This window comes from Carassius carassius, chromosome 16, assembly GCF_963082965.1.
Source record: "Carassius carassius chromosome 16, fCarCar2.1, whole genome shotgun sequence".
Taxonomy (NCBI): Eukaryota; Metazoa; Chordata; class Actinopteri; order Cypriniformes; family Cyprinidae; genus Carassius; species Carassius carassius.
In genome coordinates, this window is record NC_081770.1 from 22,111,697 (window position 1) to 22,183,785 (window position 72,089).

Consider the following 72,089-nt stretch of genomic DNA (forward strand, 5'->3'; position numbering starts at 1 on the left):
TCTAATAAATATGCTGAAATGAGATTTAATGACATCTTTGTAGCTGAAGAAATATTAATAGGATCCATGTGAGGCATAAGAATAATTTTGTCATGTATTTAACTCTTTATGACAAGAGAGGGTTATCATTACGACTATCAGGACTCTTAACCTAGAACATGTTTTACGAGGAGGACCATCTACCTTATTAATCTTTCTTATAATAAAGGACAAATAAAAGCTCAACACACATGCAAACATATAGGAACAAATTTTATTCCAATTTAAAATGGATATTTTTTTCTTTAAAGGAGAAGGCTATGAAAGTCATTTTCATGTATGAATGAGGTTCAGGCAAAAGTGGTTGAAATGAAACATACAAAAAGAGAAATGTCTAAAATACTGTAAATGAACAATAATTAAGCCCCTTGTCAGCAGGGTTTCGCGTTAATACGGTTTCTCCTTTACCCGACCCTCTCCGCCGAAACGAACACATGCAATTAAAACGTCATTTCTTTTAAAAACAGCAGTTTGTCATCTTTAATCTTAAATACAGAATAAAACGGTCCTTTTCTTGTTGCGCATTTACCATAATCACATACTTAATGTTTATTTGTTTTTAAAAACCGGACCATAAAACACACAAGTCCTTTTTTAAATGATTTCCACAACATTGGCACTTATAAAGAGTCTGGCTCTACAAATCAAAGGGATTGGCACACTCAATATAGTACATCATTTACATTTGGTATGCTTTAAAAAAAGAAAAGAAAAAAAGAGAGAGAGAGAGAGAGAGAGCAACCAACCGAACAAGAAATACATTACAAAGTGATACAATACTTTGATTTTATACACCACTACACATGTTTATTTTAGCTGTTTTATCAAAAACAAATGTATTATATTAAAGTGTCCTACATACAAGTGTTCAGGTAATGCATCAACATCAGAAATAAAAAAAGAAAGAAAGATAGCTTCATATTGTAGGCATCCATCACGTCAGCGTGGACCCCAAGCGAAAGCGTCATGTCTATTCATTAGTGTGTGCATCTCTCAAGAGTACCAGGAACGAGTTTGGAGGAACAGATACGTCACATGAGTGGAGTTCGTTCCTTTACTGCAGAGTAGGTTCAGTGCATTAACCCAGGGAGGAAAAACATATCAAACTTAATCACAAGATGTTGAGAACGACTAAAAACAAACCCTTAAACATCAGCTGAACAGGATATCAAAGCTACTTATACCAGCTGCACAACATATTCTGATGTTTTGTGAACCTAATTGGTACGAAATGACTAGCTGTAGTGTTTCTGTTTCTGATAAAGAACGGTGTTTCTCAGATTAGGCTTAGCCCTTCAAAATAAAAGCCGTATGTACAAAAGCTTGTGTTCAAAAATGTCGTCGTAAAGTTGCAGGTCCACTACTTGTACAACAACAAAACAGTTTGAAACTGGTATATGATGACTGATAGTTTCATCCCACCCAAGTGAACGGTTTAAAATGATTGAAGTGTGAAGCCCCGCCCAGAAGAATGACGGTATGCACATCTGGATGTTTGAAAAACTATAAACAAAACAAAAAAAGCAGCTTAACTGGCCTGGCACGGGAGGACTATTTAGTTAAAGAAAATTCGCAATTTGGCAAACAATTCGTAAAATGCACTAAAAGGTCCAAATGTATATGTAAAGATGGTTTATAGGATTAATTAAACGCAACAAAACTGCAAATATACAGGGAAAATTGCGTATACGCCTTGAAAACTACACTTCCAAAGTAATTCATCACAAAAAAAAAGAATCCTCCTACAATACATTCAATTAATAGTTAAAGAAATAATAAATCGCGCTAATAAGTGACCATTGTGATTCAAATATTTTGCTTAATCATTACGTTAGATCTCGTGATTTTTTTAATTCTTTTTCACACATTCAGCTTTTCTCAAGTTCTTTCAATAATACGAACAAAGCCAATAAGACTGTACGAGTGCTAATGTGCGATAAATTCATAGCCAGTCGGCTGAGAAAAAAAAAAATAATAATTTGTACGATATGAGTAAACAGGACTCAAAAGCAACACAGTCACAGACCCCGACACCAAACATGGCAAAGGGAAACGTGTGACATCACCACCACCAAATACTTCATTCCTAAACTTACAAAAATCAAAACAGCTCATTCGAAGTCGTTTGATTTGCGGCAAGAAATAGCATACATTTTCTGAAGATCTCCGAAGGTGCTCCCTGGATACACTGCAAGCTGAACCTACGGAAAACCGCGGCTCCCGCAGTGTCACCCGCGCTGTCCCTGATTCACATACCCACTTCGGCGTACCTATTGCTCTATCGTCTTCATAGAGGCCTTTCATTCTCTGCCCACAATTAGCCCTTGTAATGAAAAGTATGAAAACTCACCTGAATTACATCATAAAGACCCCCCCCCCCCCCCCCCCAAAAGCCAGCTAGCTATGGAATCCAAAAAGATAAATCGAGCGAGAACTAAGATATGGTTCTACGAAACCGAGAGCGAACTCTCAAAAAACAACGCAAGCAGAGGCCAGTGAAGAATTCAACCACTGATAAAGTTCGCTTTCCTATTTGCATAAAGCCATGTTGATAAAATGGAAATTCAACTCTCCATTTTCAAGCATTTCAAATATTCAAAAAAAAACAAAAAAAAAAACGAACAGATCATCAATAATCGATTAAGGAAAAATTAAAAAGAAAAGATCACTTGCCAATGGATTTGTTTTTTTTTGTTTTTTACAGCAGAAGAGACTCAAATTTAGTTGGAAAATGAGTCCGACTAATTACATATCTGGTCCATAAATTACATAAAACAAACTCAATCGATTTCCCCCTATAGAGCACTTTTGCGCTGAGTTCCAAGTGAGTCTATGAATATTTAAATCACTAGATACTGAATGTGATACGGAGTAAAACATGAATGAATTGGCTACGAAAGGTGTTTAATTTGATTCTTTCGGTCAAAGATTTAAAACTGATGTGACGAAGCATGTAAACAAATCACAATCTTTGGGTAAATATCTCTGAATACTAGCTGGATCCCTTTAATTATACGGATTAAACACCCAATACTGGCAAAACATTAGACTGGAGGAAACCGTTCGCTGCCTGAATGATAAATTTAGTGGATACACAAGCGAACTGGGTTGTTTTTAGAATATTTCGGGAAAGCAATTTGAGCGTTTTTGAAAAAAAAGAGAGAAAAAAAAAACTGGTGGCTTTCATGTCATTACGAAAAAAATAATAATAATTTCACGTGGTGTGTGCCATCTCTTCTCCAGTAGTGATGGGAAATCTCTATACATCACTCCTAAAATAGTACTGAATCAAATCCCCTCCACCTCTAGTGTTACAGCATGTGATTGCACAACGAACACCTGGTTGAATTCAGCGATGCAAGGTGAAGTCCTTCAAGATGTCGCCCTTACAGACGATCCACTGAGTGTTTCCGTTAAGTTCGTACCCCAGTTTCATTCAGGTAGAGCCCACCTACAGCCCATCTACAGAGCAAACGAACGCTCCTTGTCATCAGGCACCGGTTTAACGGCCCAGCCTTCGTGTTTGAGGAAGATTGGATGATAAAGCTATGAGCTGGAGGGGTCGACACTCAGGAAGAGAGAAGAAAACAGCCAAAGAAAAGGACTATGTGAAGATCCAGTGCCTAAAGGGGGTGAAGGTGTGTTTCTGCGTGTGAGGGGTGTAGTGCTTTCGGCCGTGTGTGGGCTGCAGGTGTCTCGCTCTCGTTCGATCTCTCGCTCACACTAGGTTGTACTCTTTGAGGTTGTGCTGCAGGATGGTGTCTTTGACCGCCGCAAAGACGAAGCGGATGTTTTCGGTGTCTGTGGCGCAGGTGAAGTGCGAGTAGATGATCTTGTCGCTGTCTGGGTTCAGGTCAACGAACATCTTCAGGATGAACTCGCGGCCCGCCTGGGCGTCCCTCTGCGGACCTGTGAGTGGGTAAATGAGAGTTTGGAGACCAAACAGGCTAGGGAGGTGTATTTGGAAGTGGATGCAGTTCACAAGTCTACCACATGGTGTCAGGGTAGGCTTCATTTGAAACTTGTGAAAAGGCCGTTACCGTCAAATTCAGGGAAGTAGTCCACCAGGTGGGAGTACATGATCTTCTCCTCCAGAAGGTCCTTCTTGTTCAGGAACAGAATGACTGAAGAGTTCTGGAACCAGGGGTAGGTGATGATTGTGCGAAACAGCGCCTTGCTTTCCTCCATGCGATTCTGCAGAAGTCAGAAACAAAGATATCATGATAAAAGCTTCGACTGCACTGAAGACTAATGCAGATGACTGTTAAGCATCATTAACTGCGGTTAACGCAAGCTTAGCTGATGAACCTCAATGAATGATTTATGTATTTACATATATACTCCGTTATATTGCTCAATTATAATGCACAATTTCCAGATAAAATCCCTATAAGTATATACTTATAATAAGAAATGAAATTTACATTTATAAATGTATAATGAAAAAAATCTTTTTTTACACATTATAAAACAAATATCTAATACTTATAGTAGAAAATACATTTACATTACAAAAATCTATAATAAAAATACATCGAAAATGTATAACTTAATTAAAAATAACAAATATGTACAAATATAATTATTGAAACAACTAGGAATAACATTATTTTAATAATAATTTAAGATGATTATATAAATTAATTATTTTGATATACACATTTAAAAAAAAACATGAATTTGCTAATACTACTAATGCTATTACTAATAAATAAATTTAAATGTATACATAATTAAACATTTAAATAGTTTGTAAATGTACATTATATTAATTTTAATGTTTTATACATTATAAAAAACAAATGCAATAAAAAAATTACACAAACTATAATAACAATTTTAATTCTAATTAAAAATAAATGTAAAATAAGAGTAACAATAATCACCTCATTGTCAGATTCCACAAGGACCTGGTCGTATTCGCTCAAAGCAACCAGGAACATGATAGACGTGACATTCTCAAAGCAGTGGATCCACTTCCTGCGCTCGGATCGTTGCCCTCCGACATCCACCATCCTGAGACGGAGTTGACAAAGTATGAATACACATAAAAAGACTGCTTTGATGATTATGCTGACTATGAAAAAGCCTGTGCCAGTGTTGTGTATGCTATGCAATTGAGATCCTGAACTGAAAAGACTTTAAATTCATCCTAAAACTAAGCTACCTCAACATTCAGTCAATTCTGAAACAGATCTGCAACATTTTCATTGGAAATGGGCTACAAGATATCTATTTATCAAATCAAATTAGATCTAGAGGCCCTGCAATGCCACCAGAAATGAATGAGTACTTAAGCATGGAAACCACTTGTCATACAAAATTAGATGCATCTCAAAAATCACATGTCTTATCATTATATTAACATATTGGCAGAAAAATCTTGAGGTTAATTGCAATAGATCTGGAATTCATTCTCACAAACATGCACAAATTAGGTCGTGACATTTTTGAGGTTTCCAGGTATCAACCGTTTAGATAAAACTCTGACTTGTGCGTTTCTAACGTGAACTGAACAAGACCAGCTCAAAACATGAAAGCAGAGGTTCATTTACTACAGAGAATTACAGAAGAATCGAAACGGGGCAATAAGCAGGTAATTATGATTTCATCATGCCACAGATCTACAGTCACGTATGGAGCCGGTCGTCTTCAGTTCTGGTAAAATGGTGACATTGTAAGCGGTGAATTTCACAAAGGAACCAAAACTAACACACAAACATTCAGAGACGCCACAAACAAAAAGAGAACTGCAGAGTTTCAGATGCATGCTGGGATTAGTAACATCCAAGAAAAACAGACAGGACGGACAGGTGAATGAATGAGCGATGAAAAAGCGTGTTGGCACTGTATTAGTAAAGCCCTGAGACAGAGAGAAAAACAGATACACAACTGTACAACTGCATGTCGGGCCCAACAACTAAATTATTCACAAAGAAAATATTGATTATGAACTATAAATACATTCTTGGGCCTTGGTAGGTCATGAACAAAAATTAATACGATGACACTTTTTTGGCAAACCTCATTGAAACAAAAAGTTTTTAAAATACTTTTCATACTAGTTTGACATGTCCAGAAACATATCCGATATTTAATGTGATTTTTTAGTTTTTTGACATGCATTAAAGGGTTGGTTCACCCAAAAAATGAAAATTATGTCATTAATAACTCACCCTCATGTTGTTCCAAACCCGTAAGACCTCCGTTTATCTTCGGGACACAGTTTAAGATATTTTAGATTTAGTCCGAGAGCTCTCAGTCCCTCCATTGAAGCTGTGTGTACGGTCTACTGTCCATGTCCAGAAAGGTTAGAAAAACATCATCAAAGTAGTCCATGTGACATCAGAGGGTCAGTTAGAATTTCTGTAGTGTCGAAAATACATTTTGGTCCAAAAATAGCAAAAACTACGACTTTATTCAGTATTTTCTTCTCTTCCGGGTCTGTTGTGAGAGAGTTCACAGCACTGTAGCGACACTGCTGACGTGTTTTTCTTACCTTTCTGGACATGGACAGTATACCGTACACACAGTTTCAATGGAGGGAATGAGAGCTCTCGGACTATATCTAAAATATCTTAAACTGTGTTCTGAAGATGAACGGAGGTCTTACGGGTTTGGAACGACATGAGGGTGAGTTATTAATTACATAATTTTCTTTTTTGGCTGAACTAAGCCTTTAAGCCTCAATAAGTACACTAACTTTTGAAAAAAAAAAATTCTATTTGGTTTGCTATGATTAATTAAAATTTTTCTATATTTTTTTATAAACTGATCATTATCAATAAATATCAATTCTTTTTTTTTTCTTTGTTGTTTACGTTATCGGTTTTAAAAACATCAAACTTCCTCAAAAAAAGTTTATAATACTATTATATAGATTTATAGAGCTTTATCCTATTATATAGCTTTACACAAGCTTTTTCTATATTTATAATTTTTTTAATAATTGGTACATTTTTCTGGTTTTTCTTTTAATTTAGTACGTTTTGGAGATTTTATAGCATGTTTGTCATTTTATCAATTTGAACAACTATAGTTTTTTTTTATAGTTTTTCATCAAGTTAAAGGAAAATGAAAAATGTTAACTTGTTAACAACTAGCTGACATTTCAAGTAAAAAATAAATAAATAAAAAATAACCTTTAGTTTTTAGTTTCCCCCTGCCTAGAGTTGAAGTAACACCCATATGTAACTATTTTATATTAAAGTGAGTTCAATATAGTATGATTTCATGTTCTAGGTGTTGCATTAAAGCAGGTAAATGTCCAAACGGTTTTTATTTTTTAATTTTCTGAAAGTGGAAATGTATTACAAGAATCCAGGCCATTCCCAGTTCAACAGTCAGGTAATGCTCACTGCTCCTAAATGAACGGAAATCTACGGAGACAAACTCACCGGAGATTCCAGCTAAAACAGAAGGGAATAATCAAAGCAATTTTTAACCGGGCCATTTTTTTTCCCCCATCACACCTGTACTCAGGCTCAGTGAGGGAAAACATAAGAGAAGGCTTATTTTATTTTATGTAGGCAACACAGTCTCGCTAGCCCAGTCTCTAGTGGCCAGGCGTAAAGCTTTGATAAATGGACTCCTTCAGGAGCTACAACCTAAAATAAAGCCTCTTCAGCCAGCCTCCGTTCCTGCAGGAGGTACAGCTGACCTACTTACGAGGATAAGCTCTTACTCTGGAGGACGAGGAGCCGGAGAGGAAGACAACTCCACCAGAATGTTTAAATGGCTGAGGTTGAGGAGTTAAGTGTGCAACCATGCAAGTTACTCATCTAAAACTCTTCACCTGTATTTCATAACAACATCTATGGGTTTTCTGCATTCAGTAGTAGCAGTCACCTGAAACCACAAGTGGCCTTAAAAGTGACATTACAGATCTACCTTGACATCTACCTGGAGTGGGAACCTACCACCTTCCAGATAAGTTTTTGAAGTGCTTGTTTGTTTGTTTTAAATACCCAATAAACATTCACAAGAACGTTATTCATACATGTCAAGCGTGGATCAAGAGGGAACCTTGTTGTAAGCGAAGTTATTTCTGGCGCCAGCGTGCGTAGGAGGGGTTTGACACGCTGGCTTCCAATCGATTCGCAGGCTTTTGTGATCACCTCTCTTCAGAGGCATTTTCTCTCATCTCAGCTCTAAACAGGGGGTTGTGGAGGGCTTTTCTTTGCTGCATCACCTGCCGAGCAGTGGTTAGTAAACATTCCCCCTTCACTGGGCCTGAGCTCAAACTCCTGCCTGTGTGGTAATGTTCTCGCATGTGCAATGGATTCTACTTTAAGGCCTTCAGTGGTAATGTTACAAGGTAAAATTGTGTCTGGTGCCGACTACGGTTTAAGAATTCTGACTGGTTTCATACAGTTTCTGTAGTATGGACTACATTTATTTTAAAAACTATAAATCATTTTTAAATCGCATTACAAGTCCAAAGGTAACATTTAAATTTTTCATTATGGAATTAATAACCATGGTTAAAACATTTAGTAAAGTAAGCTTGGTAACCGAAGAAAACTTTGCTGGTTTTTAATAAATAAATAAATAAATAAACTTTACATTTAAATGCAAAATATTGGCATATATTTAAATAAACACTTTAAAATATTTAAAAGTCAAATCAAAAGAAAGGATAAAAACTAATTTAAAAGGCAAAAAGAACTAAACAAAGACAAAAACTAAAGAAAATGCAAATCAAATGAAAAGACAAACAAAACAAAAAAGCAAAAATAAAACAAATCAAAAGAATAAAAACAAAATAAAGGCAAAAAGAAAAAGCAAACAAAGACTAAAACAAAGACACAAAAACAAATCCAATCCAAAAACAGAAAAAAAACCCTTTCTGCTTTTTAACATTTTATTGCTAAATATGGCTTAATATTTTTAAATAAATAGATATTATATTCAAAATAAAACCAAAAACAGACTAAAACACAAAGCAATATAATTATAATTCATAGAAACTGTGTTGCTATCACTTCTAAGAACTTGTTTCTGGTTAAAACATGAATGAACCCTTATCTCTCGTACACAAATAACAATAAAGACAAAAAAAAGGATGAATGTTAATGAAGTTTATGATGCAAAGAGGTTAATGACTAAGAAGGACATTAACAGCCAGCAACGTCACAGAAATATTGATAAACGTATCGAACCTTGTTCGTTCAACTGGCCGAAGTGGACCAGATCAACGCACTGATTCGCAAAATGTTACAAACATGAAGACATTAAAACTGGGGGAGGAGTCCTCTCCGACATTATGATCTACCTGAAAATGATGCTTTGCAAGTCGAAGGGATACTCAATAATCCCTGTGGTAGGGATGCGAACCCTAAGCACGTCTTGCTGAGTCGGCAGATACGAAGGGTCTGCGATACGGTCCAAATCACTTAGATAGCTAGAGACAAGGAGAGACGGAGAGAGAGAAGGAAGAAGAAAGAATCAAGCATGGCAGCAGACCCCTAAAAAAACAGAGGGAACGCTGCTCGGGATTCTGGGATGCGAACCCACAACCTTCTGCTTACTCCACTGACGATCTTTACAGAGAGCTCCCCAAAAACAACACCCTTTAAGAGTTGCAAAGAAACAACAATAGCAAAGGTTGAGCCCCGGGTGGGTGTGAGAATGCGATCAGGGAAGGCAGCAGTGCAGTTGCAGCAGCAGGTTAAAGGTCAGGAGACAGTGACGGCAGTGTAGGTGTGCCATGGGATTGGCGATACCTGAAGATTATATTTTCCAGGTCAAAGGGATACTCTATGATGCCAGTAGTGGGCACTCGGACCCTCAGCACATCCTGCTGGCTGGGCACATATCCCGGAGACGATATACGCTCTAAATCGCTAAGGTAACTGTGGGATGAACCGGTGAGAAACAGAGGCATGTACATGTGCATATATCTACAACTATATAAGTAGTCCCAAATGGAAAATCACAAAAATCGAGGCAGTTTTGGAAAAACTGTAGAATGGATTTAAATATGGTTAAAAAAAAGCATATTGAAAGTATGAATCTCTAAATATTCAAACTTAAAAATAAACATTTTAACTCATCCCCATCGTTCCAAACCTGTCTGATTTTCTTTAGTGGAACTCAAAAGAAAGTGTAAAAAATTTTATGCTGCGTTTAAACTTGTCGAGACTTATTCGATTACAGGTCACAGCGTGTCAGTGTCGGGTCAAATGCATTAAGATTTAAAGGTGTTTTCAGACTTGCATTTTTTTTGCTTTTTCTGAAACGGGGATTCAAATGTTATAATAACGTCGTTTGAATTGGTGTCAAGTCCAGCCGCAGCTGAAAACTTGAAATCAAGTGATTCTCAAGTGCTGTTTGCGTATTTTATATTACATTGAAAAATGTGTATTAAATCTAATATTTGTCCCATATGGACATTTCAGACGTTTTAATGTAGAAACAGAAAACTTTTCATAGAGAACTTTTCAACCCTCCATAGACAGCAATACAACTATCACATTCAAGGCCCAGAAACCTAATAAGGACATTGTTAAAATAGTCCATGTGACATAAGTGATGTCACAATGTCCTTACTACGTTTCTGGGCCTTGAACGTGTCAGTTGCATCGCTATCTACAGAGGGTCAGCTCTCGGATTTCATCAAAAATACCTTAATTCGTGTTCAGAAGTTGAACGAAGGCCTTACGGGTTTGGAATGACATTGGGATGAGTTATTAATGATAGAATTTTTATTTCTGGGTGAACTAACACTTTAAACTGTAACTATATGAGAATATGGAAGTCCACACCACAGCTATAACAAAAACACAGCTATATAAAAAAAAAAATGAATTTTTTTTTTTTTTTTCAGCTGAACACTGACAGCCAATCTTTCTGTCCGACTTTTAAGGAGCCTACGCATTTAAAGCAGCAGATGACAAAACTGAAGCTTGCTTACAATAAACAGCATTATCATTCGTTGGTGTGGTAAATGTTACGGTTATCTTTATAGATATGATTAGTAGTATAAACAGCCCATAATACTGCATCTATACATCTATGACTTATTACAAATACGCTTCTAACTGACCGCAATAAAAGATGTAGTGTTCAACAATTCAATTAATAGCAGTGAAGTTAAAAGGCGCTAATGGCTAATGACAGCACACACACTTACTATTTAGTGGAGTCAGAGAGCTGGTACTCTCGCCTGCGGTCGTAGGCTTCCTGGATGCCTGGATCTGACCAGAGCTTCTTTATTGCACTGACATAGGGCTGGTCAAAGGAGCAAACCTTCTCCACGTCGACCTCTCGCACCAGCAGAGCATTGTTCTGTGCACACAGTAAAAATCCCATTTTATGACTTAATGGCTGTGTAATACTAATGACTTCCAGCGGGGTTTCGAAACAAGTAGGTCACAAGTTGTCGAGTTAAACTTTAAGGGTCTTCTTAAGGAAATATTAACTGATTCTTCAAAACCAAAACATGAGAATAATTAACCGTAATCCTGCACTGAAGAAAGATCACCGTGTCACCGTTGTGTGACAGCAGTAAAATTTACAAGCGAGGCTTGTAGTGCTTTTTATAGCCACGTTTATGGCCTATCTGGGTTTGATTTGCATCTCGACGTGCACTCTGGGCATCAAAGAGATGATTACAGCGCAGTGACAGCAGGGGATTGTTCAGTGTACAGCAGTCACCTTGTTCTCTTCGTATTTGAACGGGATCTTGAGGTTCTCAGTGGCACGGATCATGGCCTGCATGGAGGTGAAGATGTTCTGGTAGACGAGTTTGGTGAAGCCGCGCTTGTCCTCATCAGTGTAGCCTGTCCCGTGAATGATGCGCATCTGTTTGATGAACGTACTCTTGCCGCTCTCGCCCGTGCCTGAGGATGAATAAACAACAACATTGGAACAGGATTAGATCATATTTTGGCCTCAGTTACATATCAGGCTTTGGACTTTTTAGAGTATAAAGGATTTCAAAGCCTATCTGGAGCTCTTTCGCATTTGGCTCCAGTTTGGATCTGGCTTTTTTTAAAGGTTTCAGACGAAGGCAGCACTTGCGAAGACTCCAGATGATGCCAGCTTTATAAGGATAACAGTTTTATATGCTGATCCATTCACACGTTTTGTTATTTGCTTAATGGAATTCATGATGTTAACTAACCATATAACATGTTCATATGACAGAACTATACAGCTATAATAGTTTCTTTGACAAGTATTAAAACTAGTACTGTCAAATGATTAATCGCATCCAAAATAAAAGTTTGTTTATATAATGTGTACTGTGTATACTTATGTATATATAAATACAAACACACGTGTATATATTTCAGAAAATGTGTTTATATGCGAAATAGATGTAGATGTAAATATTTTCAAAATATATTCTGTATGCGTGTAAACTTACACATACATAAATATAAATATGCATAGTACACACACATATATAATATAAACAAAAACTTTATTAAATCAATCGGTTGACAGCACTAATTAAAACAATGTGTTATGAAAAATTCTATATAAACTTGGAAATTAAAATATCCAAGTCTGAGTACTAAATCGGAAACATTTAAATCACGAATTAAATGTAAAAAGAAATTATAATGAATAAAAAAAAAAAATAAAAAAAAAAAAACATAAGCCAGCACTACACACTACAATAATAAAATTTATAAAATTATTATTCTACATTGGATTTAAATATGATAATGTGATAAGCAAAACTAAGATTACTAAACACTTAATTGTATTAGAGAGCATTAAATGAGCCAAATATTTAATAAAATGATATATAGGAAATGTAAATTTAATTGGTTTATTATATTAATCTTCATTAGCCTCGTGTAAAATATTTTACATGTACACACATTTAATATTCTTTAAAAAAAATATAAGGCAACACCACAGAACAGGTAAACTTCAATACACATTTTTATTACATTATTATTATTATTATCTTTATTATTAAGTTTACTAGACAGCACTGGTATCGTAATTTAATGGGCAAAAATCTTCATTTAAAAAAAACCTACATATGATAACATCAAATACTTCTTACTGTTCTTATTTAGATTTTTGTACAATTGTCGTGCACTTCTAAAATTGATGGTGAAAATGTTTACTTTGTAATTAATAGGGGTGACCCCGAATAGTTGACGATTCGATGCTTCGATTCGAGGAGCCTGATTCGACTGCCAATCTCACAGTCGAGTATTTGCGAGGTGTTATGATATTATTTTGACTATATGGGGGAGCTCAAATGTCTGATTTCACTATAGAACGGTTTTCTCCCAATAAGTAAACAGACAGCCTATTACGATAACGCTGTAAATTAAAATCTGAAAAGAAAGAAGCTTCAAATAAATATTTCAAAGTGCATGAATAAATCCAACCACCCCTATAGATCTATGTTTCACTTTCCATAATCCGTGACCAACAGAGGAGCATCTTGGCGGCAAAGATTTAAAACTTAAAAACTGACACAGGTTGAGATTTTTTCGATCGGGTACAAGTGATTTCAAAACATTTCAGCTGGTTCATAATTATCTTAATAATAATAGTATTAAATAATAATATTTACTTGATATAAGTCAAGCGCTTCATTGTTCTACTACAGTGACTATCTTTCCAGCGCACCGCGCGAGCAGGACAAACAACAATGCAGAATATAAATAACTATGACTGGTACTGTCATACACATACAGTTATAAGGAAAACACCATTATAATAAAATGCTGAATTGGTTTTTTTTTTTTTTTTTTTTTTTTTTTTTAAAGTTTAGCTGCAGTGTTTCTGCATTACTGTCATATAGGCTAACGTTATAGCGTTATGAGCACTATTGTTATAAAAAAATAAATAAAAACTGAATTGTTAGGGTTTCGCTGACATTTAGTGTTAACTACCTTTCATTACACATTTTCCCTGTGTTAACGTCAGTAATTATGGCTGTCGAATGTCTGACCTGACTCAATGTATTTTGCCCCGCACACAAAAATATGATTCGACTATCAGCTGAATATCAGCCAGATTCAAAAAATCTGATTCGACTATGAAAATCCTTAGGTTACACCCCCTGTAATTAACAATCTTTATATTATTTACAACTTTGAAAATCATTTTTACATTTTTGTGCTGAAAAAGCAAGTCGAGTAACTGTTCCAGTTTTCTAAATGCATTACTTTCTTCACAATACAGTGTCAACAGTTGGGGAAGTCGTGCTTGGATTGGTATGATAACCAGTCGCACAGGTTTAATCTTGGCGTACGTAAGATTCCAGTACTGACATCCTTGACAACTGCCATTTATTTAAATAAACAAGAGAGACCTAATTCAAAACAATGTAGCCATTCACCATTTATAGGCCTTTGGTCAGAGGAACCCACCTTTCAGCTTTCCATTAGACACAAACACAAGCAATTTTAAATTACATTAGCCTCAATCACATCATTAGGCATTAGAAATCTTCTCTAGAAGCCATGGCCAAATGGTTCGTACACACGCTTAACTTACAGTGAGATCATTTGGGAGATGCAGGTTCGATTTCCCATCGGTTTCTTGTCCCATCTCTCCCTGAGCTGAGTCATGGCTAGTTTTAGCTCCAACAGCTGGATTGTCAAGTCTCCCTGCTGACTATCTGCTCGCTGTCTTCCTCTCCGTCTGTCTCTCTCGCTCTCTGTACTGTCGGTGGTTTTCTAACAGGGGAAACCCAATAAACAGCCTGGTTGCATAACCACTGCTCTCCTGGCTCCATCGGCTTGCCAAATAGCTGCACCTCCCTGCAGCTTTACAACAATTGAGCCACAGAAACCAAACCAAAACTGTTTGAACATTACCGGAGCACCTTGATATCAGGTTTTCCTCCATATTAGGTCATTTTGTGGGAATCAAACACAAATGTTTGCTTGATGACAATATAAAGTCCTTAAGAGGAAACTGGAGACCTGGTATTGAAACGGATGAGTGCACAAAACAAACAGCGGGACGAATTTAACAGTGTACTGAAATAATAGAAAGGTATTTGTCTTAGTGGCTGCAAATCGCTGTTTGCAACCTGATTTTATTTCCATAATTGGATGCATTTAAGCAAAACGGGACAGACAATAAGAGGAGGAAACTAAAAAAAAAATCCCTAATTTTATCAATCAGCAATTGACTGGATGACACCAGACCAAATCAGAATTAGCCGAAAACAAGACCTAGAAAACTATCTGACCGTTATCTCACATGAGCTATTAACCAAACCATTAGCCAACTGGCATTAGCTAGGAGGAATTACCTAAATAAATAATTTATATTAACAAATAAATGAATAGTTCATATTAAAAATAATAATAAAATACATAAGCCAATTATTTTTTAACTTAAAACAATTACATAAAGAACTTTTTTTTTTACGTACACTACGAATCAAAAGTTTGGTATCACTAAGATTCTTTTTAAAGAAATGAATACTTTTATTCAGCAAGGACGAATTAAATGGATCAAAAATGACACTTAGATTTAAATAAAGATTCTTTCGATGTTCTTAAATTTATCAGTTTCCAAAGAATTTATTAATTTAGGCCTAAACCAGCATTTAAGAGTGATTTCTGAAGGATCATGTGACGCTGAAGACTGGAGTAAAGATTCTTTGCATCATAAGAATAAATTACATTTTACGATATATTAAAATAAAAAAAACAGTTCTTTTAAATAGCAATAACATTTCACAATATTACCGTTTTTACTACATTTATATCAAATAAATTCAGCAAAAGAAACCTCTTTACAGAACCCCATGCTTTTGATCACCAGTGTAGGTTTGCATAATAGGCCCACATGAGAAACGTTTAGGCTATGTAAATGGATAATATTACTTCCCAAGCAAATATAAGCTAATTTCCAGAGGTAGAAAATAAAAAAATAAAAAACCCTTTAGAATATGATAAACTGATGAATCCCATTGATATGTAGTGAAGTAAATGGTGTCAAATTTGATTTCACTGGGCCAAACTAAAGCTACTTTTAAGAAACTACATATGACAGGTCAATCATCAAGGCCCAACTATAGTCTCTTTGTTGGTGAACGACAGCAGTGAGTCTGGATCCATCCTATATTCATGTCTGTGAGCTTACAGTGCAGCAAAGCGGGTTGCCATGGCAACATTTTTACAGCATTTAGCACACAGCAATGATTCAAAGAGGAGCCATACATTAGCGAGCCCTGCTCTTCTCCCACCATCAAGCGTGTCCATCCTCCAGCGGAAACCAAACAACATGCCATGCAGGAAATGCCAGATTTCTGCGTTTCACTCATCCCATGTTGCTAATAACACAAGCATGATTTTGTTCATTCATCAACTGAAAAACAGTGAAAGAAATCGATGCATGATCTGTGAAGTGAGTGCTTGAAAACTATTTCGGACAAATATAGTTGGTTGTGGAAACGTCAGTACATCGCTACTATAAATCAAATATACTGCCCTCATAATATCTATACATCAGCTTCAACAATTTAAATATATAATGAACAGCAGATCATTTGGTATAAAATTAGGCACTTTGTTTTCCATTTTAACCCGTTTCCTAAAACCTGCACAGCCATTTGATTATGCTTCAAAATTTGTGTTGGTTCAATCAAAAGTTCCAGCTCTACATAACCGGTTTCCCCTGCTGGTGTAAAATGGCGGATATCCACAGAAAATCAGCTCACATCAGCTAATACACCCATGGCGGGATACGAGCGTGTGTGTGTGTGGGTGCTTGCTGGAGAACTGGAAGCCAGGGTAAGACAAAGCTTCCCTATCAACAGATGTAACATTTGAATCATGCACTGAAACTACAGTCTGCAATGTTTTTACAGCATATTTAGCACTGAAAGTCACTAAGGTCCAGCAAAACCATAAGCATACACATAGACCTAAACTCCAAAAAAAAAAAAAAAAATTTAAATAAAAAATAGGAAATAAAACAAAAACTAGAAAAAGCAAATGTGAAATAAATAAATGAAAATAAAACTAATGAAAATGTTACAATAATAAAATACCAGAAAAAAATAAAGAAAATAAGATCAATAAAAGGTAAAACCACAATTATAAAATAATGAAATTGCAGTAATTAGCAATAAAAAAATAAAATAGGATCAAAATAAAATTACAAAAAAATAAAAAGTTTCATAAAAAAAAAACAATTAAAAAAAGAAAATTATAATAAATAAGAAGAAATCTGCACCATAAGCCTTGTGGTTCGTGCGTTGACATATAGCGCAACTGTGTTCACGGCGACCCGAGTTCGATTCCCTTCTCAAAGTACTTTGCTGATCCCTCTTCACTCTCAATGCTTTCCTGTCTACTCTCTACGGTCCTGTCCATTAAAAGAAAAGAAAATACAAAATAGAAAAAGAAATTGATAAAAGGTACAAACCCAATTATTAAAATACTATAAAATAAACTAGCCATAATAACAGCAAAAAAAAAAAAAATTGTCAAATAAAATTACAAAAATGAAAGAATTTTAAAAAGCATTTTAAGGAATGAAACAAAAATACATAAAACACAAATATAGCACGGTGTTGTTTTTAAAAGAATATATTCTTTTAAAGATATTGAATGTATAAAAACAAATTTAAATAAAAAAAAGTGTAATACTACAATAATATATATACAAAAATAACTAAATATTTTTTAAGAAAGACTCTCCTCTTTCACGAAAAAAAAAAATACAAAAATTAAAACCTAATATAAAATACATAAAAAATATATATATATTTAATACACAAATAGCACTTTGGTCGTTTTAAAAGAAAGTCGTCTACTTCAAGACTCAACCGGAACACTGTTAAACAAACACAAACACTACAGTCTCTGCAGCTCCAGCTCACTGGTTTGAACATGGAAATCATGAGGTGTGTATTAACGGGGGATTTGCATGGTTTTAAACTCGCATGCAAATTCTGAAGCCTTATCGTTGTGTGGTTGCAAATGCTAACCCAGCGTTTCATAAACACCACCACCACAGTGGCCAGATTGCTTCTCTTGAGTGAGGAGCAGAGTTTGAAATCCGCTATGGCACTTTGTCCGCACTCTCGAGAGCAATTCATCGCGAGTGGGATGAGTAATACTTCAAATACAGCTTCCATGCAGCTCGTATTGAGAAACTGAAAGACACAAAGACTTCACCAGTGATAAAGTGAAATGAAAACAGGCCATATGTTGGTTGCATGAGAACAGTGTCGGCTTTGTTCTAGGTGTGTCCAAAAAAAAACAAACATTCTGTATAATCTTTATGAGTCATGCAGCTCCTCCGCAACACTCAGGTGTTATAGACTCTATACTCGGCGCGCTTTCGACTCGGCTAGGTAAATATTGGCTAGAGCTGACCGTGTGGCGTGACAAGAAACCTGGAAGTCTGGGTTTGTCATTCAGACGTACCCGGGCCAGAAACGAGTTGCTTAGTAGCACGTTTTCATGAATACGGTGTTCAAGTGAGAGATGGACAAGATCCTTTTCCTTGCTTTCTTTCTCTCTGGATCTCTGCATCCAGATGATGTGACACAGCAACAGCGTGCATTCATGTGTGCAGCAGAAGTGTGGGCTGAAAATGAAGAGTGGTTGCCCTCGGCTCAAGTCCCCCCAGCAGAGAACGCCAACACACACACACACACACACACACACACACACACACACACACACACACACACACAAGCTTCTCTCTACCTCGATCACCCTGTATCTTCAGTTCCTCATCCAGAGAACAAAACACAGCTTATACACGCTTATACACTTGTCAAAATGATACAAATCAATGAATGAAAATGGCTTACGAGGAATGCGAAATTGGTTCATTGAGTTTTCGCTCACATTTTGCAACGTCTGTAGGGATGCACAAAACATTGGTATTGTATCAGAGGTTCATTTTCCAACTCCCTTAGTGTTAAACAGTTGAGTTTCACTGTTTTTGGATCCATTCAGCCGATCTCCGGGTCTGGCGGTAGCACTTTTAGCTTAACTTAGCATAGATCATTGAATCTGATTAGACCGTTAGCATCTCACGCCAAAAATGACCAAAGAGTTTTTATATTTTTCCTATTTAAAACTTAACTCTTCTGTAGTTACATGGTGTACTAAGACCGACGGAAAATTCAAGTTGTGATTTTCTAGGCCGATTTGGCTAGGAACTATATTCCGGCATAATAGTAAAATAATTTTTTTTAATCGGCTCATCCCTCTTTATATATTAACCTATAATTTAATTTCATTATTTTTACACACAATGTGAGATTTTCACTTAATTTTACAAAAACAAAAAGCTTGAAAAAAAGTAACAAAAATACTTTTAAAAAGTTAGTCATGAACAAACAGTTCTTCCATACTGTGACATACATTCAAGTGTGGCTTATTATCGAAACAATCATCCAAAGTACTAAAAGTAACTAAAATTAGTTACCATTAAATATGCTATACTATTAAAGGGATAGTTCACCCCAAAAAATGAAAATCGTCATTATTTAATTACCCTCATGTCATTCCAAACCTGTATGAGTTTCTTTCTTAAATTGAACATGAAAGATTATATTTTGAAGAATGAAGGGCCTTTCGCACCGCGGGAACCTTTTCATAGTACCAGAACTACTTGTGGAAATACCCACACTGGGTGCAATTTTAGTACCGGACTGCCTTTTTCGACAACCAAATTAGCTCCTACACCAGAGAAGGGTCTAACCAGCACAACTGGTACTAACTGTGACGTAAGTAGACATTGATTGGCCATATGAGTTCAAAAACGCCCTCACCTGCCATGATTTAAAACACTGTGTAAACATTGTGTCAACTTATTTCGCAAGTATGATGAAGAGCGATAGATGGACAGATGCTGAAGTTCAGGCACTTGTAGCAAATGTAGCACTGCCAGTTGTCATTGGAGATTCTTAGTCTTCCGTTTCCGTTCTTTCAAACGCTTTATGGATACATCGACATTCCATGCCCATTATTGTGAAACCCGAAAGAAACAATAAAAATATAGCTCCGATCACAGCGTCCTCCATCCTCCTGTTGTTAATGATATTCTTCTTCGTTAACATTGTTGAGTGCTGCACACAAATGACCGGCTTCCGTCACGTCCTAGTACACATGGTGTGTGCGAATGCAACCCTTTAAATAGGACTGGGAAATAGTTCACGTAAAATTGCCAGAAAATAGTTCTGGAACTAAATAGGTGCGAAAGGACCCAATAAGGACTAACAACTGTTTGGTTCTTCAAAATATATTCTTTTGCGTTCAATATAAGACAGAAACTTATATAAGGTTTGGAACGACATGAGGGTGAGTAAGTGATGACAATTTTCATCATTGGAGATTTTGACCATTTCGATTGGAATATTTAGACAAAAAATAATTTAATGCAAGTAAAAATATGGAATTCTAGTAAAACAGAAAGCAATGTAATCAGCAAAACATGTTAAAATAGTTGGAATACAGAAGATAAACACCTTCTAATGTTTGAAATAACACTGAACCTCAAATAAATGTCAAGGATCATATGGAGCAAACTCTTCCAACACATTACTTTGGAAGGAAGCTAAATCATGTCAGGAAAGAATGAGTTAATCAAATATTCAGAGTGAGGGCAAAGGGCTTCAAATAAGACATATTATGCTTATTTAACCAAGCTTTAAGAATCCGGTTCAACCAGACATCCAAAACAATAGTTTTTCTTGGAATAACCTTGGGGGAGGAAGTCAAAGTGTTTGAGAACTTCTGAAGAACACCATAAGAAAAAAAAAACACTATAAACCTCAAAAAGGACTGGAATTACAAGAATAAACAAGGTTTCTGCAGGTTTTTACGATGGCAATTTTAAGACCCTTGTAAGATCAAATCAAGATTTAAAGAATCAATTGAAGGGAACGCAATACAGCTATACATTGTTTAAAGGTAAAGAGTTGTTTTAGAAACACTTCAAACTTCCAACCAATCTCCATTATTTTTTATTCTTTTTACAAAGAAAAAAAAAAAAAAAAAGCTCCTAACTTCTAGAATTTAGAAATAACTTTTACTGCACCTTCTGATCAGCCAGCAAAAAAAAGGGATATTCTTAAGTATTTTTGTCTTGGTTTCCAGTAAAAATGTCAAAAGATTCTTAAATCAAGATACGGTTATTTGAGAAGCAAAATGACATTAGACAAGCCAAGTTTCTGTAAAACGGATCAAAATGAAGAGAGCTTATGTCAATGTGCTCACGAACAATTCAGATTTTGTTCAGTTTCTCAGAAAACAAGATTTCATTTGCTCGCTTTGCATGTAAATGTACCTTGATTTTAAGGATGTTTCATAATTTGTATAGGAAAACGAGTAAAAAATACTGAGGAAAATTCTAATTTTTAGCGATTAATGCAAGCAACATTTAATGCTGTTGCTATGAATTTAAGGCTTTCTTCTTTGATTTAAGATCTTCGTAAGGCCTTCATTGGTGGAAATGAGACTAAGACCTTCCCAAGACCTGAAGAAACAAAATAACAAAACACAAATCTGTTGCTCTTTGAGAACGTGGCCTTACGACAACTTCCTCTCAGCTTTCAGACGGAGCAGTCGGGGGTTTACCGAGCTAGAAGCAGAAGGTTAACAGTGCTTGTTGGTCATGCAAGGCCCTCTTCCTCCACTGAGGCGTATCTTATTGCGGTCTTTCCTCTGCAAGTCTGGACACAAAGGCTGCTTGTGTTGCATGAGCTTTCTAAAGACATGCATTCTGTGAAGCACATTTATGGGTCAGCCCACCCTACACAACAAGGCCCTGTGACCATGTCTGTTCATCTACGCAATTTGAGGATCCAGCTCTGTCCAAATCTGCCTTTTTTTCAGCAACTTGGCGCGTGGCAGCTGGATTAACCGTTTTTGCCATTTTTGGGAACAGGATTGCCTTGTAAAACCACAAAGCTGACCAGAACAGGTTTCATTCTCGACGTTGGCGCTTCATGGTCTCGTCGTGACAGTAAAAAAGATGCAACCACAGAAGATAAAATCTGGACCTTCTCTGACTTCCCCAGTCATAAACTGGGATGCAAACACTGCCTTAAATAGATTTTGCAACCCGAGTTTCAAATTAAGCCTCTGATCTAATTATTTTCATAGCTACTGCATCGCTCCGATCTGAGAACAATGTAAGAACGCGTGTTACAAAACGCTTTATGCTACTGAAATATTCAGATATAATCTCTCAGGCTTAAATTGCTGACAATCTAGTTTTGCTTACAGCCACAAATGAGCTAATGGCTCTGACACCAAAACGAAAGCAGAGAGAGGCCTAATGGTCAGATCATGAGACGAATGTAAGCTGACACTAGTGCAACTCAAAGACTCTTACTAATGTTCATTGCTAATAAATTAACATGGAGACTTTCAGGAACGGTTTAATGGCAGAAAAAAAACTCCCTGCAGTTGTTTTGTAGTCTCATAGCCTTGTGCAATATATATGAGTATATAAAATCATTATACATTATGTACATTAGATAATTTAAATATACTTTTAAAAATAAGTACACTAAATTTTCAATATATTTAAAATATGTTTTAATTATTTCTTCCCTTACTACCAAGCAAAACACATTCATTAAATAATCTTAAACATATATTATTTTTTTATTTAAAGCACAGATTTATTCTCTATGTAAAATTCCACGAAATGCTCTTATATTTTTCCACGACGGTGTGAACCCAGGATCCCACTTGAACTGGGTCTACATCAAATCTACATATCCCATCGGACTTCTTTTTAGGATTTCTGACATGTGGACATAAAACACAATGCAGATCAACACGTGCATGCATTACATAAGGTGAACTCATGCACACGAATGACAGACAAGTAGTGAAAGCGACGCTTCTGTTTCGACTTCAACAGCATGATTATGCATCAGATCCACAGAGCAATATGCGTTTATGTTAAACCTCATGCATCTTCAGGCCATAACTGAAGCTGTCAGCGATGCACTTACCCAGTAAGAGGAGTTTGAGCTCTCGTCTCGCGTCTCGTTTGTCTCTCCGGAGCTGCTTGTCGATCTCGGCGTTGATCCTCTTGGACTCCTTCGCCTCTTCACTCATGCAACAGGCCATCATGGACTCCAGAGTCATCCCCACAGCGTTTGGAGATCCCAGTCCTGATCTGACACACTTCTACGGCCCGCTTCCCTTAGCAACCGCGTCGAAAGAGGAACAGGATGGATTTGGGGGAATGTTGTTTAAAAAAATGCAGGATGCCTTATGGTAGACGCAGCGTTAAATCGATGAAGCGAAAGAGCCCCCAATCTGCTCATACACACGCATCTATCAACCAAGGCCAAAGACTGGATGAGATTGTGAATCTAGAGATCTCCTATGCTATCAGACCCACTCGAGCCCTGGTTTTAGTATCTGTAATGACTACCAACTAGAGTCCCGGAGGGACACACTAGCCTGCCACGACATCCGTGCTGTCCTTTGCTGTCTCGCTAAGCTAACCGCCCCGATTCCCAGATTCACGGCGACACTGTCCATCAGCCGCCCGGATCTCTAGCTAACACACGGAGACAGGTGCCAGAAGACGACAGCCAGCACAGAACACTGACTACAGTGCGAACATTTGATTCTGAGCATCCAAAAGCCGAAAAGTTAATTAGCTACGCGCACTAACTAGCTTAATTGGGTGGGCTAAGCTGCTAGCTAGCCGGAATCTTTATTTATACTCCACGCGCTGAGTTCACCGTTCATTTCTTTGCATCCGATTTGGGCTTCGAGAATATTTAAAGTCGAAGGAAAATGACACAGGTGTGGGCTCCTGGGGAAAAAAGAAAAAAAAAACAAATCGACGGAGTGAATTTTTTTTCCCAGATGATCGCACCGTCCAGTCTGGTGTGAGTCGCACACAAACCCGGAGCTGCGACAGCTGGAGAATTGAGTGTGAGTGACGGGGCCACGAGCCAATAGGAGGAAGGAGCGCAAGAGAGGGCGGGGCGTGGAGTGAGGCGAGGTTGGTGGAGGAGCGAGTGTGGAGCTCGCGGGGCGTGGCTCGCCACAAACCCTGCTATTCGACTGAATGGACAACACCCATTATACCAGTCAAACATATCTGGAGAAGTCCCAATCTCTCGGTGTTTTCATAAAACACCTTTAATAGTTATATAATATATACAAAAATATATATATTTACATACAAAGGTTTATTACTTAAAAAAAAAAATCACAGTCAAATGGCTCTTCTGTTCTGTTAATAGTTGAAGTGACTTGAGAGGTGTTGTTATCACATACTATGAGAGAATTAATGTGCAGATTTGCAGGTGATTTCTAGCTCTTTATCGACACCGTGTGGAAATAGTTTGAAAGAAAAGAGTCAGAAATTATTTTACCTGAAGCTATTTAGAAGTTATCAGTAGCCTGCTGATGCTGTTGTTGCTAGTTTCCAGCACTTGAATACTTAAATGCACTGTTACGAATTCATTTGTCATTTATATTCTTTTAAATTCTATGATACAGCTTTTAGGCCTACTAATAAAATAAATAAAATAAAATGAGAAGAACAAAATATACTAGTAGTAGCACTTTCTACTCCAGTAAATATGAAAATAAATATATGAACTGAGCTCTCAGTTTCATCAAAAATATCTAAATTTGTGTTTCGAGGGTGAACTTGCAGATTTGGAACCACATGAGAGGGCGTAATACATGACAGAATTTGATTTTTTTTTAGGTAAACTAACCCATTAAAAGTAAAAAATAAATAAAAAATGCATTTCACAGAAATATCATTTTTGACAATGATGCTTATAATATAATAGATTTTTCTGCAATAAAACAAAACCTAGGAAAATATTTAAAACACAGCAAACCATTGCTTTGGTCAAAAGAAAACAATTAATGAATTGTGATTAACAAATTAGACAACCAATCCCCATATATAAATATATATATATATATATATATATATATATATATATATATATATATATATATATATATATATATATATATATACCAACTTCCATGTGCTTCTCTAAGTCAGGGGGGAAAAAATGACGGCTAATCCCAGTTATACTCCTTTGCTCTGCAAAATATCCAGGATTTTGTGAAATGGAGTGCATTAGTACTGAGACTCACAGGCATGGCAATGAACAACTTGTAAATGTAGACTATGATGGCATTGTAAGGAAGAGTTCACTCAAAATAAATACGGTCATGATTTTCTATAATCCAAACTAAAGAAAATACAGGTTGAGCCACTGTCTAATTCAGAAATAGACATCATGAAACATGACAGAAAGGAAGGATTGAACATTTTAGGGACAAATCCTGGCTTGATGCGAATTCCTTACAACAGATCAAATAGAAAAAGGGATGAGACAGAGAAGGAAGTGGATCCACTCCTTTTAAAGATGTGACATCACTCAATAGCTTCTCTCAGCGAGAACAACCAAGTTTTGGAGCAGCAACATTTCTTCTAAACTGAGCATTTTTTCTCAGGCTCCCATGTGTAGGTTCAGTCATTTCACTTTTATGGCAGTTAAAAGGTTATTTTCATTGCCATTAAAGTAGAATAACTGAATATGCTTATGGACTTTTAATGGACTTTTCTGCTAAATTTATAGAGCAAAATAAAAACATGCATACTAAACCAATAGCCATTGTAAAACATAGTTTTGGTCAAGCTGATACATCAACACAAACCAATATTAAACACTGTATATGAGCAGCTAAAAAAACAATACTTGCAGATTTTTAAAAGGTGCCAGCCACTTTAAGTTACTACACTTGGAGGAATAATGTCAGGACAGAGCCAGGGTGTCAGGATTCATTCCTCTGACTTCTTACTGGCTCTATAAGGCAGACTTACTGGAAATGTAGGCCTAACTAGTTTGTTTGTAGTTACCGAATGTGACACAGTTGACCGAAAACTGTTTGGGAAAGCTCCTTCAAGGTGGCACATCCAGTGTTTATTTCAAGGAAGATGGATATTGTTTCCATCTTCCTTGAAACACAAGGTGAGTACTCTTTATATACTTTTACGGTGACTGTTTTTTTTTGAACTTCCACAACTGAATTACAGTCGGGGATGAAGAAATACACCCTATGTTTTATTAGAAACTTGTAGTTATTTTTCATAGCATCAGTGGTGACGATTAGTAAAAGGTTGACACATGCACAAGCTTGGTATCTGAATACCCAATCGATTTTGACTATTAAACATGTAGGCCTGATTAATATCTAATAACTTAATTTTCAGATTAAAAAAAGAAAGGTAATTACAGAGGCTATAAAAATGAATGGGCCTACAATATAAACACAAATGGCTTTTAAAAAATGCATGCTAACCCTTCTTATTGTTTATTTACAGTTATTGCACCTCTACTGGAGAACTGGGGGATCACTACTTCTGTTGCATCTGCTGTTTGTCTAAAGAGAGGGACGCCATTGCCAAAAATAAGGCAATCAACCTCACCCTTGCTGAGCAGGAGAAAAAAAAGTAAAGTTGCTTTTATAAGGTGAGAAACGGTGTAGAGATATGCTCAGTATAGTTTGTACAGTTAATTAGAAAGTACAATAAAAATTGAAATGTATCGTTAAATAATTCAAATTAGCTACTCCTCTCATTTACCCTGAAACCTGTTTTTGTTTTTGTCATTAAAGTGGGAATACATTTTCTTACATAAAGACATATGTTCCGGTTTCATACAGAACGAGAAACATTCAAACTTACCCAGTGCTGAGCTTTCTGAAACAACAATTCAGTTCATACACTGTTAGATCATCAATTATCCTTATGCAGGAAAGAGAAGTAAAGTTATATAAACCTCTATTAGTAAGTGCATTTATTGTGTTTTTGCAGGTTTTCAATGCTGAATATGTGATTATTTTTCCTTTCATTATAGGCACGGCAGAAAGTAGAAAGACAATGTTTATGGAGCAGCTGAGAATGATTCATGGAAGCAGATACTCGGAAGATTAGAGGTGTAATCTATGAAAGAGTGAAGGCAATGACAAATGCCACGAAGATGCTAAAGATCCCATACTCCAACCCACAGAACGAGGTGATCGAAAGACTGAGTGTGTTCTTGCAAATTCCTGTCTTTTACTGATTATCTTAATCTTTGTCTCTTATCTTTTCTCCTTCCCTGATGCCACTGATAATTCATGAGATGATTATTAAACAAATAAGGCCTTCATGAGCACATGTTATTGTTTTTAATCAAAGTGATGATATTATTAATAATAATGATAATAATATCATGTTTTCAAAGCTTTATTGATAACTTGGAGCGCATTGCAGAAGAAGACTACATCCCTACCCATCAAGATATACTCCGTGTCTGATTTCCCAGCACTGGCATCATAAAATATTGCATTATTATACAGAAGATCATTATCACGTATTTCAATGAACAACCAAACCTGTTGACAATGTAGATCTTGCTGGCATTTAAAAAGACAGTTCACCCAAACACCGTCATGAATCTATCATAATTTACTAGAAAACTAAATGGTCCAGGAATTCAAGGTTGAGCCACTATCTGATTCAGGAAAGGACACCATGAAATATGACAGGAATGAGGGAGGAAGAGATTTTAGGGATAAATCTGGGCCTGATAAATATTAACCACACAGCACATCAAATAGAAAAGTGGGTGAGACAGCTGAACTTGGTTTCTGGTCTGTCTGTCTTTTCAGGATTTCTTTATAAATGGTATTCAGCAAGCTGTACACTAGTATTGCCTTACTTACTAGCAGTATTGGGGAAAGTTTCTCTTATAGGTAATGCATTGCAATATTGCGTTACTCCCTAAAAAAGTAACTAATTACGATACTTTTGATGGAAAGCAATGCGTTACGTTACTTTTGCGTTACTTTTTTAAATATGAGCAGGGCTTGATTGTTTTTAATAAAAGAAGTTCTATTTATAGCAAATATAAAAGCCCTTTCACACCAAAAAGTGTAATGAATAAACCTCAGGCTGAAGGAAAAGTAAATTCACGTCTGTAGAGTAGAACACAGGAGAAGAAGGTTCAACACTCTTCAGCAATAAAAATACAATGAAGCACAATCGTTAATTTTTATTTTAAGTCATTTTTGCTTATTAGTATGGTTGAACTGGATCATCAAAGGTCAGCAGGAAAGACATTATTTGATAAAATGGGATTAGATACATTTGTGTTAGCATATTTAATTATTGCAGGTTTGCATCATAGTCTGAGTTTGCCTTTCACTGTTTCAATTAATTCTGACCGGGTATGGTTGTAACACGGGGAGAGTTGTAACACTACCAATTCCATGAATCAGGGATAAGATAGGAGTCATGTGACAACTTTAGTTTCATCAGGCTTCCTTTACGATCTCACATGGAGGTTTTCCAGTCTGTGTTTGCTATCTCTCCTGAATCTACAGCAGAAAATCAAATTCTGAGGTAAGAAAGTAAAAAAAAATAACAAGATAATATTTTGTTTAGTACTTCTACCGTTGTAAATAATGTATACGTTATATCAGGTCAAACTGTAGTTTCTCTACTAAAGAATGGTGTTTCAACCTTCTTCCAATTTCAAAGCACCATGCTAATACAGCTAAACAATGGGTGACAGTGAAGGGGTAGGTTGTAACACATGTTTTGAAAGTGTTACAACCATCCCCTTACATACAACTAAGAACATTTTTGTGATTTTAATAATTCTACAGAATGCCTAGAACTTGGTTGGAAAAAACAGATATTGGAGTCGATGTCAGTCTTTTAAAAAGAGCAGCAGAGAAAGTTAGGAAAGGAAAGTCTGTTAGGGCAGTGGCAAAATCACACGGAATCTGCCATGTAACCTTGAACAGATATTGGCAGAAATATAAAGAACTGAAAGACCAGGGATTGAGGGATCTTCCTCATGTAGGATACTACAGTCCTCACCAGGTCTTCACCAGGGAGCAGCAGGAGTCTTTGTCATAAGCCAGGCAGGCGATATATACTATGGGCTAACTCCATGTGAGGTGAACATGATGAATAAGCATCTTGAGAACAGGGTAGAAAAGGCAAGATTCAAGACCTCTTAATGTGTATTGAACTTTTCATGCAAACTCAATTTAATGTTTGTGAATGGTGAATAAAATATTTAATTTCAGGTAAAAGTTAAATAAAAACCAACACATACATTTAGACATTTTCTAAAAATGTGTGTCCCAACTCAGACATCATGTTATGATTTATTTTAGGTCAGAAAGTTTGCCTGTCAACTCGCGGTGGAATTCAACATACAGCATCCACAAACCTGGGATGAGAAGAAAATGACAGGGCCTGATTGGTTTGGCTCGTTTATGAAGCGGAACCCCAGACTTTTTTAGTGATTTTTTTTTGTTCTTGTCACCATTGTGACTGATAAAGAATGCATTTCATTTGTTTATTCTCTGTAGTGGGAGTAAACATACGTTTGTTAATTTGCTCTCACTCACACATACACACACACACACACACACACACACACACACACACACACACACACACAAACACACTCACATGTTTGTTTTTGTGAAAAGTGTGTTCATCCCATAGGTGTAATGGTTTTTATACTGTACAAACTGTATATTCTATTGCCCTACACCAACCCTACACCTAACCCTAACCCTCACAGGAAACTTTGTGCATTTCTACTTTCTCAAAAAAACTCATTCTGTATGGTATATAAGCGTTTTGAAAAATGGGGACATGGGTTATGTCCTCATAAGCCACCCTCTCCTTGTAATACCTGTGCCATACCCATGTCATTATACAGAGTTGTGTCCTGATATGTCACAAAAACAAGAGCACACACACACATACACACACACCCATATGAATGTGCACGTACAGACATGCACACACAAACGCACACACACAAAGGCACACAAGCACAAAAACACATAATATGCTCATACACTCCCCATATTCACATAGATTTATTGTTGCAGCCATTCATTTAAAATAAAACTGTTGCTGTGGCATATCACTTGGAGTACCCTTAGTTTTTGTAGATTTTGTCTACCTGTTACAACTTACCCCAGTATGTGTTACAACCTACCCCAGTAGTGGGGTAGGTTGTAACAAAGGACCACCTTGTATTTGTCATCATCTCACAAAGTCTGTGATATAGTTGAATAAATTTAAATTGTTGCCATTTTTAGTAGACAAATGTGGGTACATGGCCTAAAAGTTTCAAACATGTAGCCTAAAAAAAAAGGTAATTTTAGGTGCTGAAGAAAAAAGTGTTACAACCATACCCGGTCTCCCCTACTAAATCCGTTTTTTTTTTTTTTTTTGCAAGTGGCATGAATTAATGCACATTCACATTTAGTCTAGAGCTACATCATGTTCACACAGTGCACACAACACCTCTCCGATTTCTCCCAATATGGGGACAGGAGACTTGTCAGTCAATAAATGGGAAAAAAGTAACTCAGATATTTTCTTGTCAATTAAAAAGTAATGTGTTACTTTACTAGTTACTTGGAAAAGAGTAATCTAATAACGTAACTCACGTTACTTGTAATGCGTTACCCTCAACACTGCTTACTAGTGGTTCCCTAGCTCCAGGTGTGTGTTCACGCTGTGTGTGTGCACTTTGGATGGGTTAAATGCAGAGCACGAGCATGGTTCACCATACTTGGCTGTATGTCATGTCACTGTCACTTTTTTCTAGTAAACACAGCCATGCTCTAAATTCAGAAAAACAGACTAGCATGCGATACTATCTCCAGTCCTTCCTGTGTAATAATGATAAATCTGTTCACCTTTGTACCTTCTCTATGGCTCCAGAACCATATGAAAGAGTTTGTCTCTGTTCTTCAACATGGTCATACATACTCACCGTGGTTCGCTAATTCCTCCATCATCCTCTACCTGAACAAAATGGACATCCTGGTTGAGAAGATTCAGTTCTCTGATCTAAAAACAAACTTTCCTGAATTTGAAGGTATAGGTGCACATAAAATATAAGTGCCGAATTATAAGTGTGATCTCTAGTTTGACACCAGATTTGCTTATGCATCTCTTTTCTTTGTGGTTTAGCGCCACCTTCAGGCAAGCCAGTTTCACTCACCATCAGACTATATTGATCTCAATGCCAATCCATCTACACCTAAAGAAAAGGCTTTTTTTTTTTTGAAGCCTTAAAAAAATCTATTTTATATAAAAAATGCCTAGGTTAATTGCTTTTGTACTTTTAAGTGAATATTCCTCAGGGGAAGCTTATTTTTGAAAATCTGTACAGGCACTTGGCTAAAGTCTTGAACCAGCGATTGTATTTAGATTTTTTAAAAATCATTACATCAAGTTGTGTTCTGTATTATATGTAACTGTATTTTATATTAACTGTATTATACGGCTTCTACACAAGCATAGGAATACTTATGTTTATGTTCATATTTATGATTGTGTTTCTGAAGAACTGCAGGTTTAACTGCCCAGGACAAACAAGTGATGCACAACTATCACCAAAATAAATAAGTAGTTGTGGCTCATGCAATTAACAACATACAGTATTAAGAGTATTTCAAGGGTGTGTAAACTTTTGAACAATAGTGTCATTTTTAGAAATTCAGTCATTTTGTCTTGTGGAGTGTATATGTAATATATGTGTGTGTGTATATTTGTGTGCATATGTAAACATCTGTTATGTGAAAAAGCTTATTCAGGACAGTAGTAAATAAAATAAAAAATGTATGACCCATCTTAGTTAGTAAGTTATTACTATTACTTATTTAGTACTAACATTTTGTATATTCTGCAGAGGGTATTTAAACTTATGAGCAGAGCTGCATGTCAAAATAGCAACACTATGAATGCAAACTGAATGATCTGATTCAATAGCCTATATTTTATAAAAAGAAAAATGTCTAAAATGGAAACAGTGAATAATAATTAATCACAATAAGAATTACATTTAGAAATAACAACATGCCACTTAGGTCCTTGCGTGTGTCATGATACAGTGTCGATGAACATGCAGGAAACACAAAGATGAAGGTTAACAGTTTAATTGATCCACACATGTGAATTCTAGAGAAAGGAAGGCACGAGACACATGTAACATTAACCAGACCCAACAAACTAAAACTGAACAGACAGGAACTTCAGGAAGATCATTAACAAGACACAGCTGAACATAATGACGAAATCAAATCAGTGAAATGACAACAAACAAACTGGCAGGAACGGTGAAAACAGAAACAAAGTTGTGACAGCGTGCCAATTCTGAAGGAGCCCATCATACCCCATGGGTCTAATTTGATCTTTTTACTTAAGAAAAAAAAAAAATTTTTACCCAACAAATCTAAAAACATTGTGTTCGCAAAAATCCCTCATTAACAAAATGACACACAAAACTTCAACATAACATGTTCAACATAACACAGTGTCATAGATCACTATTTTCCAAGGAAAATAAAACTCAAAACTGTTTCAGAGTGTTTCACTAAATCTCACAAACAGATTTTTTCTCACAGGTCTCACAAACAGAACAATTATGGGGGTGAAATTCACTATAAATTGTTTCTAATCTTGGAGGAATAATATCAGATTTCCCATTGCTTTGTCAGGGAAAAAAGGTACAAAAGCTGTCCCTGGGGCGGTAACATTTTGAAAGGCACATACAGTATATGTACCATTAAGGTAGACCTACTAATATGTAGCATTTATAGGTACTAATATCTACCTTAAAAACAATATGATATAAATGCAATATGAGTGTACACTGTAATTTGGATTATATGGTGTTGTAAATAAAATACAAATAATTGAAAAGACCCAGCCTTACTACTATTAGTGCAGCAGGGAGAACAAATTTGCCAAATTAGACAAACTTATTTGTCACGCCAAGTGTCCGTTGTAGACATTACAATCCACCAGGCATCATCTGTATTAAAGAGAAGGATTACTTCATCCGATGTTTAAGTGAATAAGTTTAAGTGTGTAGGTTATGCAGCCTTGCCATGAACTTTTGTACAAATCTGATTCGTTTTTTTCCCTTCCATCAGATCAGAAGTCTGGAATGTAGCTGGGCTACAAAATGAACTTTTCTCATAAACTGTCTCAAGATTATGCCGGAGAATAGCCAGAAGCAATGTTTCACCTGTGATTACTGACATGTAAATGATACACTGATGCTCAGTGAAAAACAACCTTTAACACCTATCTCTGTCTCACCTATATATCTTTTAACACCTACTGTTGTCATTTCCTTTTAGCCCTAACGGCCACTATGACATTATAGTCTAATAAAGTGTTTCCCAAACTTGTTTTAGTCACGGAAATTTTAACAAATTTGTGGCACCCTACAAAATGTATTTTGACACCACTCTTGAATTTCTAACTTCGATATTATACTTTAAAAAGTATAGATATTCGATACAGCAGCGAAGAAGTGCAAAATACAGGCCTACAGTCATACAGATATTTTTTTTATAGTCTACTATTAATTTTCTGTCCATCAATGGTAGCAAGCAATCAGTAGGCTAATTTCTAATGAAGAGACCAATTTATATGACATATTTTTATGTAGGCTTTTAATCACATGTAAACATTGTTTAATTGCCATTATAGCTATCTGACAAAGTTTTGCTCCCTCTGTGTAGTTTTTATTTTACAGTGGGGTAATTTTGTTGCAGTAGCACGAGATTTTAAACTTTAAATTGAACAAAAAAAGAACAAGTAAGCAGTCAGTTATACAATAAGAACAAATAAAGAAATTACTAATGATAGCACAAATAAAAAATAATCTTTTTTAAAGCGTTTAGATTGGGATTTAAACCTAAAACGCATTTTTGCCCCATTTGCGTTTGTGTTGCTTTACTACTTACACAATTATTTAAAGTATAAACCATTGTTATTTACAATACACAGCATTGTTTTAGTCACATTAAGGGGGAAGAACTCTCAGATAGGGGGGTTCCTGTTTTTTTTTTTTCATTATTTATAACAGAGCACACTTGGAATAAATGTAATTTTGTACATGTAATATAAGTTTTCATTTTGCTTAGTAAATCTATATTTTACAAAGGGATATTTTAATAGCTTTTTAATGTGATGAGAGGTGATGACACCAGTTTCTGAAGATTAAAAATCGCTTTGTTCTGAGGAAAGCTTCAATATAAATTTATTTGAAGGGGTCATGAAACACATTTTTTATTTTATTTTAAAATATTACATAATTTATATATAAGGGGTGTGTCTGAGGTGTCAATTTCCTTATTGCAAAGTGATTTCTGCAATCTCACAAAATACTTTACATATTTACATATTTTGCATGCGATTGCAAAAACAGATCTTTTCCATGTTTTATTGTGCTTAAACGGTCAAATATGAACACAATTATATAAAAATGGCCATTATGTGGAGTATTCCCGTGAATACAGTCGGTTTATGTGTTAAAGGGGTCAAATGATGCGATTTCAATTTTCCTTTCTCTTTGGAGTGTTACAAGCTCTCGGTGCAAAAAGAAGATCTGTAAAGTTGCAAAGACTAAAGTCTCAAATCCAAAGAGATATTCTTTATAAATGTTAAGACTCATCCACCCCCCCCCCCCCTAAAAACTGCTCATTCAAACACGCCACCACATGTCTATGTCACTGTTTAAGAAGATTTCCATAATACCACCCAAATGTTCATGCAAAGAAAGGAGTAACTTTGATTCTTGTTGTAGTTTTGTTTATTCGTCATGCCTGGAGCTAATCAGTGCTGGTCAATCAGGAAATACATCAACTTCATGCTATGGATCGGCTTTCACCGTGGACAAAGTGGGGTCCAGCCCGGGGTCGTCACATTTAGTTGCCTCAATTCCACTGGACGCTCCTTCATCGAACCCGCCGGCTATTCCTCACTCAAGCCTGCAGTGTGTGACGCATTTTATGAAGGACTGTTTCCTGAACCTGCAGAGTAGCCTACAATGCGTCTGTGCTCAAAGGCTGTTTGTAGTAAGTTCGTGTGGGCAAGGAAGAGGACAAAGGGGTCGGCAGGACTGCTGACGTATTTATTAAACAGAAAATAACTTAAACTTTGCAAACACCAAATGGTGACTTCTATTCTGACACGTTGTCACAGAACAAGTAAGCACTTTCGATTTACTCCTTCCGGTTTCGTTTCCGGCTTCGCGTCAGCAGTCCGTCTCTCCCTCACTTGCTTCCGTCTCCCCTGGCGTTTTATACTCTCTCCACGCCAATTACTGGAACAAGAAACAGGTGATGATAATTTCTGCCCAAACCACTCACTTACCGCTCGTCTCCTGATTCTCTCTCCCGCTGCAGACTTCGCTAAACCACGCCCCCCCTGCCACATACCCCCACCGCCCGACTCAGGCCGGGGAGCCATCCGGCCTGCAGCCCCCCCCCCCCCCCCCCATTTCTGGAGAGGAAGTCGGCCACCGCCATCTGAACACCCGGCCTGTGGACCACCTTGAACTTAAAAGGCTGAAAAGCTAGATACCAACGAATGATCCGCGCGTTGGTACCCTTCATGCGGTGGAGCCACTGCAGCGGAGCATGGTCCAAACAGAGGGTGAACTCCCATCCCAGGAGATAATAGCGGAGGGTGAGGACGGCCCACCTGATGGCAAGGCACTCTTTCTCTATGGTGCTGTACTTAGCCTCTCTCTTTGAGAGCTTCCGGCTAATGTACAGCACCGGCCGTTCCACCCCTCTATCTCCTGGGACAGGACTGCCCCCAGCCCCCTGTCCGACGCGTCTGTCTGCAACAGAAAAGGGAGAGAAAAATCAGGAGAGTGTAACAACGGCCCGCCACATAGAGCCGCCTTGACCTGGGTAAAGGCCTGCTGACACGGCTCCGTCCACTGGACCGTATCTGGCACCTCCTTTTTAGTAAGGTCAGTCAAAGGGCTGGTGAGGTCCGAATAATTAGGAACAAACCGTCTATAATATCCCGCCAGCCCCAAGAACTGCCTTACCTCCTTTTTGGTCTTGGGACGTGGGCAGGTCGCAATAGCGGCTGTCTTATCAATTTGGGGACGCACCTGTCCATGCCCCAAGTGGAAGCCCAGATACCTTACCTCCACACGCCCAATCGCACACTTCTTTGGGTTGGCCGTGAGCCCTGCTCCCCTCAGCGACCTCAGGACAGCCCTCAGATGCTGCATATGCCGCTGCCAATCATTACTAAATATAATGATATCATCCAGGTAGGCAGCCGCATATGCAGCATGGGGCCGCAGAATCCTATCCATGAGGCGCTGAAAGGTAGCAGGTGCCCCGAACAAGCCAAACGGAAGGGTAACAAATTGGTGTAAACCAAACGGCGTTGTGAAAGCTGTTTTTTCTTTGGACAAGGGAGACAAGGGGATCTGCCAATAGCCCTTTGTTAAGTCCAATGTCGAATAAAAGCGAGCCGTGCCTAGCCGATCAAGCAACTCGTCAACCCGCGGCATTGGATACGCGTCGAATTTCGACACAGCATTCACCTTGCGATAATCCACACAGAACCGGACGGAGCCGTCCGTTTTCGGAACTAAAACTATCGGGCTCGCCCAGTTACTGTTGGATTCTTCTATTACCCCCATGTCAAGCATAGCACCTAATTCAGCCTGAACTACTTTTTTCTTGTGCTCAGGTAAGCGATACGGCTGGCTGCGAACTACCACGCCCGGCTCGGTCTCGATATGGTGCTGAATCAGGTTAGTACGGCCCGGTAGGGGCGAGAAAACGTCGGCAAATTCTGCCTGTAACTTCGTTAAATCAGTGAGTTGGGACGGCGAGAGGTGATCTCCACCTGGAGCCAGGGCGAGGGATTGTGGTTTGATATTCGCCTCTGGACCGAGATCATCCTCCCCCCCAATCACCGTTGCCAACATCACTGATTCTGCCTCATTCCATTTTTTAAGGAGGTTGAGGTGGTAAATTTGACGGGCCCCGTTCCTATCGGACCGTATTACCTCATAATCGAGATCTCCGACTTGTCATGCAACCTCAAACGGTCCCTGCCACTTAGCCATTAATTTAGAGCTCGACGTTGGGAGTAATACAAGTACTTTCTCTCCCGGTGCAAATTTGCGTAACCTAGTTCCCCTGTTATACAGCTGGCTCTGGCGGTCCTGGGCTTGTAACAAATTCTCCATTGATAGCCGCCCCAATGTGTGGAGTTTTGTTCTCAAGTCCAGCACGTATTGAATTTAGTTTTTGCCCTGAGAGGGTCCCTCCTCCCAAGTTTCTCTCAGGATGTCGAGCACCCCCCGGGGCTGGCGCCCATAGAGAAGCTCGAAGGGGGAAAACCCCGTGGAGGCTTGTGGGACCTCTCGCACAGCGAATAACAAGGGCTCTAGCCACCTATCCCAATTTTTGGCATCTTAGTGAACGAACTTACGGATCATGGATTTAAGAGTGCGATTAAATCATTCGACCAGACCGTCGGTTTGTGGGTGATAGACGCTAGTTCGAATCGATTTAATGCCCAACAACCCGTACAGTTCGCGTAGCGTACGTGACATAAACGCCGTGCCTTGATCGGTGAGGTTTTCTTTTGGGACCCCCACCCGGGAGATAAGACGAAACAGGGCATCCGCAACACTTTTAGCGGAAATGTTGCGGAGGGCCACCGCTTCAGGATATCGTGTTGCATAATCAACTATGACTAATGCAAAGCGATGTCCTCGTGCCGATCGCTCTAATGGCCCGATGAGGTCCATTCCAATTCTTTCGAAGGGGACCTGCATTAAGGGAAGAGGGCGCAAAGGCGCCTTTGGGGCGGCCGGTGGGTTCACCAACTGACATTCCGGACAAGACGCGCACCACCTGCGGCCAAAAGAAACGGGTCATGAGGCAATTTAGTGTTGCGGCTTGTCCCAAATGGCCCGCCATAGGATTAGAATGAGCCGCACGGAAAAGCATTTCCCTGCGGCCCTTTGGAATTAACAACTGGGTTGTATTTACTTTTGTCCGAGCGTCTTGGGTCACTCGATACAACCGGTCTTTTAAGATGGCAAAATATGGATAGGAGAGCGGGAGGGCAGGTTGAAGAGACTGGCCATCGATGGCGCGGACCTGTTGAAACGCATGTTTTAGTGTCTCATCCTGAGACTGCTCCAGAGGAAAGTCATCACGCTCCGAGAGAATCAGTCTCTCGATTTCGTTCGGTTCCCCTGAAGCAGAACCCAGCGGTCCTGGCTCAATTTCCCCCACCTGTACCCACGCGGTCTCCTTCCGCGCCTTATTTTCCCAAGAGGCATCCGCACATAACGACCCCAATAAAACCGTAAACGCGGGCCAATTCGTTCCCAAAATTATCGGATGCCGGAGGTGGGGACTAACCGCCACCTCCACACTATGCTTTTGTCCCCGGAATTGAATCATAATTGGGAGGACCGGATACTCCACCACATCCCCGTGTACGCTCCGCACCTTAACCACGCGGCTTGTATCCAATGCCCCCAGTTGAGGACGGGCTTTGCATGGCGGCGGCCGTGGTCCTACTTCCTTCCCGGGTTTTGGCACCAGTGTAGTAAGTTCGTGTGGGCAAGGAAGAGGACAAAGGGGTCGGCAGGACTGCTGACATATTTATTAAACAGAAAATAACTTAAACTTTGCAAACACCAAATGGTGACTTCTATTCTGACACGTTGTCACAGCACTTTCGATTTACTCCTTCCGGTTTCGTTTCCGGCTTCACGTCAGCAGTCCGTCTCTCTCTCACTTGCTTCCGTCTCCCCTGGCGTTTTATACTCTCTCCACGCCAATTACTGGAACAAGAAACAGGTGATGATAATTTCTGCCCAAACCACTCACTTACCGCTCGTCTCCTGATTCTTTCTCCCGCTGCAGACTTCGCTAAACCACGCCCCCCCTGCCACACTGTTCTACAAAGTGTTCTACAGCCTATAAGTAATTTTTTTTATGTTTAAAGAATTTGCCACTGATGGTTCAAACGCAAGTTTTAAGGAGTGTAGAGTAGTGCTTGTTGTTTGTTGTTTCTCCGATCACAAATGCATGGTTTTATGTTTATGTGGTGAGATACGCAATACAACGCAACGCGTAAAAACACAGTATAAGTAATTTTAATCAGTATTTATATCCACATTGGATGCAACAAATGTCTCATTTGTAATGTGTTTTATTGGTTTTGTCTCATTGTGTTGGTAGATTACATCACAGTATGTTAAGGGGCGTAACATTTCCGTCACACGCTTGAAGCATTTGGCCAATCACAACACACTGGATAGCTGTCCAATCAGTGTACATCTCCCTTTTCAGAGCTTTGTAAAAATTGACGCATTTCAGACAGGCATAGAGGTGCAACAATAATGTACAGTATGTGGAAAATAATGTGTTTATTGAACCGTTAACCACATTACACCAAATACACAACATAATGTTGTTTTTAGCAACATCATATGACACCTTTAAATAAACATTAACAGTTGGGTGAAAACCAGATGTGTTTCAGTATACTGGATCCATGCAGTTGGTCTTAAAGGGACAGCAGTCTGCGCAAAACTGACCTCATCTGCTCTGAGCTGCTTCTGTGTACAACAGTGAGAGCAAGATTAAAATGATTATTTTCTTACAAAAATGCATCAATTTACTACAGGAAGCGTTTGTTCACCCCCCAGAGCTGTGTGAGACACTTTTTAGTAATGATGGGTGCATTTTGTTTCACTTCTTTAGTAAAGTGAGCTTAAACAGCTTGTAAGATTAAAGACAAATTTTTATATAAATCTGACTGGATTTGTCTGAAAGAAGAAAGTCATACGTCTAGGATGAAAGTCTAGGATGACTTGAGGCTAAGTAATTTATGGGCTAATATTCATTTTTGGGTGAACTAACCCTTTAATGTTAATCACTCACTGCACTTGACTTAATCACTTTTGGATCTTTACTAAGAATCAGTTCATGTTTGATAGTATGAAGTGTTTTATTTATGCACTTTATTCAATTTCTATATGCTAAAAACAAAACATATGTAAAAAAGTCCACAGATGTTAATCTACTCTGTCTGATTTGTCAGACAAAATGGAGGATTTTGCATTATGATTAGGTCAGATTGCCCTTCAATCAAACTCTGTGTGAAAGATCAATTAACGATGTACAGCGAAATCCAAGTGTCCAAGTATTGTCATGTTTACTGTAGATATAATTGTACTGATGATTAAAAAATAAATAAAAATCTGGAAGTCACTGGCTACCACCAGCTGTTTGTTAACCAATATTTTTCAAAATGTCTTCTTTTGTGTTCAACAGAACAAAGAAACTCATATTTGGGACAGCTTTAGGGTGAGTAAATGATGACTTTTTTTATTTTTAAGCACCCGAGTCCTTTAACACGCTATCTTCTATTCTATTCTCTATTCTTTATTCATGTTAATAAAAGCACATGCTTCAATTCATTGTCATTTAAAATAGTTCAACTAATCCAAAACAATCAAATCATTTTAACATCAAAACTAAACCACTCTTGGACCTCCATCTTTATTGCATTGCATTTTGCGTGTTGAACAGTCTATGAGCCCTGCCAAGAAACAAACAACTTTATGCTTGCATTTGGAACAAACACCAGTTCCACAACAACGATCTTCACAACAGATGGTGCAAATATGCTTCATAAACAGCAACCTATGCCAAAACATTTCCTCCTCATCCTGGAAGTGAAAGTAACATTATCACCTATTATTGTGGTATTATAGTCTCCTGGAATTTCTGCTACATTTATACAGTAAAATGATTAAAACCCAGAGTAAACCATTGTTATGGTCAAAAGTTAAAATTAATATATTGTGTGACACTTCACTGCTTGTGTGACAACCAGTCCGGCCAATTTTCACAGTATGACAATACTATAAAAAGAAATACTCCTAATATAAAACCAAATTGTGTTGGTCACTTTAAATAGTTACTAAGCTTTGCGGAATAATGTCATTGTTCATTCTTCTGACTTCCCATTGGTTCTCTTCTGCCCTGCAACATACCTAGCATATTATATGGCAGACTTTCAGGAAATGCAAGTAGTTTGTCAGTAGTGAACCGAAGTGGCTCAGTTGACAGAAACTCTGTTTGGGAAAATTCCTTCAAGGTGGCACAGCCACAGTTTATTTCGAAAAAGATGGATGTTGTTTCCCATTACACACCGTAGGTTTTACAAATAAAGGTAAGTGTTTCTCTTTGTCATGTTTAGTTTTAGAGATTGTGTAATATAGTGAAATACTGTACAGTAGAAGTGCATTTGTTCATAAGACCTTTAACATTTCCATTGCAGTCAGTGATTGATTAATTAAACATTTCTGTGTGCAACTGTTCATTTCTGTGTGTACTATTATTGGTGATGTTAGAAGCCACACATTATGTTGAAAAAAAAAAATTCAATAAAAACCTTAAGCTTATTTCAATTTGCCGATATCACACAACAGAATGAATGCAGTTAACATGAACAATTAAACGAGTAACGTTAGGCATAATTAATACATGGCCATGACCGTGTCTTGAACATGGGGGGAATCAAAATGTATCTATTTATTTTGTTCTAGTTCAGGTTTAAGTATTAAAGTTGAAGTTTGGGTATGAGTTAATACATTTTAAGCAGGTGCATAACATGTTCATCAAATTAATTCAGAAATAGGCCTATACACACATTCATATGCCTGCTGAAAACAGCTCTGTGTAGCCTATCTTGTCACGTTGTTCAATTACAAATAGTTTGCATAGTTGTTAATGCCAATCATTTAATATTTTCTTTATAGTCAAACAATGGTCAAATATTACTTGTATAACTACTTAAATCTTACCACACACTCTTTGACTGTTAAAACTGTGCGTAGCGCTTTGAAAGCAAACTAGTTCGTATTATTTCTTTTCCACCAACAAAAAATGCAACGCAAAGAACGCCGGTCTGAATAAGAGTAAATACAGAGCTCAAAGCGTTCTGTAATCACTAACGTTAAACCCAAACTCCACTCCACTTTCCTTTTGCTTCCCAAACTGTCAAATCTGCATTTAATTTAAAGACGAACACATACTACAAAATAATTAAAAAATGATAATGCTGGACATCATAAATTGAAGAATTGTTTATGTTTTCATAGTTACTCCATTTCTGTTGGAGAAATGGGCCATTACTACTTCTGTACATGTTTCCTCTGCTGCTTGTCTGAAGAGGAGAGGAACGCCATCGACATAAATAATGAAATCAAACGCATCCTTGCAGAGCAGAAGAAAAGACAACGGAGAGAAATCAAGGTGCTTCTGTTAGGTGAGATGATTCTGTCAGACTTTTATCAGAAGTGTATTAAAACTGGAAACATGCTGATCTATATTTCAACTTACAATTTTTCTCTAGTGAAAGTAAATTTAATCATAGCATTGAATGTCGTGCCAGAAAATGTCATCAGGTGTTTGTTAGCTAGGCCTACATCATTTCTTGAAGGTAATTTCTGTCAGATGTTCATATAAGAGCTGATTAGACTTGTAGTTATAAAAACTAACTTCCCTTTTTGGTCTTAGGGTAATTTTAGTAAATGTGTGACTTCAGTTCCTCTTCCCTCCCTAAAACAGGAGCAACATTTTTATGTAATATGGTACATACAGATATTTTTCTGGTTTGATCATAACATAAATAAACATTCAAACACACAATTAAAACTTAGATTGTTCTTATATAGGACAGAACACATTCCACTGAGCACAATGGCAAATTACTATTTTAGAGCAGTGTAAAATTTTAGGTAATTAGTAAGCCTACTAGTATGCTTTTTTTCAGGTTTCCTGTTCGGAGGTCTCTAATGTTTAAGCATGCTCATTTTGTTTTCATTTAGGCACAGGAGAAAGCGGAAAGACCACGTTTATGAAGCAGATGAAAATCATTCATGGAAGCGGCTACTCTGAAGATGATAGACGTAACTACACTAAACTGGTTTTTCAGAATATCTTCCAATCTATGTGTGCATTGACAGATGCCATGAAAGTGCTTAGGATTCCCTACTCCAACCCCCAGAACGAGGTGATCAGGAAGCCAAGTGTGTTTTTAATGAGGATCGTTTTATTATCAACAATCATATTATCATAGCTATATTTTGGATCAGAATCAACTATGTCAAATTATGAACTGTAAGAATTTTTTGCATACATAATAAAAAATCAACATTTTTATCTGTATGTTAGCACCAATTTAGGATAGACTGGATCCTAATGTAGTGTCTTAAGTCTGTATTATCCATAGATTTATGCCCAGTGGTTCCAGGATCTGGATATACATCAAATAACGCAGCTGCAGAGAAGTTATGTAGAGGTTATTCATCATCTATGGGCAGACAAAGGCTTAAAGATTTGTTACAGTCGGCGCAGAGAGTATCAACTGCTAGACTCGACTAAATAGTAAGTGTGTTTAACACAGTTCCTGTCTTTTCCTGACTACCTGCATCTTTGATTATTTCCTCTTCGCTTTTCCTGATGCCATTGACAATTCCATGCAACAAATGATATGCAAATAAGGCTTCACAATGAATTCTATGGCACATGGATTTTCAATCAAAGCATTTAAATACTGTTTTTTTTTTTTTAAAGCTTTATTGATAACTTGGACCGCATCGCAGCTCAAGGTTACATCCCTTCACCTCAAGATGTTCTTCAAGTCCGATTCCCCACGACTGGCATCACAGACCATTGCTTTACTTTGGAGAAGATAACTCTCAGGTACAGCAATGAACAACCAAGCCCCTTAAAGGGACAGTTTATCCAAAAAAATTTATTCTATCATTAATTTCTCTCCCTCATGTCGTTCAAACCCCACATTTTTTATTAAATCCGAGAGCTTTCTGACACATTCAAGGCATAGAAAGGTAGTAAGGACATCGATATAGAAGTCCATTCAACATTAGTGGATCAGCCATAACTTTATGAAGCTACAATAATACTTTTTGTGTGCAAAAAAAACCCCCAAATAACTATCCAACATTTTCTTCTCTTTCATGTCAGAATTTGACACTGGTTCATAACAGTAACACGATTCATAAACACATCCTTCTTTTCCAGCTGTTTCATTGACAATAATTACAATTTCAATCTGTAATGCCCAAAGTATGCTTTAGTTTTGATGTGAAAAGTCTCTGTCTATAGACACTGTGGTCGCCAATACTATTTTAATAAATTATCTTACCACATTACATGCTGTTTTGGACCCCATTGACTTTTATTTAAAAAGGAAATTATTGACATACATCAGAACATCTTTTCTTCTTTCTCAGAAAGTAATAAAGGCTTGGAAAATATAATATAATATAGTTAGTGCATTTTTTGGTGAATTAACCCTTTAACCAATGAAAGCATCATATCCTGAAATACAAACAAAGTCTTAACTCTTGACATGCTGTGCATTGGATGTGGTTTGTTGTTTACGTAACTTTCAAGGAACCTCTGGCAAATGAGTTAATTATGCAGACACGACCGAACGTTCAAGGAAACCAAGGTGAGCGACTATCTGATTTAGAAGAAATGTGACCAAAAGGGAGAAGGATACAGTTTTAGGGACAAATCTGATATGCAAATCCACCACAGCAGATCGAATAGAAAAGTGGATGAGATGGCTGAACTTGATTTCTGGTCTGTCTTGTCTTTTCAGGATTGTAGATGTCGGAGGTCAGCGAGGACAAAGAAGGAAGTGGATTCATTGCTTTGAAAATGTGATGTCACTCATATTTCTGGCATCCCTCAGCGAGTACGACCAACTTCTGGAGGAAAACAACAAGGATGTACGTTTCTGCCTCTCTCCTCAAATATCTACAGTCCTTCCATTGTTATAATGATAAATCTGTTCATCTATGTACTTTTGCTCTCTTTGGCTCCAGAACCGTATGGAAGAGAGTTTGTCGCTGTTCTACACAACCATCCACTCAGCATGGTTTGCCAATTCCTCCATCATTCTCTTCCTAAACAAAAAAGACATCCTGGCCGAGAAGATTCAGTTCTCTGACCTAAAAACATACTTTCCTGAATTTAATGGTAGATTGGTGCACATTAAATTAAGTGTAAGGCAAATTTATTTGCGCGATCTCTTGCTTGGCATGTCTGATTTGTTCTTCTTTTCCTTACCTCTGTGGTTTGGCGCCACCTTCAGGAAAACGTCGGGACATTCAAGATGCCATGACGTTCATCAAGAATTTATATATACAAAAAACAGTCTCCTATGAGACCAAGAACTCCAAAAAAATCTACTCTCACTTCACCTGTGCCACAGACACCAAAAACATCCAGAAAGTCTTCACTGACGTGAAAGACACCGTCCTCGTCCAGGCCTTACAAGATTTTGGAATGTTCTAATGGGCGCCAGACGCACCCCTTATGGCACTCGGCATCGACTGTATTAATCCCAATCCATGTACATTCAGAAACACTAGTATTTTATGGAGACATGTTTGCATACTCTTCATCCAAACTAAAAAAAATTTTTTTATCATTATTTATAATTGACCATCCAAAATGTAATTATGGGTTAGTTTTCATGTTCATAATAACTATGTTTACATGTGAGAAATCTATGTTTTAAATTTACACCCATTAAAAATCACTGTGATCTCAGTTTTTATAATTAAAAACATGCCTCAGAAAGGTGTTTTGGTCTGAGAAAAGCGTCAGTTTGTTATTTAATGAGATGAAATTCAGATTTCGGTGTGACATCTCAAATGAACTATTAAATTAAGCTTCCCTAAAAAATATAAAGCTGTTCTTATTTAGCTATATTGTACAATTCAACGTAAAATGTAGTGGTAACTTTTGTAACTGTGAACTTCTCACTAAGACCAAGTGGGAAGGTAGGGACACCACAAAAAGAGAACTGAGGTGTTACAGATGCATCCTGAGACAGACCTGTCAAGTGAAGTGTCATTGTCTGTCAGACAGTGTCTCCATACTCAAAATAGGATGTGACAAAGACTAGCACTGGCCCACTCATGACTGAGCCATTGTTCACTACACGGTGTAGTAGTGTGTCAGAATTAATCTCAGCTGTGGTTTTACTATGCAAATAGTGTAAAAGGTTGATAGTAATAATAACATATGTTCTGTATAATATGAATGTATATAGTATGCATGTCATTTGGATGTACTACATTTGCCATGTTGTCTTGGTCATGGGACCTAGCAGCTTTAGTTGCTTCGTTTCAGCACACAAATCCTCTCCTGTGGCCTCATGGGATAGTAAATTGTCCTCTGGATGCACTCTTCAAAATCTTCTACAGAGGTAGTAGGTCATTCAGGTAGTTTTTGCCCGTTGTTTCATGAATACTATGAATGCGGACACACTAGCCTTTTCATATGCTGTTTTTAACCTATTTAGAGAGGTATGCATATCAGATGCACCCTCCTAAAAACCTGTATAATGCACTTTGTTAGGGAACTCATTTGTAGTGGTGTCCGACTCCATGGGCCTGTCCCTATCCCCACACCTGTGGTCTTTGCACTTGACCACTTGGGATTACATTTTGTATTTCTAGAATTTAGCCCAAGTGTTTTAGTGTGCAGTAGTGTGGATGCAGCTTTTGATTACCCGATGGAACACTCATACAATAGTGTTGTATAGAACACATTAGTAGTGCTCTATTTACACATTTAGTATTTTCAATTCATTGTATTTTAAAGTAAAAACTTCCAAATGTCTGTTCAATAGTCCCCGACAGTCAACATTATTTAATTGTGTTTCTAACTGTTGCTTAGTCAATCAAATTTGAGATCTGGAATAGCTGTTTTATAGACTGTAGCACCAGTTAACACTGGACCAGACACAATGCTAAACGAAATACAATGTCAAGGATTTCCAGGAACACATACACATTAACAGAACATCATCTATTCTTTGGGGCAATAAGGACCCAGTGTCTTCTTGTAACCAAAATAGCCACATCTCATGACCATTTAAATCTATAACGCGAAAACAGAGGATGCATACATTTTCCACCGAAAATAGGTCATGAACAAAAGAAATTAAGAGCTATAGCCAACATAATATTGTAAATCGATTTGATGCCAAATTGGTTCAACAGATCCAGAATATTTGAATAATTTTAATATCAAGGCTAAATAATCCTTGTATGCCTGGATCTACATCTTTATTGTATTGCATTTTGTGTTTTCAGTAAAGTATAAGCCCTGCCAAGAAACAATTTAGCATTTGCATTTAGAATGAACAGCAATTCCACAACAACGTCCTTCGCAACAGATGATGATACCCTCCAAAACATATCCCTGTCATCCTGGAAGTGAAATAAATATTGGTCATTTCACCTCCGGACTATTATTGTGGTATATTACAGCTTATTATATTGAAATGTAACTGAAAGTATTAACTTGACCTCTGCAGGGCACCAAGAAGACAAATTTACAGTAAAGTTTGTTTTGATTCTACTTGCCTTGCATAACTGAAAGCAAAAGCTGTCATTTTCCATCAGTTAGCCTACTTTCCAGGTCACCTCTTCCATTTGAATCAGTTGCCCATCACATTTTATTTTGTACACTTTTTTATGTACTTACATACAGCAGATTATCGCAGCATGTTTTTTTTTAAAGAAAACACTATTTCAGTCTTCCTATTTCCAAATTTCAAGTTTAATTTAGTGTTACTTGTAGTTTATTTGTGATTATTGTGAAATGTACTTTTTTCAGTGAAGACCTATTAGTTACTGTCAGAACCTGCAAATCTATCACTTCTATGAATTATTGTATGAATAAGTTGCTCTTGCAATTTTTGTACTCATCTCATATTATCCTTTTTTTTTTTTAAATGTTTAAGCTACCAATATTTTTAAACAAAAAAATAATATATTAAGAAAGTGATATTAACCGACCACATTTAGCATAAACCTCATTGATGATGCATATTTTATACAGGCCTGAATAAAAAATGTACTGCACAAAGTTTCACATTAAGTGTTTTCCCCAGAGAAAACCATATTTTAAAAAAGTGAGAGAGTTGAGTTTCAATATTTGTGGCTTGGTGATGTTCTCCCCTCCAGGTCTTCGAGCCACAAGACAGAAAACTATGAAAAGGTTTGGTGGGAGGTGTTATGATGTTACAATTATATTCTATATTCCAGTTGGGTTGATTCTCCTAAACCGTGTTTAAAAACCATTCTTTCTTTTTCCAGGACTTTGACTTACTTGGCTGGTTCCCATGGAAATATGTGGACTATAGGCAATCTCAATATCTCACAACAAGGTGAAAGGCCTGATAAACCGGCTCTGCCAGTGAAGACAAAAGACCCAAGAGCCCAAGAAAGAGGAGTGTCAAATACCCGCACAGCTATTCAAGAAGTTAACGCCACTTGTAACTTCTAAAACAGGTTTTGTACCTTTTTTTTTTGCCTGAAACTGGATGTTTTTCTTCTATTTGATACTCAAAACTAATAATCCACACTTATCTGCTGAAGCCACTCTTGGCAAGTACTGTAAATTCCATTCAATGCCAATATTAGTTGTTTATATGCAGCTTTTAGGTTTACAGTCACTTTAGCGCGCATTCCACTGACAAACGGAAGTGTTTCAAAACGTAGTAAGGTGTCTACATAGACAGCATGCTTGAGAGATATGATGCCAAAAAATGCTGAGTAGCACAAGTCTAGGGGCGCGTTCACATCGGGCGCGTTCTTCTCGGCAGGATTTTCGGCTTATGTACGCATGCGTCACACGCGAGCTTGCGTCGCGTCTCGAGCGTTTCGCGTCAAACGAATAACTTTTGAGAACTCACCTCTGGACCCTTGAGTTCTACTTGTCTAGCACCTTTCAAACACAAGAACGCGCCCCCTAAGATGCCCAAACCGCTGACTAAGTAGGCAGCTGACTGGATTTTGAGACAGCCCATATTCACACTGAGAGTCCGCTTTCAAAAAGGACTTTCCTGAATTGCAGGTAGACCCATCTGAAGCCAAGGAGGGGGAAAAATCATGTGACGCTTACAGAAGAATTTGGATATTTTAGGGGGGAAGTTTTTGAGAAAAATTTCTTCAAGAGAAAGAAGTTGGTTCCAACCCAGTCCGTCTCAGAGAGAATAATGGATCGTGTTTCGTAAAGGCATTGCTGGCTCCGTACAGGTGTGTCGACGAATGCAGGTAAACGATTCTTCGCGTTTATGTTGTAAACACTATTTAGTTTTGTTTCCGTCTTTAAAGGTATTATTAAAAGCCTCTGCGCACCTACAATTAGTATATGGCTTCTTTTTTTCTCAGGGGAAGTCCAAGATTGTGAAATGTGTTTAGATTTCAGTAGATGGCTATCAAAATTACACAAAAGTTGGTTTTCTCCTGAATAGTCTTTTATACGCATATGCGTGCATCCTATAAGTAGGTATTATTGAATTTTATACATATGAGGCGAAGCTACAACAGCCTACTTATGATGGAAGTTCGGCTCATTTCAGCGAATCGGTTCTTTCGGTTCGAAAACGTCAGTCGACCTTCTGAAGAACCTCTTTGATCTATGGATCGATCCAGACTGCTTCTGTGAACCGGTTCAATTGATTCACTAAAAAAAAGTTTAGACTCAAAACAAAACCGCTGTTGCATTATTCCATATACTGTCATATTTTCTTAATAAAAATTACATTGAATGGGATATGTATCTGTTCATGCCTCTTTAGAAAGCTGAAGGGTTGTTTTTGTCCTGTAGAGGAGATGGGGGGCTGCTGGAGATGGTGCTACACGACCTGCAGCTGTTGCTTGCCCGAAGATGAGAAGAATGCCATCGCCATACACAACGAAATCAAACGAATCCTTGCAGATCAGAAGAAACGAGAACGCAGAGAAATCAAAGTGCTCCTACTGGGTGAGATATCTCTACATAGTAAACTGTTTAGGTATTTTAAAACTATTAGAAGCACAACTATGGACACTGAAGACATCTGCCAAGGAGCTGCCTGAGTTCTTTAAATGTCAAGCATCAAGTGAGTCATCTTAACTGTGAAGGGAGTGAAAATAGCCTGCTTGTTTATGCATGTTCCTTCCAAAGCATTGAAATCGAAATATGCATTTTGAAAACAAACAATATACTGTTATGTTTGTGTGTGTGATTATGTATGTACAACCTAGAATGTTGTGGCAAGTTAAATTGATGGATGATGTTGAGGTGTTTTAACTGCTTGACATGTCACATTACCTACCCATTTTTGCCGTGGCTCCTATTTGGAGATAGTACGAATGATCTCTTTAGCACGTGACGTCCTAAGCGACACATTCTTGAGAGACCAAGTGATCAGGGCATGCATGACTTTTAATATTTCTGCTCGTTGTCATAGTGGAGTGGGTAAAGACTGCTCGCACACTGATTTGATTTGATGTGACGTGTGATTGTTTGCCCGTCAAATATTTGCGGTTTGAGAAACGGCGAGAACAGCCTGAGTCACTGATAACTGGTCTGCCTAAATCACTTAAACCCAAACAATACGAGAGGAACAGTTGTAGAGTTCACAGCCGAGAAAGTCCCCCGATGTCTGCGGGACACCTCAGTTTAGAGACATCCAAACCCGTCCGGCTGCATACTTTCTGACAGCTGTCAGTCTAAGAATGACACTCTTTGAATCCTCTGTTAACAGGACTGATAACATTCCTTTGTGTACGAAGAAAGCCTGAACTGTTATCATCTGCACATTGCGTTGCATTTTTTTTTCGGTTCTCCATTTTTGGCATTCCATGACCTGGTTTCAGATCTACAGTAGTATTTGACAGCCCCTTTCGGCTTCATGTAATATTGATTTATTTATTCTGGATTTCAGGCACTGGAGAAAGCGGGAAGACGACTTTTATCAAGCAGATGAGGATTATTCATGGCAAGGGCTTTTCCGAAGAAGACCGGCGTGGCTACACTAAACTGGTTTTCCAAAATATCTTCACAGCGATGAAGGCTCTGACGGCAGCCATGAACACCCTAAGGATTCCCTATGCTAACCCTCAAAACGAGGTGACCTGCCAGAGAAAATCTCGAATCGTTTATGAATTTTGTTTAAAATTAAGTGCAAAGCAGTCCATTGAAACAATCAGTGAAAGCAGAATTTACACAAGCATGCACGACCTGTTTCAGACACAAGTTTGAGATTACTACTGGATTTCTATGAGCAGGATAGTTCGATCAGATGAACTCATGCCAAATTTGACCAAAAACTAACTTGAATTATTTGCCTTTTTTGCTTTTTTTCAACACTAAACATACAATATAATGTGTGCGATTACAGTCGTCCTTTCAAATAGAGCAGAAATCTAGAAAGCATCCATGCAATATTTATATAAACAAGGCTGATTTGTTGCCATCGATGTCCATAGATCTATGGGAAACAGTTTCAGGAAGTGGAGATCCGTCAGATGGCACATTTGGACAGAATGTATGTGGACGCGATCCACCGTCTTTGGGCTGACGAGGGGATCAAGGCCTGTTACAGTCGTCGTAGAGAGTTCCAGCTTCTGGACTCCACAGATTAGTGAGTATATGTGTCAAAAAACATCATCATAACCCTGACACAAAGCCTTATATCATTCTAAAGGGGCAGATTTTACAATAACGAGCAGTTGACTGTTTATTACATGAAAACATCATGAATAAATCAACATATGTGGCCATGAAATATTAATTTGAGAGACCGCTGTATAATACAAGAAGCTGAATTTGAATATCCATGACATTTCTGTCGAATGTAGCATTTGAAGCATGTATGTTCTTAGATTTAGAATGATGAATGAATGCTGATGTCATCTAATATATACATGAATTCATTTGGAATGTTGTATTATGATATTAATTTATTAAGTCTAAAAGGATCTGTATTAGCTGTGTTATTAATATACTATATTATTAATAATCATTGCATGAATAACCAAATTAAATTGTATATATATATATATATTTATTTAAATCTAGTATTTATATTTTATAATTAGAATATAATTAGGAATTTATATTATTCATAGATGTTATCTGTTATATGATTTTGTTAGCTAATTAATTTTATTAAATCATATATAATTAGTATTACAACTATATCTAACATATTAAAATGACTGTTATTACATCATTGCTTACATATAATATTAATACTAATATGTTCATGCTAACATGCTAACAAATTTTTTTTTATTTTTTTTGTTCAAATGTTTATAAATATAATGTTTATGATCGAAACCCAAAAATGGTTTGTGCAGATCCACGTAGCACCATTGGAGGGCAATACAGCTGTATCTTTAGACAAGTCCAAACAAGTCAGTACTGCAGCAAACCATTCGGTTGCATTAAATATGAATGAGTTTTCTTTCTTTTATTTTAGTCATATATTATTAACACATTTTCACTTTTCAGTTGTTATAAGAAGAATAATGTGTGCTTTTGTCTTAATGTGGTGAATGCTCACATTGAATCACGCTTGAATTAAGGCAGTGCTGCTTATTTTTGAGCACATCTCCTGTAAAGTAGATCAGCGTGTTCTTGTTAATTGTTACCTAATCACTCCTTTACACAGTTCTGCATGTCCTTCTCGTTCTCTCCTCCTGCTTCCCTGATCGAGTTTTCAGTTCTACAAACCTGGCTGTGATAAGAAACACAAACAAACCAGGAGGCTTAATTAAACTGCCGTCTAAAGCACAAACAGCAATAAAGCAAAAGGCAAACATCATAGCACTTTATCACACTCACACAGTTCTGAAATGTTACAATGAAGTATGTGTTGGATATATATATATTTTTTAGCTATATGACAAATTTGGACCGTATTGCGGCCCCAGACTTCGTCCCAAATGCCCAGGATGTGCTACGAGTCCGATTCCCCACCACAGGCATCAACGACTACTCCTTCACTGTGGAGAAAATCACCCTCAGGTACCGTAATGGACATATTTTATCTAATTAAAAATGTTTTGTTTTTTTGCTAAAATTTGCTCACTCTCAGGCCATCTAAGATGTAGATGAGTTTGTTTCTTCATGAAAACAGATTTGGAGAAATTTAGCATTACATCACTTGCATGATCACTGATGGATGCTCTATGATGAAGTGAATGGGTGCCGTAAGAACAAGAGCCCAAACAGCTAATAAATACATAACAATAATCCACAAGTCATCCACACCACTCCAATCCATCAATTAACATCTTGTGAAGAAACAAATCCATCATTAAGGCGTTTTAAACCGTCACTTCTGGCCATAATCCGTAATAATGCTTCCTCAAGTGTAAAAGAGATTCAAGATTCAAGATTTTTATTCGTCACATACAAAATTATATATAGCATATATAACCAGCAGTGAAATGTGAGTCAGGTCCGCTCCATGGACAGTGCAATTATTAAAGAAAACAACACAGATGAAAATATACATAAATATAGCTATGTAAGAATGAAATAAAAGTAAACAATAAAAATATAAGAGTAAAATATAAAAAAAGATGTATATTGTAGAATTAAATATAGAATGCAAAATAATGTGCATGAAAGTAAACTGTAGTCTTAAATATTAAGATATACAGGGATGTACAATGTGCATATGTGCATTATACTGTAGTCTTAAATATTAAGTTACACAGGAATGTACAAGAAGCAAATGTGCAAACAGGTTGACACTGTCAGTGTGTCTATGTGAGGTAGTGAATGATGAATATCTTACTGATAAAGTGTACATTAAGTGGAGGCATGAGGATGTTAAGAGGCTGGTTTTGAGTTTAAAAGTGAAAAGATGGTTACTGGGGTGGGTGGAGTCTTTGATGATTTTAGCAGCTCAGCTTCTGCAGCATTTGAGGTAGATGTCCTGCAGACCCTGAAATGCGCTCAGCTAAGTAAGTGCACAACTCTCTGCAGGGCTTTGCAGTCTTGACTGGAGCTGTTCCCATACCACACTGAGATACACTGAGTCAATACACTTTCTATAGCCCCAGAATAGAACGTTTTCAGGATTGCTGGTGAGACCCTGAATTTCCTCAGCTGTCGCAGATGGTACAGTCTTTGCCTGGCTTTATTAACCTGTGTTTGAATGTGAGTAGTCCAAGTCAGGTCCTCGGAGATGTTTACACCAAGGTACTTGAAGCTGCTCACCCTCTCCCCAGGGGTCCCGCTGATCATAAGAGGTGTATAGGGCTGCTGCTGTCTCTTCCTGAAGTCCACAATCAGTTCTTTAGTTTTGCTCACATTCAGAGAGAGACAGTTGTCCTGGCACCATGATGTTAATTTCTCTACCTCATCCAAGTATGCGGTCTCATTATTGTTGTGAATGAGGCCCAGAACCACAGTATCATCAGCAAATTTGATTATAGATGTAGAGCTGTGCAAAGACACGCAGTCATGTGTGTAGAGAGAGTAGAGCAGGGGACTCAGGACACAGCCCTGTGGGGCTCCTATGTTCAGGGTGATGGAGCTGGAGGTGTACTGCCCTAGTTTCACCACTTGAGGTCTGCCGGTGAGGAAATCAAGAATCCAGTTGCAGAGTGAAGAATTCAGGCCGAGGTCTATGAGTTTAGAAGCTAGCTTTAAGGGGACTATAGTATTAAAAGCTGAGCTATTGTCAATAAATAGCAGCCTTACGTAGTTCCTGTTATTGCTGTCAATGTGTGTGAGAGAAGAGTGCAGGATGTGAAAGATGGCATCATCATTGGATCTGTTTGGGCGATAGGCAAACTGAAGAGGGTCCAAAGTATCTGGGATGGAGGAGCAGATGACGTTTTTAACCAGTCCCTCAAAGACCTTCATGACTATTGATGTGAGGACAACTGGACGATAGCCATTCAGACAAGAGGGTTTATTGTTCTTAGACACAGGGATGATGACAGATTTTTTGAATGAGGTGGGAACCACCAATGTAGCAAGAGACTCATTAAAAATGGATGTAAACAAACCAGCGAGTTGATCAGCACAGGACCGCAGACCACGGCCAGAAATCCCATCAGGTCCGGCTGCTTTCCTTACATTCACTCGCTTTAGTGCCCTCCGAACCTCGTCCTCCGACACGGTGATCGCATGATGATCGCTGATCTGACTGCTGCTTCCTGACGCGCTGATCGGCAGACTCACACTGCTTAGATTGCTAAAAGTCTCCTCATCTGAATCAGGAGAGAAAAATGCACGTCAAGAGCAGTTTACAAGTGAAAACAGTTATTAAAAATTATGTGAGTAACAGATATATTGAAAAACAAATGTGAATTTTGACGTGAGATGACAACAGGAGGATGGTCTTTATCACTAAAGGAAGTGTTGTTATGGATTGTGGACTCATATTTTGGCCAGAAGTGACCGTTTAAAGTTAAAACACCCTTAATGATGGATTTGTTTGTTACAAACACACAGCTTTTCACTTCACGAGGCGTTAACTGATGGACTTGAGGGGTGTGGATTACTTGTGGATTTACTTGTGGTGATGTTTTTATCAGCTGTTTTTATCAGACTCTCATTCTGACGGCACCCATTCACTGCAGAGCATCCATCGGTGAGCAAGTGACGTAATGTAATGCTAAATTTCTCCAAATCTGTTCTGAAGACAAAACAAGCTCATCTATATCTTGAATGGCCTGAGGCTGAGTACATTTTCAACAAAATCTCATTTTTTGGGTGAACTATTCCTTTAATCCACAAACCCCCTGCAGTCCCCTCACAAACATCCAGGGGTCCTCGAACCCCTGGTGTCAGAAGAGTGGTGCTCAGTAATAAGATTTAATTTCTGCCTGGCAACCACCTAGAAACCCACAGCAGCAGCATAGCAATGTGCTAAAAGTCCAAGCCTTGCTTACACTCATATTTTATTCAGAACACTTAAAAAAAAAAAATGTATAAAGAAAGATGATGTGAGTCGAATACCTGACACAATCCTGTATATTTTGAGGTAGACATGCTTGATATATGACAGCAAGGAAGTATGAACAAATAATAGGGGTTGACGGTTAGTGTTCAATGTTTTTGGTTTAAACAGAAAGTTTCAAGAATAAACAACAGAATAATTTAATCCCTAAATCTTACCACTTTTTTGGGGGGTTTTTTCCCTGAAGGATTGTGGATGTGGGTGGCCAGAAGTCCGAGAGGAGGAAATGGATCCATTGCTTTGAGAATGTGACGTCGCTCATATTTTTAGCCTCCCTCAGCGAGTACGACCAGGTGCTCGAGGAGAATAACAAGGAGGTGAGCGTCTGTCTGAATCTCTCTTGTCCTAAATAATCGATTGCTTTAATCAGTCTGTTTTAGGTTTGGACTTGGATCAGCACTGAGGCATATTTCACCGCAACTCAAAAGACAAAAAGAAATGTGCACATTTCTAATTTGCACACAGATATGAAGCCTGTTTTTATAATCAGTAACTTGCTGTGACATTATGTAATTAATTAGCTAATTAAAACTAATTACTAACTAAAATGTTAATTAAAACTTATTTACCAAAAATAAATAATATACAAATGATAAAAAAAAAAAAAATTATATATTTATAGCAGCTAAATAAGCCGGTTGCTGTGATGTCTGTTAATCAAAAATAATAATAATAAAAAAAAAGGAAATCAATAACTTTTGTAGCTTTAAGGATTCATCTATATTTAATTTAGAAATTTAATAACTTTTCAATTTCTGTATATTTTATTACTTGCTGAAAGGCACAGGTAAAAAACATTTACAATAATGGGTTTATGTGAAGATTGTTTTAAGTTCACTTAAGATATTTTTTTATATTAAAGATTTTTATTATAATGTTGAAGGGATCTAGTAAGTGGTTAAATATTAGGAAAAAAGAACAATTTTATAGAGACATATTGGTATTTGTATAAGTGATACTCACCTTCAGACATGAAAATATAATAAATATGCTGACTATGTTGTTTCTACATTAATTTGAAGATGGAATGTGAAATTATTGCAATATAAAAGTATATTTAAAAATGTGCGATTACTTGTGATTAATTTATTTTTGTTAATCGATTGACAGCACTTAATATATAATATTAGTGCTGTCAATCGATAAAAAAATACATTAATATTTAATATATATATATATATACATTTTGTTTATTTAATTGTCTAATTTAATAAATTAGAGGATCATTATTTGAATAATATTAAATAAGCCTTATTAAATTAATTTCACTACAACAAATTCCAAACACAGTTTTGTTTTCATATTAAAATAGGCTTTTAATTGTCATGAAAATAAGGTCACAATGCAATGGCTCTAAAATAGGCTTAATTTTATTAATGCAAAGACTTTTTTTTTCTTCTTTTTTTCTTTTTTTGACATTGAGGTGAAACACGACCCAGACATTTCTAGACAGATTCACATTCTGTTGTTTCACGTTTGTTTGCACCTTCCCTGAAACGCTCCTTCCTGTTCTTTTCCCATGCAACACTGATAAATTGCGTAATCTCTTGTCTCTCTCATTTAATTAACTTCTGCTGCGAATGCTTGCTCTCCCCGACTCCAGAACCGCATGAAAGAAAGCTTGTCACTCTTCTACACCACCATCCACTCGCCATGGTTCGCCAGCTCCTCCATCATCCTCTTCCTAAACAAGATGGACATCCTGGAGGAAAAGATCAAGACCTCAGACCTAAAAAGTTACTTCGGAGGGTTTGACGGTATGGAAATAAGTATTTGTGCACCAACAATTCAGTAAATCAGCCCCAACCTGCCCTGCCCCTTAAAAAGAAATATTATGGCTGGCTAGGAAACAGAATTGACAATGCAGTTGAAACAGGTTTTGCTTCACAGCAGATGGTGTAGGACAGATGTTAGTTTCTTAGTGCTGATATGGAGGCAGTATTCATTTTGATGGCTTTAGAACTCTCCCCCCGTTACCAACAGCAACCAATAGCCAGTTCGGTGCATTTAATCTTTGAGATTTAAAGATAGACAGTCTGTTATGGTTGAATTTAAAGAGACAGTACGCCTAAAAAGACTAATTCTATTGAGATATATTATAAACTGTAATTTATTGCTGTGATGCAAAGCTGAATTTTCAGCATCTTTAGTGTCACGTGATCCTTCAGAAATCCTTCTAATGTTCTGATTTGCTGCTTAATCGTTATCAGTATTTTTGGTGCTCACTCAGTTATTAATAACGGTTCAAGACATTAACACTTTTTTTAAAACCAATATTAAATTATATTTTAGAAATTATTTAATTATATTCTGGTGATGGCAAAGCTAAATTTTCAGTGTTACCATTAAAAAAGGTTCAGAGGTATGATACTTTTATCCAGCTAGGATGCATTAAATTGTTTACGTTTATAATGTTACCAAAGATTTCTCAAAATTCTAAACTTCTAAACTTTGCATTCATCAAAGAATCCTGATGAAAATGTATCACACTTTCCACAAAACTATCAAGCGGCACGACTGTGTTCAAGATCGATGATAATAAGAAATGTTTCGTACTCAGCATAACCAGTTTATTAGAATAATTTCCTAAGGATCGTGTGACACTGAATAATACCCGAATAATGGCTGCTGTTTTAACCTGTAATAATTTTTACTGAACAAATACATCCAGAAAAAATCAAGCTGTTTTTGATCAAATAAACCCAGCCTTGTTTGGAAAAGAGCTGCGTGAACATTCTGCTAAACATCTCCATTTGTGCTTTACAAAGGAAAGTCAGTCAGACAGGGCCAGTAGAAGACGACTGAGTGATCTGTCCCTTTAATGCAACATTAACCAAATGAAACCGCTACGAACTTTGAGCTCTAAAAGGGTTAAACATTCATTCTCAAGCAGGAGCTCTTAATAGTGATTTGAAGAATGTCTTTCTCTCGGTTTACTTTTTATTGGGCCTGCCTCTGTAATTTGCATGTGCTCCTCCCAGTTCAATCGCTCTTACCTTCCAAGCTTGTACTAACTCCTCCCCTCCTCTGTGCTTTGGTGCCACCTTCAGGCAAACGCCGGGATCCGCAAGACGCCATGGACTTCATTCGCAATATGTATAAACAGAGGGCTTTGAGAACGGAGACAAAGGAGTGCAAAAACATCTACCCTCACTTCACCTGCGCCACGGACACCAATAACATCCGCATGGTTTTCAATGACGTGAAAGACACTGTCCTTATCAAGTCTCTGCAGGAATATGGAGTGCTCTGACTGCCAGCCTAATAAACTGAGCTTGAAGGGATGCACAGTTGATGGCTTGAACTGTTTTTCCTTGTGCCACCTCTATGCAGCCTTCCATTTCTTTGTGGTTCGCTCCATCTATTCCTATATTCCTACTTTGTCATTTTGGTGGATTAAAACATCAGATTCTTACGGTATGACGCACGTTCTTCAAACTAGATCATTGCAAGTCCCCTACTTAAAGAGACATCACTCTGAAGGAATGAGGAAGCTATGACTGTCACAGGAACGCCACACAGCAGGCAGATTTTCAGCGTGTATCGGTTTCGAGGGGGTGGCAGGAATTTTACACATTATAGCTGCAGGCAAGAATGAACTGAGAAACACAAAGCAACGTTTGACCCAGATATGTGACTTTACTGATTACTTGGAGAAAGAGGGTGGAGAGGTTCTTTTCAAATAGGACCTAAAAGTAATATGGAAGCCCGTTTCTGCCAAAGAAATGAATAAATAATAGATAACTAATAATGAATAAGCATAAAAAATATAACCTGCTGCTAAGACAAGTCTGAAAGTGTACAATATTGTGAGAAGTCGCAACTGCTAGAAAAAAAGCGTTTACACTTTATTTTAAGGTGTCCTTGTTACAGTGTAATTGTACATTTGTACTACATGTGCTTACTATATGGTTAAGATTAGGTTTGGCTTAGGGGTACTTGTGTGTAGTTATGCGTAATTTATTGTTATTATAATAGCAAGTACATGTAACCTTAAAAGAAAGTGTTACCAAAAAAAGTACGAATTGTGAGATAACATCGCAATGAATGTTTTTTTTTTTATATGGTGGTGGAAATAAAAATGAGAAGAATTGCGAGAAATAAAGTCAGAATAATTGCCAGTTTATATATATATATATATATATATATATATATATATATATATGTGTGTGTGTGTGTGTGTGTGTGTGTGTGTGTATATATAAATTATATCACAATAGTGAGAAATAAAGTCAGAATCCTTGACGGAAACAGGCTTCCATAATTTTCTTTCTGTTACATGGAGTAATTTTTTTAATTACACAAACAGAAACCAGATTGTTACAAAAAAGTTGGGGTCTTAAATTCAAAATTTTTTCCAAAAAAATCTCACTCTTTGTAATCTGTAATATTTTTTTTGGTCTCACTTTATATGAACTACTATGTGCTTACATTTAAATGAATCTTTTGATACAATGTACTTATTGTGTACATGCATGTTTTTTTTTTACATCGTACTTATATTGTAATAGATACCTACGTGTAATTAGATCTGAAATTACATTTATAATTACACTATTGACCATCCCTTGAACCTTAACCCACCCTTAAACCTACCCATACCACCAAAGCTGTCCCTAACCTTACGTATCCCACCTTAATAGCAGCAGAAGTGTTTTGCAATGCAATATGAACACAATAAGTACATTGTGCTTATTTTTTGATGCATGTACATAGTAGTTAAGGCCACTTAATATTAAGTGGGAACTATTTTTCTTTTAGAGCAAGAAATGCTCTTACATATTTGCTCAAAATAGAGGTAACACTGTTACTTTCATGTCAAATGTATGAATTCACAATGCATATATATATATATATATATTTAAGCATTTAAATTGACCCAGTCCATCTGCAGTAATTAAAATTAAAATCAGACACTTTACATAATTTCTAATACTGGTGTGCTCACTATGAATCATTTGTTTTGCAATATATTTAAAACTTTAAATTTAACTTAAGGCCTTTGTTTATAAACCAAGAATCACACAGACACTAAATCAAGAAAAAATATTTTATTTTTATATATTTTATCTTTCTCAACAAATGGTTGATGAAAAAATATGAAATATTGATTGTAAACCTCAGAAGGTAAAAATTACATTTGTATTAATTTAGTTTATTTTCTGTACATTTTGATTTCTCACTCTATTTATGTGATCTGCAACTGTCAACAAAATTTGGCAACCCTGTTATTATTAAATTGTTTCTAAATAGAATATAAATACAATTTACATTTAACTTTTCTTATTTCTTACTGATAAACATGAAAAAACAAAACATTCTGGATTTTTTTATAAACTGGATTTATTATAAACATAAATTTAATTTTAGATTTCCCTCAAATATATATATATTTGCTTATTTTCTTTTCACATTAAAATGGGTAACAGGGTTGAAGTTAGAGTTTTATGGATGCAGTTAACAATACAAAAAAATTTAGAAAATACAATGAAATCATTTACTTTGCATGCTGCAGGCCTCCTATACGAAGTGCTGTTATATGTTATATAACATGTTATATAAAAATAGTTATGCTATGTAAAAATAGCTTGTAAATTATTTTTATTTTTGCCTTTTAAAAACCAAAGTGTACCCTATACACGGAAAGTGCCTTTAATTGTAGCATTGATATACTGGTTTTCTGTTGTTGTTGGTTTTTTTTGTTTTTTTTTTCTCAAATTTGTTTTCCAACTCCACCCTTTTATGATGCCAGGCAAAAAGCGAGACAAGAATGATGCGATGGACTACATCAGTGCCCTGTACCTCGAACAAGCTTTAAACCGTGAAAATCGAGTACGGAAGTGCATTTACAAACACTTTACCTGTGCCACCGACACCGACAACATCCGCAAGGTCTTCGAGGATGTCAAGAGAACCGTTCTCGTCAAGGAACTGCTGTCATATGGTATGCTTTAAGATGCAGAGCGGACAATCTGAACTGATTCCTGGAAAGACAAAACAATCGTTAAGATCACTAGGGATGTTATAAAATGGTTGAATGGATATCTTTATTCATGTAAATACAGTTGATTTAACTTCCCTGACTGATTAATTGCACTTGCATTTGAAAATAATTTGTTACAATTTTTTTTGTTTTTTGCATTTGTATTTGCTTCATTACACTGAAATTAATTTCCATACCAAAACAGAATATCACAAAATCTGACAAAGTGACCGAAATATTTGTTGAGATTGACAAAAATGTCAGTATGTTCGTGGTAAAATTGCATGATCTCTTTGATTAAACTTTGCTAAATGAGAATCAAGTACTTCATGTTTTTATATTTGCACACAATAAACCAAATAAGTACTGAGAACTGTAAAGTCATCTATACAGTTAAAATAATGCAAGAAATTTTTTTAAATGAAAACAAAATAAATTTGAAAATGACTATTATTTAACTTCATATAATTACCTTCACATTATTTATTTACCAGTATTCTTTTTAATAGTTAACTTTAAGTTGAACTATTTTTGAATTTTTCAGATCATCAGTCATCAAAGCTTTGTAAATATTGCTCACAGACATGGAGATTTAGTTTAATTTTCAATTTCAAGCTGATTACTCACTAAAAACTTCCAAAGATTGTTTTAATGCCATTTCATTTCTAATTTTGACTTGACAAAGTGGTTATAAAAGTTTGAGTTGTTCTTTTTTTAATAGTCTTCCCATTATCAGCATTCTATTCTTCATTAAGACTGATTAAAAAAATGCGGGAGGTAGGATTTATCACATGAACCAATCATAGCCAATTATAACATCCAATAATATTGCAATGGAAGCATTGCCTTAACGTGACTTTCACCCATTCATTCTCTATTTCCCACCACTAAACTTACGCCACACTTTAGGGGGTCTGTTAAAACTTAATGGGCTCAAGGGAGGCAAGCGAGACCTTACTGCTGGTGCTGCAAGTTGGACAGTGTTTCTTTAGAAAAACGAGTAATAATTTTGTAATATTGGCATTGCTTTATTTTTGTACTACAATTTTTTTTTCTTATCTAATGTTTTGAATATTTTTATTTGCCTCCTTGGACGAAACACCCCTGGTATATAAAAATATTACAATTATACCTATACAAGAACATACAAATATGAAGAATATCAATATGATTTCAAAAGAAGAAAGACCTGTATTTATGCAGAAAGTATCTAAAAATGTCTGGTTCCCAAAAGATCTGCTCTGCTGCGCTCCGTCCTGCAGCTTGAGGATATGCCTCTAATCCCCTTGCTTCGCTTTCTCATCCACACCACAATCTGGAAGCAGTATTTTATGGGTTTTAGGCAGAGCACATTAAAGGGGTCATATGGTGTGATTTAAATTTTTCCTTTCTCTTTGGAGTGTTACAAGCTCTTGGTGCATGACGAAGATCTGTAAAGTTGCAAAGACTAAAGTCTCAAATCCAAAGAGATATTCTTTATCAAAGTTAAGACTCTGCCACGCCCCCTAAAACACCTCGTTTAAACACGCCCCACATGTCTACGTCAATATGTGGAAATATTTGCGTAATGCCGCCCAAATGTTCACGCTAAGAAAGAAGGCATGGTTTCAGTAACCGCAGTTAGTGTTGAAGCAGCCATGTCAGGGAGAAGCTGTGTATATCTTGGTGAAAGCAAGAGCACTTTATTTGGCTTTCTGAAAGTAGATGCATTTAGAAATCTTTAAGATTACTGACAACAGAACAGCAACACATTTTATGGACGACAATTTCGTGAACCTAAGAGAGGAGGTAATTTTGACTTTGCTGCAACAGTCTGGTGCTTCTGGATCAGCTACTGGAAGTATGTTTTGTTACTAGTTTAAGTATTTGCTATTGAATGTTCAAATGCAGAGTTTTGTGCATCGCAAAAGTGAGTGAGAGAGAGAGAGAGACCGTCACATCACAGAATCAGCTGTCTTAACCGTCCGTGGCTTGTGTACTGCAAACACATACGAGCTTCATCACTGTGTCTGTCACACGTTTCTGTTCCACTTTCGGGCTTGAACTGATGATAAAACTAAGGACATTATTAAATGTCTTTACATTTATTTTGAAAGAAGAAGCTCACGATTATGGAAAGGGGCGTTACATTTCTGACTAGTGCTTGCAGTGTTCGGCCAATCACAAAACACTGGGTCAGTTGGCCAATCAGAGCACACTGCTCTTGTCGGAAGGAAGGACTTTATGGAAAACGACGTGTTTGAGACGCGCGGGGCATAGAGGACCTACAATAATGTACAATATTTGAAAATTAATGTGTTTTTTGAACATTAAAGCATGTCAACATATTCTATTACACCAAATACACAAAATAATGATCTTTTAAAAACCATCATATGACCCCTTTAATAACAGGGCATGTTGGACTCCTTTACTGCAACTGAAATATTACATCACGCCAAATTTCACCTGTCTTCTCCCTACGCTCTTCTCCCATTCATTTAATGAATGGGTGAAAGTACTTGAGCGCACAGACTGGTTTTATGCTCATCACTTTAGAGACCACTTGTCACACTTGTACCAGCTCTTTGTGACCCAAGTGAGAAAAAATCTTCTAATTGCTTATAATTTTAGCATGATGCGGGGCACAACCACTTGCAGACCTTTGAGGAGGTGTTTGAAAACAGCCACTCTCGCTTGAGGTCTATGATAAATGCGCTGTGATTCAGTGTACAATTCTCTGTTCATCCACTGTGAATGGGTAACACACGTCACAGAATAATTTAGTAATTTTCCTAGCGTAATTTCCAGCACATCCCAAATTACATGTTTATAGCATTGTATAGTGGAAATGACATTCATGGAAATGATGTTTCAAACACTAAAATAGCCGTCTACTTTGTCATGCATACGAAAATTGTCAGGACTGTGGACTTATCTGTGTGTGTTTTCTGCCTCTTGACTCAGTTTTTGTCACCCATTGATTGTTGATTTGATCCCAGGTGTGTCTCCTTAATTCCCTAGTTATCCTGAGTTTAAAAGCCCCAGTCTATTGAGTTCATGTTTTTCAGGTCTACTTGTTGTCTACATGTGTCTTCCAAGCACCTTGTGTGGATTACTCTCCTGTGATTCCTGGATTAAAACTGTAAATGTAGCCATTGCTAGAGAGAGCGACAGAGCTGAAGATCGCCGCGGAGCCACAGGCTGTGACGTCAGCCGAGGTGTGTGAGCCGGCAACACCACTTGCCATGAGGCAGAAAGTGACAGAGAGTGTAAGCACGGAGAAGAGCTCTGCCCCCTGCATCACGGCTGAGGGTGAGCTGAGTATGGTGTGGCAAAAGGGTTAAAACAAGGAGGTGGATCTCATTGACTGGGAATCTGATCTGGAGATCAAACTGCCCCCTCTCCTTTCTCCATTGTCTCTGCTGGTCCTCTCCAGCCATCCTTCATCCATAGTTCCCTTGCCTGAGGGGGCTTCTGATCGTCCAGTGCCTGCTCCTAGAAAAGTGTCCTCCAGTGCTTGCTCCTAGACTGTGCCCTCCAGTGCCTGCTCCTCAGAAATGCCCACCCTCCCGCCTGCTCCTGCCTCCTCCACCGCTGTCATCTGGCAGCCCCTCTACTGTACTTGCCTTCAGCCAATCATCTATGTGGTGCGAGCTCCGCAGAACTGCCATCCTCCAGCTTTGCCATGGCTGGAGTCTCCCTTGACTCCACCTCCAGTCTCTGAGGCCTGCACTCCGCCTCAGCCCATTGACCCATCGGGTCCACCATGGCTTCTAGCTCCCTCCTCTCCGCTGTGGCCCGCCAGTCCACTAGATCTACCTGGCTCCCTCATCCCTCCGGCTCCGCCTTGGTCTGGCATCGACCATCCTGTGCCTTGGGACTCCACTCCTCATCCCTACGGCTCCGTCAGGCTCCTCCATCCCCTCGTCTCCACCTCAGTCCTCTGTCACTCTGGCTCCACCTTGGCCTCCCAGATCCACATCTCTGCGTCTGTCACCAGCGCCATCTGCTCCACCTAGGACCTTTGGATCCTTCCCGTCGCCCTGGCTCTTCGGCTCTCCACCTTGGGCTCCTCCACCACCTGTTTTGCCACTGATGGTCGGCCCCTTGGAGATGGTGGCCATTCCTCCTCCATGGCTCCTCCCTCCATCGGCTCCACCATGGTTCGACACCATGGTTGTGGCCTGGGTCCAGCTGGACTCCACATGCTCCAAGCCCCTCCATCATCTCCTCCCTCCTTAGTCGCCCTTCTGGTCTCTGTCCCACCTGGCTTCCTCCTGGATATCAGTCCTCCTCCGGAACCTCCTCCCAAGTTCCCATCCACGCCTTCCTCTGTTGTTTCTATGGTGCGAGGACCCACCTTTTGGGAGGAGGGGTTAAGTCAGAACTATGGACTTATCTGTGTGTGTTTCTGCCCCTGTGACCCAGCTTCTGTCTCCCTTTGTTTGTAGATTTGATCCCAGGTGTGTCTTCTTAATTCCCTTGTTAGCCTGAGTTTAAAATAGTGATGGGAAGTTCGGATCATTTTACCGACTCGGACTTTTGAGCCTCGTTCAGCAAAATGAATGAATCTTTTTTCGAGTCATTTCGTTCATTTCGTTCATTTCAGCAAATTGTAATGAAAATGTTATGTGTTACTTCCCCAACACATCTAGTACTTACGCAAACGTTGATCACACTAAAAACAATACAAAACTAAAATGCTATAAGATACAGAAAAAAAATTCATTCTTTACCTGGGTCTTTAGTCTGTGATTAGCTCACCTCACCTCTTATCTGACAAGAGTCCTCGGGTTTAAGCCATTCCTTAATCACATGACAGCCCTATACGCAAAACTAATGCAGTCTTGAGCCGGAAAGAGAATTGATTAGTTCATCTCATGAGTCTTTCGGGTCTCGGGTCGAGTTTGACTCGTTCCTTAATCACTTGACAGCCGCATACGCAAAACTAACACAGTCTTGAGCCGGAAAGAGAATTGATTAGTTCATCTCATGAGTCTTTCGGGTCTCGGGTCGAGTTTGACTCGTTCCTTAATCACGTGACAGACCCATACGCTATTTCTGACATTTTCTGTCACTGTGTTTGTGTTACTGTTTGTTGAGGATCTGTGGTTTGTTATTATTTTATAAATAAATAAAACCCTGTTATAAATAAAATATTGATTAATTTGTCTTTTTGACTGTCTATTGGTAAATAAACACTAGGCTATATAATAATATAATAATCCAAGCTTACAATAAAAAGTATTTATAGACTTTTTTGTTAATTTTTACTCCAATTTTGAGTTTGCTGGTATAATAATTGCTTTTCCTAGGCAGACTTGACATATTGGTGTAATATATGTATAAGAAGATTGCTCAAAAAAGGACATAATGACATATACATTAAAAGCAAATAAAATACGAATTTGAATTATTAATGTTAGTTTAAAACATTAAGGTTATGATAACTTCAGCTTTAACAGTTTTAACCCAGCTCAGAGTGAGGAGGATACTTCAGATCCTGGTGCTACTGCCAGTGCAGGGGCCATGTTTTGGGAAGACTTTGACGAGAGGGTAGCAAGCTTGAGGCCTTCTGCTACCTCTTCTAAGACCTCAGATGCTATAAAGGTGCAGGTCTACCTTGCAGAGCCACTCTTACCCCGCACATCAGACCCTCTGGCCTGGTGGAGGAGATGTTCACCAGTATACAAAAGCCTTTCTGAAGTCACAAAGACAAGACTTTGCATTGTGGCCACATCTGTGCCATCTGAAAGAATTTTTTCTAAAACTGGCCAGATTATCTCAGATAGAAGAAACAGACTCAGCCCATCCAAGGTCAGGGAGCTTGTTTTTTTTTTAATGCAAACATGCCTTAAAGCAAGTCCCAAAAATATAGCCACAGTGTGTTATTTATTTTAAAGCTTATTTATTTTTCTTTATTTAGAAAAAGACTAGCTTGTTGTGCAATATTTTTGTTGTTGTTGTGATTTTAAAGGTAATTTGTTATTGTTATAAGGCTCCGTAGCTTTAGTATCTCTTAATTTTCATTTATTTTTACTTAAATGGTTTAAAATTATTTGGGGAATAGTTATCCTCTTTGATATAAAGTTTTTATTTTGGCACAAAAGTGTTATTTATTTTAAAACGTATTAATTTTAAATTATTATATTAAAAAAAGCAAAGCTTGTTGTGCAATATTTAGTTTTTCTTTTTTTTTTCTTTTTTTATATTGTACTTTTAAAGTTCATTTGTTAAGGTTATTAGACCCTGTGGCTTTATTATCTTTTAATTTTAATTTTATTTTTAATTATTTACTTTTTTATTATTTTGATTTATTTTGGAATAGTTGTCCTCTTTGTTACAAAGCTTTTCTGGCACACATGTTACACATATGTTGATTTAATAATTACTCTAGCCAATGTTGTCACATCACGGGACAAAAGAACGAACAACCCGAAGAACCGAAAGATGAACTAATCAATTCTCTTTCTGGCTCAATGGGCTAGGTGCACAAGATGGCGCCGGTGAACTTCAGCGACGCGAGTGTGTGCATACTTATTTCCGTTCTTGCGACGCTTGCATTCACTGTAAGGGATACTTACATACAAAACTTGGCTAGATGTATATATAATTAATGATTTTCAAATTTAACAGCGGATAGTGGTATGTCAAAAAACATGGGGAAACATCCTCCCTACATTTTTGGGTACATCTGTGTGGAAATTCATCAAGATACAACGCGGAGATTGCTTTATTCTTCTGTTGACTATGCGATCAGCGTCAGGTCAGGTCCACAGGGATTTCTTCTTTCAAACACAAACCACTCAAATATGTAATACTTTTCATTTTCGAAGAGCTGGTTTTGTTCTGACTTATGTAAGATCAATGTTTCTGACTGTCAAACAAAGATTTCTGATAAAGCATGTTTTATTAACTTTATTTGATAACATAATTTATAACTAACTGTACAATTAAACGTAATATAATTATGGTAGGTTTGCCTTAAATAAAAGATCTCCGTTTGCATTCATGTGTGTTTTTATCTATGTTTATTTGTTTTGTGAAAGATCTGCAGCATAAATCATTATCTGTCTATGAGCAGCTATTGTTATTCTTTTGCATTATCAGATTAAACAGATAAAATTAGTCACATATTTTTTACTGTGTAAAATAATAAAATATGTTGTGAAAATAACAATGAAACAGACTGATGTATGTGTACAATTGAGAAATTGATACTTCTGAAGATAAATCGCAGCCCACGTCTCACGAGGTAAATATTTCATTAAAAAAATAATAATAATAATGCAAACATTTTCGAGAAATAAGTAATTTGTACATTCACATATTTGGTAAGATAAAAATACATTATGTAGCGGTGTATACAGACCATGAGTTCAACTTTCATCTCTTGAACAGTAGGGAACATATGTATTTAATTCATTCACCAGACCCAAACATACACTAGTTTCAAATCCACTGGCTTAGTTAACATTTATAGTATAGAAATAATAGCAGTGTATATCTTATTTGCATTTGAAGTGATATTATAAATCCTGTAAACATACAGAACAGGGCTGGACTGGGACAAAAAATCGGCCCGGGCATTTTTGCCCAGACCAGCCCACTATATGATCATAAACACCACCCATCTTTGCACGCCCTTAATTATATGCATACCAACTCCTATTCATTAAAACCACTAATGCCATGTAATGGGTGAGTATAGGAACGAGTGAGAGTTAACAGATGAAATAAGTCAAAATTGTATATTTATTAATACAGTTGAACTATACTCCACAGCGGTGAATCCTAAAACAAGCTATAAGCGGCTCTGGCATAGCAATACCAGTGTTTCTTACAGGATTTTTGTTAAAACTATGGTGGTGTGTCCTCGGTCCTTCTAGGGGGGTTCGGGGGCATGCCCCTCTGTGAGAAAATTTTGTGCATTTTAATGTTAAATTCATTAATCTGGTGCACTTTGAGAGTTCAAAATTAAAAGCTCCAACCCATATTCAGTGTGCAAATTAAACAAAGGAAAATTTAAACCTCTTTTAGTTACAGTGTCTATTTACATTACACCTATACATAATAATAGTTATAATATTAATCCAATGACAGTAATAGCCATATTTTGTAAAACAAATGCACAAAAAATAAAGGAAACATTCTTAATTAGTTGTACCAATTTCTATACTTGAAAGAGATAAGCACATGATCTTTTATTTTGACGCAAACTGCATCAAGCTTTTATTTTGGCGGAAAACATGGTTTACAAACGCCTCATTAAATTTCTAGTGAATTGCGGTAATCGTCAACTATGCAGATGTGGAAATAATCTACACTCATGACATGGCCTCAGTGTTTTGAAAGTAGTTATGCTTACCGCAGGCTCTACACTTTCTCATCTCTCTCCTGATCCTCCGTCCTCACTATCATCATCTGCCACAGGAGCTGATGAAGGTCAGAAAACATATATTTTGACACAGTTTACAGTGTCTGCTTTAAGGGCCTGGTTCTATTTTTTCACGCTATTTATCTGCACATTCCTTGCGTTTCTTCTCCATCTTTTTTTACAGATACACACTGACACTGCTGCCGCTCGCTCACTCGTTTAAAGTTGTGATTGGGCCAGCCCAGTGTCAATCAAGAAAAGAGCCAATGGGCCGCTGATCTACGTGTTTCATGGGCTGGTCTGTCAGAAAAAAAACACTGACTTTGACCAATGCATTACACCGGCAAAAACTCAGCGCCGCCAATTAAGCAAATGCCCGGTATGCCCAATGGCCAGTCCAGCCATGATACAGAAGGTATTATTTGGACTTCTGGTGTTCTCTGCACTGACGTTTAGCACAACCGGAAATATCTACGCACACACTCGCAAGACCGGAAATCCAAGATGGCGGAGATATGCAACTAGCCCATACTGCATTCTTTTACTGTTAGCGTATGGGTCTGTCACGTGATTAAGGAATGACTCGACCCGAAGACTCATGAGATGAACTAATCAATTCTCTTTCCGGCTCATACTGCATTGGGTTAGCGTATGGGGCTGTCACGTGATTAAGGAACGAGTCAAAAACCTGATAGACCCGAACTATGAACTAATCAATTCTCTTTCCGGCTCAGACTGCATTGGGTTAGCGTATGGGGCTGTCACGTGATTAAGGAACGAGTCAAAAACCCGATAGACCCGAACTATGAACTAATCAATTCTCTTTCCGGCTCAAGACTGCATTGGGTTAGCGTATGGGGCTGTCACGTGATTAAGGAACGAGTCAAAAACCCGATAGACCCGAACTTTGAACTAATCAATTCTCTTTCCGGCTCAAGACTGCATTGGGTTAGCTAATGGGGCTGTCACGTGATTAAGGAACGAGTCAAAAACCCGATAGACCCGAACTATGAACTAATCAATTCTCTTTCCGGCTCAAGACTGCATTGGGTTAGCGTATGGGGCTGTCACGTGATTAAGGAACGAGTCAAAAACCCGATAGACCCAAACTATGAACTAATCAATTCTCTTTCCGGCTCAAGACTGCATTGACTGACAGGTGAATCACTACTACTAGAACAGAACCTATAGAATAATGCGCATGCGCGACTGAATGAATCACTCCCCGAGACGACTCGTTCTTCCCGAGTCACATTAAAGATTCGTTCAAAATGAACGAATCGTTCAAGAACGACACATCACTAGTTTAAAAGCCCCATTCTATTGAGCTCATGTTTTTGGGGTCTACTCGTTGTCTACATCTATCTTCCAAGATCCTTGTGTGGATTATTCTCCTGTGATCCCTGGATTAAAGACTGTAAATGTTTCCCTCGTGCTCCTTACTACAGCGTAGTGTGACACAAATACTCAGAATTAAAGCATTTTCCCCCAATTAAAAAAACAAAGCTGCATTCACATTTTCTGTTTCTTTTGCTGACAAATTCAGTCCAGTCATTTTAACAAGAATCACTACTGACAACTATAACGTTGGACAATGTACATTTTTGCCCATGAAAATGGGATTTTGGCATTTTTTAATGGCATTTTTAATGAGTTTTAACAAATTTATAAAAAGTTAATAAAAATGAACCCCCTTGAAATATGAAAGTGCTAGAAGTTTAAGAAACACCATTATACTACAAGATATGAATAACTGAGCATTGATGGATGAACCTCTATTTAACAAAATTCAACCATATTAACATAAAATAAAAGCAAATTAAATTCAGTATAAAATGAAATAACAATGAGCAATAAAATAAAGAGTGGAAACTGTGAAGATTCCAAACTCCTGAAAGAACTTTTGCTTGGCTTATTTAAAATGGCAAATACAAATCTTGAACCTCAGGTCAATTTAAATTTGTAATTGGTTTGGTCTACTCAGTTTCATCTCCCTGTGGGTAACCATCCCTTTGA

At 37.4% G+C, this 72,089-nt stretch overlaps 3 protein-coding genes and 2 long non-coding RNA genes across 9 annotated transcripts in view; 3 read left to right on the forward strand and 2 right to left on the reverse strand.

Annotated features, from left to right (window-relative positions):
- Positions 1–239: 239 nt before the first annotated feature.
- LOC132159919 (guanine nucleotide-binding protein subunit alpha-11-like) lies at positions 240–23,857 on the reverse strand. Of its 2 annotated transcripts, none has more exons than XM_059569591.1 (7): positions 22,976–23,857; positions 11,698–11,882; positions 11,174–11,328; positions 9,314–9,442; positions 4,926–5,055; positions 4,080–4,233; positions 240–3,948 (listed from the first exon to the last, which is right to left on the reverse strand). In XM_059569591.1, the coding sequence occupies exons 1-7, from the start codon at positions 23,109–23,111 to the stop codon at positions 3,758–3,760; spliced, it is 1,080 nt and encodes a 359-aa protein (XP_059425574.1). In that variant the 5' UTR covers positions 23,112–23,857; the 3' UTR covers positions 240–3,757. The 2 variants fall into 2 exon arrangements, with proteins under 2 accessions (XP_059425574.1, XP_059425575.1); XM_059569592.1 differs by lacking the exon at positions 9,314–9,442 and adding an exon at positions 9,765–9,893.
- Positions 23,858–26,943, forward strand: LOC132159921 (uncharacterized). Its single transcript, XR_009437919.1, has 3 exons — positions 23,858–23,985; positions 26,344–26,491; positions 26,879–26,943. It is a non-coding gene; the product is annotated as an uncharacterized LOC132159921 (long non-coding RNA).
- A 13,999-nt stretch (positions 26,944–40,942) lies between these two features.
- LOC132159922 (guanine nucleotide-binding protein subunit alpha-11-like) lies at positions 40,943–46,308 on the forward strand. Of its 2 annotated transcripts, XM_059569593.1 has the most exons (8): positions 40,943–41,091; positions 42,023–42,189; positions 42,752–42,936; positions 43,156–43,310; positions 43,500–43,628; positions 44,554–44,683; positions 44,780–44,933; positions 45,049–46,301. In XM_059569593.1, the coding sequence occupies exons 2-8, from the start codon at positions 42,045–42,047 to the stop codon at positions 45,249–45,251; spliced, it is 1,101 nt and encodes a 366-aa protein (XP_059425576.1). In that variant the 5' UTR covers positions 40,943–41,091; positions 42,023–42,044; the 3' UTR covers positions 45,252–46,301. The 2 variants fall into 2 exon arrangements, with proteins under 2 accessions (XP_059425576.1, XP_059425577.1); XM_059569594.1 differs by lacking the exon at positions 42,023–42,189 and having other exon boundaries at positions 40,950–41,091; positions 45,049–46,308.
- Positions 46,309–47,802: 1,494 nt separating this feature from the next.
- On the forward strand, positions 47,803–61,896 carry LOC132159923 (guanine nucleotide-binding protein subunit alpha-11-like). Of its 3 annotated transcripts, none has more exons than XM_059569597.1 (8): positions 47,803–48,265; positions 49,587–49,742; positions 50,689–50,873; positions 51,233–51,387; positions 52,647–52,775; positions 55,919–56,048; positions 57,335–57,488; positions 58,782–59,024. In XM_059569597.1, exons 2-8 carry the CDS (start codon positions 49,592–49,594, stop codon positions 58,982–58,984), a joined length of 1,107 nt encoding a protein of 368 aa, XP_059425580.1. In that variant the 5' UTR covers positions 47,803–48,265; positions 49,587–49,591; the 3' UTR covers positions 58,985–59,024. The 3 variants fall into 3 exon arrangements, with proteins under 3 accessions (XP_059425580.1, XP_059425579.1, XP_059425578.1); XM_059569596.1 differs by lacking the exons at positions 47,803–48,265; positions 58,782–59,024 and adding exons at positions 48,300–49,030; positions 61,484–61,896; XM_059569595.1 differs by lacking the exon at positions 47,803–48,265 and adding an exon at positions 48,307–49,030.
- Positions 55,932–72,089, reverse strand: part of LOC132159924 (uncharacterized) — a 24,470-nt gene continuing 8,312 nt past the window's right edge. Inside the window, exons 3-5 of the long non-coding RNA XR_009437920.1 lie at positions 61,593–61,715; positions 57,218–57,433; positions 55,932–56,027 (exon numbers count right to left, since the gene is read on the reverse strand). This is a non-coding gene — a long non-coding RNA (uncharacterized LOC132159924). The remainder of the gene's footprint in view (positions 56,028–57,217; positions 57,434–61,592; positions 61,716–72,089) is intronic.

Bases quoted from the DNA above. Each gene is read 5' to 3' on its own strand.
- LOC132159919 (XM_059569591.1), bottom strand. From the start codon at position 23,111: ATGACTCTGGAGTCCATGATGGCCTGTTGCATGAGTGAAGAGGCGAAG. The intron at 11,329-11,697 runs GTGACTGCTGTA...CTGTGTGCACAG, and splicing joins TCAAATACGAAGAGAACAAG to AACAATGCTCTGCTGGTGCG. The intron at 9,443-11,173 runs GTAAGTGTGTGT...CCTTGTCTCTAG, and splicing joins CTCTCTGACTCCACTAAATA to CTATCTAAGTGATTTGGACC.
- LOC132159922 (XM_059569593.1), top strand. From the start codon at position 42,045: ATGGGCCATTACTACTTCTGTACATGTTTCCTCTGCTGCTTGTCTGAA. The intron at 44,684-44,779 runs GTACGTTTCTGC...CTTTGGCTCCAG, and splicing joins TGGAGGAAAACAACAAGGAT to AACCGTATGGAAGAGAGTTT. The intron at 44,934-45,048 runs GTAGATTGGTGC...CGCCACCTTCAG, and splicing joins ATACTTTCCTGAATTTAATG to GAAAACGTCGGGACATTCAA.
- LOC132159923 (XM_059569597.1), top strand. From the start codon at position 49,592: ATGGGGGGCTGCTGGAGATGGTGCTACACGACCTGCAGCTGTTGCTTG. The intron at 51,388-52,646 runs GTGAGTATATGT...TATATTTTTTAG, and splicing joins CTTCTGGACTCCACAGATTA to CTATATGACAAATTTGGACC. The intron at 52,776-55,918 runs GTACCGTAATGG...TTTTCCCTGAAG, and splicing joins GTGGAGAAAATCACCCTCAG to GATTGTGGATGTGGGTGGCC.